Source organism: Meles meles, chromosome 8 (assembly GCF_922984935.1).
Source record: "Meles meles chromosome 8, mMelMel3.1 paternal haplotype, whole genome shotgun sequence".
NCBI classification, from domain to species: Eukaryota; Metazoa; Chordata; class Mammalia; order Carnivora; family Mustelidae; genus Meles; species Meles meles.
Window position 1 is genome coordinate 35297310 of NC_060073.1, and position 72089 is coordinate 35369398.

The window sequence follows — 72089 nt, forward strand, 5'->3', positions numbered from 1 at the left end:
TCATTGGAACAGAATAGAGAGTACAGAAATTAACCCACACATGCACACATGTATGGTCAGTTAATTTATGACAAAAGGATATAAGAAAATACAAAGCAGAAAGGACAGTGTTTTCAGTAACTAGTGTTGGGAAAACTAGACAGCCACATGTAAGAGAATACAACTGAACCCCTACCTTACACCATACAGAAACATCAACTCAAAATGTATTAAAGCCTTAAAATGTAAGACCTGGAATTGTAAAACTCCTGGAAGAAAATATAGGGGGTTAGCTCCTTGACATTGTGTGGGCAGTGAGTTTTTAGATTTAATGCCAAAAGCAAAGGCAACAAAAGCTAAAATCAATATGTAGGATTACATCATACAAACTTTTTTGAAGTTTTAGAACTCATTTTTTGAACTCATTTTCATCTATCCCTCATTTGACTCTTAATACTCAGTCCGACACAAGAAAAAAGAATTCCTTACAGCTCTAAGGGGAATGTGGTTTGAGTCTGGGATTACAGGAGCCTATAGAAAGCCCTTAACCCTCAGCTCTTTGCATAGTTACATCAAGGACGATACAACTATAGCTAGTAAATTAGACTGGATGGACAAAGAAACAACATATAGAACCTTTCTTTTTCTACACTGTGTAAACATTGTCTGAAAATACAGTTTGTTACAGTGCAACTTCTCACAGGCACGGTAAAGGCAACATGGTTAAGTACTTTACATACCTCAACTATTACCACATTGTAACAGGGGGAAAAAAGTGAATACTGCAAACCTTTCAAGGCATGGTGGCAAATTTAACAATAAGTAAGGGAACGTTTTTCTTCAGTATATAGTAGATATCTTCAAGGTGACATCTACATTAAGATGTAGATTAAGTGAGCCAGACACAACACTATGGAATGGCATATAATTTGTAAGGAATAAAAGATAAGAATATTACATTATGTCAAGCTGGGAAAGATTAGTTGTTTACTGGAGCAAGAAAGAACCTTGAATTATGAATATATAGGAGAGTGAGGTCAAGGCAGTAAATAGTTCTACTCAACTCACCACAAGTGTTGAGGAACAACCGAAACACTGTAGATCCAGTTTAATACCTTTAAATATGCCACCAAAATCTCTACTAGAGATTGCTCTACTAGATCAATCAGGAGTCAGAAACTACAGCCTATGATCTGTTTTATAAGGCCCATAAGTTGAGAAGGCTTTTTTTATATTTTTAAAGGGTTTTTAAGAAGGGGAAAAAATGGAGTAGAAAGAAAAGGGGAGGAAAGAAAAGTGACACAGACTTTTCCCACGAATATGATTCATAAATTATAAAATATTTGGTACTTAATCCTTTACTGAAAAAGTTTGAAGACCTCTGTTCAAGATCAATGAAAGAATGGGAATGTTTCCATGTTGGCAAGAAATAGCATGAAAACCCTAGAAGACTAACACAATTGCACAATATTATTTACCCAAAAAGCAAGGTTCAACAACCTATACCAAGCTAATGTACTTGTTTACTAAGTAAATTTGGTGATTTTTGAGCTACAACAACAGAGTTCAGTCATTGTCACAGAGACAGTATGGCTTAGGACAGCTCACATAGTCATTATTTTGACTATTTAACATTAAATTTGCTGACTTTGAAATAAAGGACAGTAGTAAGACTCTTGCTATTCACTCTGCAATGTCTTTTTTCATACTGGTAGATTCTTATTCCTGAGAAGCAAAGGACACATCAGCTTTTTCTAAAAATACTTTAATCATGGTGGCTATATTTCCTTTAATGGTTTGTCCTTCTAGCCACTGCTGTTTTGTGCTCCGTCATGTTGCTCTAGACTTTGCTACTGGAAACACAGACAGTTGTGAAGACACAATACTTGCTGACACAGACATAAGTCATGCTGATCCCATGATTGGTAAAATTCAACCAGACAGTTATTTCTACCTCAGACAATAACTGATTTAAGATACTTTAGTTGAAATATTATATAAGAATTGAGTTGAATAATTCCTCTGCAAATAAATGGGTGTAAGAGAAATATATACTATAACAATATGATCACCTTTTCTACATGAATTTTATTGAGGACATTGCCATTCATATAGTAGTATTATATATTGAGTGTCTCCTTTCAGGGTTTTTTCTTTTTATGAGGACACTTGAGAAAATGTCCCCTTTTCAAGCTGTGCCTGGTGAAACATGGACCCATGTACAGTTTTCCTGAGCACTCCAGAGGACAGATTTCTGGCAACTTCTAAGGCACATATTGCCAAGACCAGCATATTCTCTACGATCCAGAAAGCGGCAACTCTGCCCTCCCCACAAGGCCTGTCTCTCATTCCTGAGGGGAAAGAAGGTGGTATCTTCCTTAGGTACTCTCTCTTGGCCATACGAGTAGTGGCTGCTCCTTATATAACTTATTCCTTTGTTTTTTGGAAGTTATTTTTATTTCTTACTACCCAATGTCTTGTTACTTTAACCTCTAGATAGAGCTAATAATATTTTATCTTGAACTTTCCTTGTTAAAATTGCTGGGTGGTTTCTGCCTCTCTTCACTAGAACTAGACTAACTCACCTCTTCTCTCTTTGCCTATTTGTTTATTTAGAAAACTAAGAGTTAAATTGTGTACGTATCCACTTACATACATCCACATACACACTTGTATAATGTATGCTTTAATCATTGAAATATGCTCTTTTATACATCATATATATTCTATAATCTTTAGATAAATGAATGATTTTTAAAATGTTATTTATTAAGTTCACTATAACACATTTAAACAAACGCATCTAAGAAGTTATGCTAAGTAATAAATAATAATAATTATAAATAAGTATAAGCAATTAATTATAGACATATCACATTAATATGTGTTTAGTGTTCACCACCAATCCCTGAAAAGTGGATAATCCAGGAATGACTATTTCAGGATTTTATTACTACCTCCAGGGCTACCACATTGCACAGCTGGCTCTTGTGCCTTGAAGTCTGGTTTTATTAAAGTCTTCTGACTCATTGCCGAGGCTCTTTCTAGCATTGAGCTCACATATGCTCGTACCACCCGCGTTGTGCTAGTGGCACCTGCTATGGCTGCCTTGACTACATCCTTCTCATCTCCATGAACAGTTCTGTTTCTTGCAGGAAACCCTGCCACTTAGGCAGGGAAGGGAATGGATTTCTCCAAGAATGCTGGAGGAGAAGCCATCTTTAAGGAATAAAACAAACCCTCTTCTGTGGTGTTTCTTGTTTCTCCTTGAAATATATTCCCTGGCTACAACAAAGACGCCAGCTCTCAAAACAACACTTTTTCCTTTCTTTTTTGTCCCCCCCCGCCCGCTATTGACTCTAGGAAAGGGAGTGCCAGACAACTGTTAATATCACCAAATTCAGCAGTAGCATAGTTGGAAGATCTAAATCTTGTGTCTGAGAGAAGGCATCAGAGAATTTGGGTAGTCCTTAATACATGTACATCTAAGTCATAAATTTAAAACCAAGTCCTAGCTCATGATCAAGAACAAGGATATACATCTCAGCATTTTCAAATAGAAAAAAATAGAAAGACTTTAAATGTCCTAGTCAATTATTCAAATAAATCAGGTTTCCCTCCACAATACACTGGCGTACCATCATTAAGAATGAGGTCACAGAATAATATCGGATGACACAAAGAAATTATCCTCATGTATTATTAAATTAAAACAAAAGCAGTAAACACAAATTTTATTTTTTAAACATATATATATATACCAACAGACAAAAACATGTACTCTGACCACCCATACAGGTGAATTAAAAAAAAAATGGACAGTTCTTTTCTGTGAGTAATAGAACTATGACTGTACTACCTTGTACTACTGTACTACCTTGCTTGTGCTTTTCTAAAGTATTCAAACTCTCTTTAATAAATTTGTGTTCTTTTCATAGTCAGAAAAAAATACCTTTAAAAAGGACACAGAATCATATAATCTCCCTGATATGAGGACATGGAGAAGCAACATGGGGGGGTAGGGGGATAGGAGAAGAGTAAATGATACAAGATGGGATTGGGAGGGAGACAAACCATAAATGACTCTTAATCTCACAAAACAAACTGGGGGTTGCTGGGGGGAGGTGGGATTGGGAGAGGGGGAGCGGGCTATGGACATTGGGGAGGGGAGGCGAACCATAAGAGACTATGGACTCTGAAAAACAACCTGAGGGTTTTGAAGGGTCAGGGGTGGGAGGTTGGGGGAACAGGTGGTGGGTAATGGGGAGGGCACGTTTTGCATGGAGCACTGGGTGTTGTGCAAAAAGAATGAATACTGTTACACTGAAAAAATAAATAAAATGAGAGAATTAGACTAAAAAAAAAAAAAAAAGGACACAGAAATGGTTGAATTAAGTCAAAATTTCCAAATTCCAGAAAAATCATAATCCTTGATATAGTTATGGAATAGAAATACATTCTTGCTTGTTTTCTTGGTATTCATTTTAATAATACCACTTCCTGATCAAGATTCGTTGCTGACCTAATGGAAGCAAAAAGCAAGTCCACAGAATCAAGGGTTTTAATAAGTTAGTTTTAGTTGATTAGTTATTCAACAATATAAGTCTCTAAGAGTATGGCCAGCATGGGGATGGTTTTAGCCACCAGATGTATGGATTAGGTTGGATAAACAATGACAATGATGAAGATATAAGATAGATGATAGATGATAGATAGATAGATGATAGATAGATGATAGATAGATAGATAACATATTTATCATGAGTTTGACAAACAGTGAATTAATTTTTTTTTAAAACATCATCTCTTCCATGGAAGCAGTGTTGCATTTACCTAACTTAAGACTTTCCTTATCGGTAAAGGGGAGATTGAAATAGCTAAGGAAATGAATGAATGAATACTAATATATGTAAACAGAATACAAAAGCATTTAAATTATTCCTGATAGAAATTTGTGTTTGGGTTTAAGAAGACATACATCATTCTCTGTCTTTTACTATTTGCTATTTGATTGTCTGCTTGCCTAGAAACTAATCTTAATTGAGCACCTATTATAAAAAATGTCAGATATTCGGTGAAGCATTTGAGAAATAACAAGTTACAATTATACACATATGTAAAAAGTATTATATATTATTCTTATTCCTATCGTTATTACTGTTGTAATTGTTACTTCTACCAATTATATATATAATATATAGTCATATACATATATACACATATAATAATAATATGGTGGTTATTATTACTGCTACTACATTTACCATATGTAAATGTTTACAATATGCCAGGTATTTGGGGGTCACCTGGTTAGCTCAGTAGGTTAAGGATCTGACTCTTGATTTTGGCTCCAGTCATGATCTCAGGGTCGTGAGATCGGGCTCTGTGTTGGGCATGGAGACTGATTAATATTCCCTTTCTTCCTCTCCCTTTTCCTCTCTCCCTGCCTCTAAAAATTATTCCAGGTATTTTGATAAGCCCATAATCAACATCATTTTATTTAGTTTTCTCAACTTTCCTATGAGGTAGGCATTATTATTAGAAAAGGAAACAGAGTAGGGAGAGGGTGGCTGGGTTATGGACATTGGGGAAGGTATTTGCTATGGTGAGTGCCGTGAAGTGTGTAAACCTGGTGATTCACAGACCTGTACCTCTAGGGCTAATAATACATTATATGTTAATAAAAAATAAAAAATTTTTAAAAAAATTTTAAAAAGGAAACAGGATCAGAAAGATTGACTTGCTGAATGTCACACTGTAAGTATCTGAAGCAGTATTCTTGATTCCCAGATCTGTTCTCTTTCCACTATCCTAAGATACTGATTTTCACATAGCACAGTGTTTTGGGGGTGGTCTTGGAGATACTCAAACTAGCCGCTTAAGTCTCTTAAGCCCAAGGATATGAGGATTGTTTACAGAAATGAATTACCAAAAACTCTATCAACATTGAACCAACAAAAGAATTAAACAAAGGGAAAGATGTGGTGAGAAATATAATCAGACTCTGCTCTTACTTACCAGATCCATGGGAGCTAGAGGGGGATAGTGCTTTTATAATCATTTTGGAGTCCAGCACTGGTAGCACAGAACTACTTAGGCATAAATTGTTTTCTGAAGTCAGAAGTCTCTTAAAGAGATAGCTGTAGACAATCCTTTCTGTCCAAAGCAGCAAACAGAGTAAATATCATTATTAAGTGAAAACTGTGAATGCAGTTTGAATTCAATTCCAGTTGTAAATTTTTTTTAATATCTGTATAAAACAGGGAAATCACTGAATTAACAGGTAGAAAACTAGAATTCTAGGACCAGTTCTATATATTGCTGCAATCTCCTTAGTGTTCATATTCCTCCCTTCTCAATGGTAGTATATAGATCTATTATATTTATTTTACTGAATATTTTTTACAAGATTCCAGTGACACAGTGAGCTTGGAAATGTTTTGAAGAGTATTAAACATTGTGGGATATGTGTCAATTTGGAAGACATTTTTTAATTACAAATAATTTCTTCAATAGGGGTCAACTTTTCAAATAACTTTTATTTGAGTGTTCCTTTTCCTATTACAAAAATAATACATCTTCAGGGTCCAAAGTGTCAAAGTTATAGGAAGAAATAATTAAAAGTCCCTTATGTAGTGGCAGGCTGGAGTTGCCTTGTTCTAATTTGTGAGAGTCAAATGTGTGCATCTCTTCCCAATCACATGTCCATTGATATTGTGCTGTTAGCTTGAAATCAACCATGGTGAGATTATTTACACCATGGAAATGGGCAAATGCTACAAAACAGGGCTTTCTTTCCTGAAGAACCAATTGTTAAACATTTATCAGCATACTACTGCCCATAATCCTAGGGCTTTGTCAATTTGGTGAATCTTAAATCAGATTGCTATCTTTATAGCAAGTAAAAGAATCAAAAGAGATTTAAAAAAAAAAAAAAGAACCAGATAGTCTGTCTTCAGCCTTTAATGTGTCATCATCTGACAGAGAAGGTAAAAGTATCTGAATAAACAATAAGAAAATATGCTTTATGAGCCCTTCAAGGCCTGCATTGGCTTAGGTCCTTTGCATTAGTTGGGTATGTGAAAGGGTTACACAACCTGTGGGTTTTCCTCCTTCCATCCATCCTTCCTCCCAGACTCCCACCCTCCCTCCCTCTCTCTTCTTTCCTTTCTACCCCATTCTCCCCCTTTCCCTCTCTCTTTTCCTTCCTTTCTCTCCATCCCTCCCTTCCTTCCCTGCCTCCTTTTTTTCTTTCAATATCTTCCCTTCTTTCTTAAAGAATTTTAACCATAAATGCCAACAGTTTGCCTATGCCCAAGTTGTTTCATTAGTGTCTCATTCTTAATGAGAGCATTTCTGATCTTGGCATTGATGTTCAAGAAATAAGGTTATAAGCCTTCCCTTAAACATTTGAGTTCCCTGTTCAAGCTCCAAATTATGTTTTGTTCCAAGACACTATTTTCGGGGCAAATAGGACCAGAAGTGGCACCCCAGCTTGCCTTTTATCCCCTTATTTTATGAAACTATGTTCATAGTTGTCACCACCCCCAGAACATCAGGAATTAATTTTCCAGGGATTTCAGAAGTTCAATGAGGACATTTGAAACATAAGACTTATTTTCTCCATACTTACCCATGTTCAGTCCATATACACAAACTTTAAAATGACATTTTGTCCACCAGAGGGCACTCATATTGTTCCAAGTATAGAGCTAAGAATTATGACGATTTAAAGAGAAATCTTAGAGTCAGAAATGAAATAACCCCCCAGGACTACTTAAGTCTTCACTAAATCCTAAACAGAAGAATAAAAGTAAATTTTAAAATTCCATTTTATTTCCTCTTCTCCTACCCCTTCACCCTCCCGCCAACACACACAACACAAAACACAAAATATTTTCAAGTATATTTGTTAATTCAAGAAGAGGGGGGGAAAAAGAAGAAGAAGAAGGGCTCAGGGTGATAGTCTGTATTCCACATTTTCGAAGTGCTAGCTTTAGAAGGGGGTATATATTTTTTTAAATGTGGGAGTGTTGCAAGTGCGGAGAAATATCAAGAAGTTGGCTTTCATAATAGTACATCCCTGGTGCTTTAAGATGGTACATCTCAAGTTGTTTTCCATTGTGGAGCTGATGAGCTACACGCTTCAAATGAAAGGACTCCTGCTCTTGTCTTGGAACTTTACACTTCTCCGGCACTAGAAAACCAGAGGCTGCCACAAGACTGTGGTCTATTGTGTTGACAGCCTCAGCCACAAGTTATTCCAACTTCTCACGAAAAAAAAAATAAATAAACTTGTGATTTCTGAGACATGTTATGTAACTCATTAGTGGTTTCAACTAAGTGCTGTTTATTGATCTTAAACTTTCTCTCTCTCTCCTCAATGCAAGTAGACTTTCACCTATGTCTCCATCTTTTCCAAACATTCCAGCATTATGAATCCACCAGTTAGACCTTAGTAATAGCTCAATTTAAGGCACTAGATCTGAAGTAAGTAGTCCATCTCATTCCAGTTTTGTTAGCATGTCAAACATTGGCTTCATCCATTTTTATTTCTCTACAGGGACATGTTTAAGCAGACCTTTCAAAATTAGACCAATAAAAAGATCCATTAAATTATATCTGCTTCAGAATTGCACACCAAAGAAAAGTCTCAATTTCTTCTCAATTTTAAAAAGTTCTGTTAAGCCAGCTTAGAATGATCTAAAAATCTAGCTATTTAGTGTCTAGGTAGTACAAACACATACCAAAAATACTTCACAAAAGGAAGAAAAAAACAAAATAATTTAAGGTTTTTTGGTCCATTTGGATTACTGATGGCAAACTAATCATCAGAGAATTGCTAAATAAACATTCATAAGCTTGACCTTTATAGCATTGGCCCAATGTTGCCAGGTACTGTAAAGCTTTGAAAAAACTGACCCTTTGGTACTGCCAAGACTGAAAGCAAAATTGGCCCACCTTGCCCAATTCACATCTGCGTTCAGTTTGTTCTCAGAAGAGTTTAACCCATCCTGCTGAGTTGGTCTCAATTCAGATGAGAAAGCAACAATGTTATACAAAGGAGCAGAAATAGGTGAATATCCACTTAAGTCTTCCCTTGAGGGGAAAATGTAGTTTATTATGTTTGGATAGTCCTTATATAATTGCCCAGTATAGGGAATCAGACAGTTTGTTGTTAAATGGTGACCACTGAGCTTATATGGTCCATTTTTGAAGTATGCAGTTGACTGGTCAGAAGTCTTCAAAAATAACGTACATTATTACAAAGACTTCCAACTGAGTAGGATTAAGCTGAAGGGAATTAACTCTTTTTCCAATACATGAGATAAGATACAGAAAGAATTCCATAATTCAGACTTAATATGAGAAATACAGTAGATATAAAAGTTATTATTTCATATGGGTATAGAGAATGGAAATAGCAACAAGATTAAGAAAAATGTAAAAGGGCCATGATTTACACTGAATTGTTGTGTTGTGGTTTTTTTTTTCTTTGCTAGTTCTTCTCAAGAATGTGGTAGGTGGCAATTACTCTGAGAGTATGAATTTCTGTGGGTACATTACCTTTAAGTTTGGAAAGATTTACTGAAGACAAGGTGTTATAAGACACACTGTAACTTCACTGACTAGGTAAAAAAAAAAATAGCGAGTAGGCATCTATTTATTAAATAATAGTAATGATAGTAAGAAAATAATACCACATGCATATCCACTGCCTTTTTTTATCTTCCCAGTGATCTAGTTAGCATCTACTCCTGTCAGATGTCAGTCCAATTATGAATCCGTGGGGAGAACTTCAAACATTCTGATTAAATCAAATACCCTCTTCTCCTGCCCCACCTCCAGTCCCATGATAAGCTTTCAAAGTATCATGCCTTTCTCCTTACAAGAGCTAGCAAAATTGCAACTTTATATTTATTCGTGTAGTTCTTTGACAAATGTTTATTTCTTTTTCTCCTCATAATGTAACTCCTCAAAAATAGACTGTAGCTAGTTTTGCCCTCCACTGAGTCACTAACATCTCAAACAGTGCCTGTCTTGCAGGAGGTCCTCAATGCTTACCTGATTATTTCTTGAATTATGAATGGCTGAACAGGTAAGGTAACCATGAGATTGATGCCATATTACAAAGCAGTTAGTAGACTCAGAATATCCAGTTAGTAAACAAAATAGAACATGGCCATTTAGTAACAGAGCTAGGTGGGACTTAATTTCTCATCCTACTTTCTTTTCCCAAAGTGTCTTATGAGAAAAAACTATAAACCAAAGCATAAATGACTCAAATAAATTCAACAAAATGTGTACACTAACTAACAAAATTTGTTTTCCACAAGGGTAGTAAAATAAATCAAGTGTTCTCTGTTACTTGCACAGCCATCAGTGATATTCTGGGTGAGTGATATTTGCAAAAGAGGGTTAAACATTCTTCAACCAAATAAAAATGCCTCATCAGAAAATAGATACTTTTTAAAGGAAACAAGAAAAGAATTATATCTTATAAGGTCTGCACCTGCTTAAACTAGGTTTAAAAGCAGACACTTCCTAAAAATAGGCAGATCAGATAAACAAGCACAAAGGTTTTTATTTTCTTTGCTGTTCCTTGACAATAACATACACATTTAGTTTTCATCACTGATAGAGCACCTAATGGAGGAGAAAATCATGACCTAAAAGGGAGAATTAAATTGCATGAAGTCTATATGAAGCTTATACTAGTTTCTAGTTTTCTTGGGCGGTCATAACAAATAATACAGACTGGAAGGCTTAAATGTAAATTTATTTTCTCACAGGAAAAAGTCCAAGATTAAGGTATCAGCAGGATTTGTTCGTCTTAACCTTTCCAATTGGCTTGCAGATGGCCATCTTCTCCCTGTGTCTTCACATGTTTTTTAGCTCTAAGTACATCAGTGACTCATTATGGGTCAGGGAGTATCAATGAGATTATCAGATGACTCCTCATCAAAGCTATGAAGGCCAGTAGGCAGTGGGATGATATATTTAAAGTGCTAAAAAATATATTAAAAGAAATATGTGGAAATGCTATGACAAACTGTATGCCAAGAAAATTAGACAACCTAGATGAAACAGACAAATCCCTAGAAAGACACAAGCTACGAAAAATCCTCCAATAACCTTTAAGTCCTTTATGTTGTTATCCTACATAACAGCCTCATCTATCATCATGCTCCCTTTAATTTACTGTATCTCAATTACTCTGGCTCTCATTCAGTTCCTGGGCTCAGGGAGTATACAATTGTTCTATAATTATTCTACAATTTTGACTTGTTGATTGTTCCCTTTTATCTTTGAGGACTCATTTAAATCCTATTTCCAGAAAGACTCTTGAGCCCCTTATAATTAATAAGCAACTATTCATTAAAATAATACTAACTGCTTTACCAAAGAATATTTCTTTCACAATATCTTTTCTTCAAATACTTGGTTGGCTTCTAATCTAGTTCCAACAAGTTTCATGTTCCAGTAAACATGTCCATAGTTTTTACCTAGGTGAAATTCTCAAGACTGATTTAGGTTTTTGCTTCCAAGTTCTCAGGGCAATCTGTCTGAAATTAATAGCAGACATCTTCAGGCCACCTGAAATCAAAGACTTGGTGGGAAGGTCACATACCTTTAATCTGATCTTTTCTCCAAGGCTCTGTGTAAATTAGCCACTGTCATTCAAAACCCCTTCAGATCTCATCTGTTATGGTTTGGAGTCTCTCTCTAAAGGCAAGATTTTTTGAGAGGATCCAAAATTTGAGATTTTCAGGATTTCCTTACTTTCTGAAAACTGTCCAGTTTTTTATCTGGATTTATCTTTATTTTTTTAGTAACATCTTGGCAAAAGATGGAAGTGAAAGCCAATTTACATGATCATTCTGAATCTTTCCAACTACATACCCTAGAACAGAGTTTCTCAGCTTTAGCATCATTGACATTTTACAACACATAATCATGTTATTGCAGTGATCTATCCTACACACTATCAGTTAGCAGCATCCCTTGGCCTCTACCCATTGCAAGCCAGTAACACCACCCTCATCTCCAGTTGTAACAAAAATGTCTCTAGACAATACCAAATGTCCCATGGTGTGCAAAATCACCAGTGATCAAGAACTGAAACTACAGGCTCATTAGGTCCATCTTCTGCCTTCAAATTATCAGAAGCAATATCTTTACCAAATTTTTGCTCAAATTTATAGCATAGGACTCCATTTTTCCAGCCTCTTAGAGTTTTCTGACTTTCTAACACATTACTGAGAGGTCAACATCACCTATTTTAAATATTTGTCATAGATAGCACTGTGTTTCAAGATTCAGAATTAGTTTCCATATTAGTCACCATAATTCTAGCTTCAGAATAAACAAATACCAACATTACTGTGGCTAAGCCCAGTATAAATTCATTTATTACATGTAGCAGTGCGATTCTGGCATTTAATGGGTGGCTTTCTGTGTCGTGTTTCAGAAACTCAAGCTGTTTTCAGTGTGTGGTTCTGCCATTTTCAACATATAGCTTCAAGAGTCACCATACTCATGTGTTTCAAGCCATAAGGAAAAAGATTATGGAGCATTATATAAATAGGATTTTATGGACTAGTTTGGGGGAAAAATGGGTTTTATTATCCGCTTTTAGTGTCTGCTACTTTTACTTGTCCTGTCATTGTACCCTGTATTTTTTCCTTCATGCTATTTATTAAATCTACTATAAAGTAATTATTTGAGCAACCATTGGTTTATTATCTATCTGACCTCAAGGGCAATATGCTCCACAAAGATGAGAATTAAAACTATCTTGTTTGAAGCTTGCTCAGTTCCCAACATCTAGAAGAATTTTTGGCATTTAGTGCGTTCTTAATACTTACTAAATAGATGAATAAATGAATTAATAAATGGATGAATTAATGACACATATGATCTTGATTTGGATATGGTCTACTAAATCTTTATAATAGTATATTATCCTGCCAGCCACAGATCCAGGCATTGGTCAGCAAGAGATAATGACTGGCTGACCTAGCAGAACAGAGGAATATCCTAATGATGGAGGGTGAGGATGGGGATGCCAGCAAGCAAAAATTAGAATTCAGTGCAGTAGCTTAGAGCTTTCTCTCCTGAATTCATTATCTCACGCTTACCCTGCTTATTAGAGTACTTAAGCTTGTTCCACTTTCCTCACTATGGTGAGGAGAAAAGGGGTTATGTAGTCTTCAGAGCCTAGCTCTTACTAATTGTATTGATTCCTGAGGCACCTTCTGCCTAATTGTGATAGTTAATTTTATGTATCAACTTGGCTGGGTCACAGTGTCTAGATAGGTGATCACACATGATTCTGGATAGTTCCATGATGGTGTTTGTTTGTTCCTTTTTTATGTTCAGTTAGCCAGCACATAGTACATCATTAGTTTTTTATGTAGTGCTCAGTGATTCATTAGTTGCATATAACACCCAGTGCTCATTACAGCACTTGTTCTCCTTAATACACATCACCTGATTACTCCATCCCCCCACCTACTTCCTTCTGTAACCCTCAGTTTGGTTCCTAGAGTCCAGAGTCTCTCATGGTTTGTCTCCCTCTCTGATTTCTTCCTCTTCAGTTTTCTCTTCCACTATTCTCATCGACATGGTTGGAACTGGAGGGAATTATGCTAAGTGAAATAAGTCAAGCAGAGAAAGTCAATTATAATATCGTTTCACTCATGTGTGGAACATGATGGTGTTTTTGAATGAAATTAGCATTTAAACTGATGGACTTTATGGTGGGCAGAATGCTCTCCATAATGTGGGTAGGCTTCATCTAATCAGGCGGAGACCTGGAGGGAGAGATGAACTATGAGAGACTGTGGACTCTGAGAAACAAACTGAGGGTTTGGGAGGGGAGGGGGGAGGAGGTTGGGTGAGCCTGGTGGTGGGTATTATGGAGGGCACGTATTGGATGGAGCACTGGGTGTGGTGCATAAACAATGAATTCTGGAACACTGAAAAGAAATTAAAAATAAATAACTAAATAAAAATCAACAAACAAACAAACAAACAAAACTGAAGACTGATTACTTCTGAGCAAGAGGGAATTCTGCAACAGACAGCCTTAGGACTTGAACTCCTTGGCTCTTTGGGTCTTCAGCCTATCAGCACAGTCTACATATTTTGGACTGACCAGTGTCCATAATCATGTGAGCTGATTACTTAAGATAAATCTTCCTCTAGATACAGATTTAGATATAGATATATAGAATAAATATACATATATAGAGTAGATATAGATGTACATTGTATTTTTCTGGAGAGCCCAATACACTGTTCATGTACATATATTGATTCCAGACTTCATTCTAGGTAATGGGATCACCCCTATATATTACATGAATACCTACTTTCAAAGAGTTTGCATGGAGTTGTATTCATGTCTGAAGTAAAAAGAGGTCTTTAAATCTGTAGGAATTAGATTTCACTTATATATTCCCACATTTATTTATTTCACTTGGTTTTAAGCCCCTTAAGGGCAAATGCTGTATCATTTCCATCTTTTTATCCCTTGTATTCAGCCCATAATAAAAGATTTTTTAAGTATGTTAATTAAAGAAATGAATGAATACACGAATGGCTCAATACTTATCTGCTAAAATATAGGGTTTCATCACAAACCATTTCTCTCATATGGCTAAAGCAAAGGAAATCCTGATGTGATCCCCCCCCTCGAAAGTCACCTTTATCTACATTCCCACATTTCTGATTACTTTCTGTATGTTGTGGTTGTGTAGAAGTCTTTGAGGGTGTCTCCTTAGAGAAAAATTTAGCCAGTTAAAAATATAGGGCTTGCACTTCTTTTTTCCTCCTGTTGTAACACTGTGGAAAGTCAAGTGGTAAATACCACATAGAGTTTACCAGCATGGTCTGACCTGAGTTTAACCTCTAGCTCTGCTGCTTATGAGTCCTATGACCGTTCAAGTCTTAGCTTCCTCATCTGTAAAATGGGGATAATAGTAATACCTACATTATAATGTTGTGGTGTGAATTAAATGAGATCAAGCATATAAAGCATTTATCAAAATATCTGGCCATAGCAAGAGTTCAAAAAACATGAACGATTAATAGCTGTTATTGTGTCCTATAAAGGTGCCAAGGTCAAAGTCAGGACATCAGTGCAAATAGTCTGTAATCAAAAGATAAACTAGTAATAAGAACTGCACATTAGCCGATGTCAAAGAGGTTACTGCCTATGTCATCCAGGATTTTGATGTTCATCATCATTAGCCATCAGGGAAATTCAAATTAAAACCATATTGAGATACCACCTTACACTAGTCAGAATGGCAAAGATTAACAAGACAGGAAACAACAAATGTTGAAGAGTGTGGAGAAAGGGGAACCCTCTTACACTGTTGGTAGGAATGCATGTTGGTACAGGCACTTTGGAAAACAGTGCAGAGATTCCTCAAAAAATTAAAAATAGAGTTACCCTATGACCTGCCACTGTACTTCTGAGTATTTACCCCAAAGATACAGATGTAGTATAAATGTACTACCCCAATGCTCAAAGCAGCAATGTCCACAATTGCTAAACTGTGGAAAGAGCCGAGATGCCCTTCGACAGATGAATGGATAAAGAAGATGTGGCCCATATATACAATGGAATATGAATCAGCTATCAAAAAGGATGAATACCCAACTTTTGTATCAGCATGGACGGGACTGGAGGAGATTATGCTGAGTGAAATAAGTCAAGCAGAGAAGGTCAATTAGCATAGGGTTTCACTTACTTGTGGAGCATAAGGAATAACATGGAGGACATTAGGAGAAGGAAAGGAAAAGTGAATTGGGGGAAATCAGAGGGGGAGATGAACCATGAGAGACTGTGGACTCTGAGACACAAATTGAGGGTTTTAGAGGGGAGGGGGTGAGGGGATGGGTGAGCGTGGTAGTGGGTATTAAGGAGGGCATGTATTGCATGGAGCACTGGGTGTGGTACATAAACACTGAATCTTGGAACACTGAAAAAATTAAATTAAATTTTTAAAAAACTGCACTGTAATGGTAAATCAGAAGAAATTGAGGAAGCTAAGGAATCTAAAAAATTGGGATCTGAGTGAAGTAGGCAAGTGGAAGATGGTATAAGTGAGTTCTGAAAACTCCTTTTGTCTGAAGAATCTGAAATCTATCTCTAGGGTGACTTTATTTGAACAAACTGGTTTATCTAAAAAGACCAAAACTAGATAGTGACAGTAACCTGGGATGGCTAGATTCAGAGAAATTATGTTTTATGTGTTAATATTAATTCCAAACCCTACACATCTCCAGATATCCTTGTGTATATTAAGACCCAGAGCTTCCTTGCCTTGCATGTTCTCAGTATCTTATCAAAATATTAATGATACAAGTTCATTTTACTGACTCATTATTACATACCTGTCAGTCAGGGTCCCATCAGGAAACAGAGGAAACACCCAAACTGGGAAAAAAATATTAAAGATTGTATTTATTTATTTATTTGACAGACAGAGAGACACACACGGGGGAGGGGGGGGAATACAAGCATGGGGAGTAGGAGAGGGAGAAGAAGGCTTCTGGCTGAGTAGGGAGCCCAATGCAGGCTAGATCCCAGGACCAGGGATTATGATCCAAGCTGAAGGCAGACACTTAATGACTAAGCCACCAGGCACCCCTCAAACTGGGAAAAATAAGCAAGTTTAATAAAAAGATTCTTGATTGCTCGGTGCTCAGTGTAAAGCCTGCTTGAGATTCTTTCCCTCTCCCTCTGCCCCTCCCACTCATGCTCTTTCTCCCTTTTTAAAATAAATAAATAAATCTTTAAAAAAAGAAAGAATTCTTGCCCAAGTTGTGGAAAATATAGAACATACAGAAAACCACATGGGGTAGTGCACTATCCCAAAGTAAATGACAGAGGATCACCATCGCCAAGCCTAGGCTTGAAGAGACAAGATGGGACTGCCACTTATGAACCTGGGAAGATGGAGATGTGGGTGGAGGACAACCAACAGAGCTGTGACTTTTGCTTGAGAGAAACACCAAGTCTGAGGATGTTAAGGAAACTGGAGTGACAATATCAGAGTAATGACCTCATTTTACTCTTTGTCTCCTGCTAATGGTCCAACCAAACCCAACCAGAAACCAGAGGTCAAGAGAGCCCAAGATCCTCTCTGGCATTCAGAGAAGGATGGGAAAGTATAGAGTCAATCTGGAGGGTCCACAAACATCAGATGCCCAGCACATTGCCCTATCTTCATAAACCTCTGGCACTGCTCCAGAAGGGACTACTTCATATGGCTGCTTCAAGATAAAGCCAACAGTCTTCTTTTATATACTTATCCACCTCACAAACCTGTACCCCCAACACTCTGCCATTAGGGTGGAAATTCTTTTGCATCTGGTAAAGTGTTATTTGGGCCTTCTTTTTTCCCAACTAGAGCACCAGTGGGTCCATGCCCCCAGGCTTGGAGACAGGCATTGACATGTCAGAATTAGCTGGACATGTCTATGCTAAGACCTCCATGTTGAGACCTCCATGATACAATAAAATACGGTAAGACGTACTTGGCACTGAACAGTGACTGATTTCAGTGGAATCTTCCTTTGATGAGTTAGGTACATCAAGAATCTGCAGGGCCTCAGGTCAGGATTCTGAATGTCAATAGTTATTGCACAAAAGTGTATAAAATGTAATTTGGTTTTTATTTTACGAGGTTGATTATTTGCATCCTGGATAAATAGCACTTCACTGCATGTTCCATGTTAATAACATCTGACATTGTTTTTTTAAGTTTTTTGATAGTTTTGTAAACCAGCTTTGAAATTCCTAATTCTCAATACTGGCCAGAACCCAAAATGGAAACTGAGAACAATGAAAAGAAACTGTTTTTATAAGTCAGAGGCGGCAGCTTCAGAAACCATGAGAGAGGTTGGAAAACATTTTCAGACTGGTTTTACAACTCCTGTTAGCCTGGTTAATTGATATTACCACCCAAATTTACCTTGACGAAGCTTTGAAAACTTTTGAAGTTCACCTTCCTAAATGAATACAATTCTAAACTCCATGAAGAATGCTAAGTGTTACTCCTCCCCAACAATAAACTGAATTGAAATTTTATACCATGTTGGAAATTCTAAAGTCAAGTTTGAAGAATCACCTTGAAGCCATTAATTACCAGAGAAAAGGCTCATCTATACAGATGAATAAAAGAACTCACAGGGTGGCCTAACACTAAATTATTTTCTTGGGACCATTGTGAAGGCAATGTCTCTTGGATGGCAGGTCTGGCAGTAGACCAAATGAAGCTATTTTCATTCATGTGGGCTCCAAGTGCCTTTATAACTACTATCACTCTCCTGCTCTCCCGGGCCTTCACTCAGGCCTCCTGATCACTCAATTCTCTCCTACTTTAAACATTCCAAGGCCAGAAGGCTTCCTTATCTGGTTGGATGAGAAAGCTTAAATGCTTCCTATTTCCCTTTCCAGATAATATGCTAAAAACCGTTTGGTGTTTAACTCCAATTTGTGACTTTTAAGAGAATCGGCCATGATGGAAAGGCCTAGACAGGGAATCGGGGAGTTTAGGTTCTGGTTTTAATCCTGCCACTAACAGCTATTGTGACTTTGGCATTACCACTTTATCTCTCTGAGTCTGTTTCCTCTTCTGCAATATGAGGGTGTTGCATTTTGTCGGTGACTTCCATGCTGTTTTTTAGTCTTCGTTCAAATGAAATCTTACAGGGAAGTTCAATATGCCAAGCAGAAAAAGAGCTGCTTTGGCTTGAAGGAAATGTGACTTCTACCAATCCTGTGCACCTGATCATTACGCTTCCCTATATCTTTTAAATTCACCTGGCATTCAGAGTATGATCTTTGGCCCATGCATTCAGCTCATGATCCCTGAAGTTATTGAAAAGCAGAACTCTACAGGAAGGAGGTGGGTGGGGCGATGGATGAAATAGGTGAAGAGGATGAAGCCTACAATTAACTCCATGAGCACTGAGTAATATATGGAAGTGCAGAATCACTGTATTGTACACCTAAATCTAATATAACACTGTATGTTCACTATGCTAGAATTAATATTTTTAAAAAACAGAACTCCACAAGAGTATTGTAATAGTGTTGTATAATGACAGATGCTAGCTACACTTGTGGTGAACATAGCATAATGTACAAACTTGTGGAATCACTATGTTGTACACCTGAAACTACTGAAACATTGTGTGTCAATTATACTGCAATTAACAAATAAATTAAAAATAAACAAAAAAAAACCCTTCAATAAATTTTTTTAGACAAAAAAAAGAAGAAGAAGCAGAACTCTGGGCCCCACCTCTACAATCTACTAAATTAGCCTGTCTGGTTAGAAGTAGGGATCAGCAATATTTAAATAAGCATCTCAGGTAAATCTCATGAACATGAAAATTTGAGCACAGCAAAGCACATTGAAATGCTCAGGGCCAGGTATTTCTGAAGTCTTTTTCTACTTCAACACTCTAACTTTCATTGTTAATACTTAAGTCTGACAAATCCCTTTCAAATCTGATGAAAGCAATAAATCTTCTGAGAAAAGTACAAACACACATACACACACATGAACACAAAGTACTCACACATGAACACAGACACATACATGAAATTTGCCTAGAATTTTGCAAGTTTAAATACCCAGTTATGGGGTGACTGGGTGGCTCAGTCAGTTAAGTGACCAGCTCTTGATTTCGGCTCAGACTGTGATCCCAAGGTTGTGAGATTGAGCCCTGCTACAGGCTCTGCACTGGGCTTGGAGTAGATCCTGCTTAAAATTCGCTTTCCATCTCCCTCTGCCTCTCCCCTCTATCCCCCCACTCCACTTGCTCACTCTTCCTCTCTTTCTCTAAAGACAAAATACCCAGTTATGTACCTTCCTGATGTCCATCCATGGACACTATGGGCCCATAGTTAAAACCCCTCTGACATCTATGACATAACAGTGATATTTCAGGGTGAATGTGGTGATTTATTAGAGAAGGAGCCCTTCTGGGATTAAATCAAACTCTCTTGACTGCTGGATATTGCTCTAAATCAAAGCGTCCTCCAATTTATGACCTCTAAACCAATTTCCAACTTGTTCAAAATATTTGATTTTTTGTTTGTTTGTTTCTCTTATTTACCAGGATAGTGTCATCCTGAATTTTCCTCAAATACTTCACTACAGGTATGAGGATGAAATTGCTAAACCAGCTAATACTTCCCAATATTCTTGATGTAAGGACTGTTCAGTTCCAAATTGGTTTGCTTCCCAAATTGCATGCATAGACATTCTCACGATGGAAAAAGAGGGTCATGTCTTCCAACAGGAATGATGTGACCACCTCATTTTTCGAAGCCCAGACATTCTTTTCAGAGGACCAAGGGTGAGCATGGAACTAGTTTTCAATCTGCCAAACAATAAAACTGTGTGGTGGCGCCAACCACCCCTATAAAGGGCTCTTCCATAAATATTCATGGACCATGACAAGGAACACGATGGTCCCTCCTCAAAAGTCTGTCTCCATTTTTCACAGTGCCACTCAAATATACCATATGGAGTGGGAATTCCAACATAAAACATAGGCAAGGCTCTGTACTACCTGCATGATTTATTGGTGCTTTTTTTCCCCCTAAACTTTCTCTTGCAATTTGAGTGATTTTGGCTTTCATTCTGCTGTTGGCCTGACAGCAAAACCCCCCCTCCAAATCCACTCCCCCACCTACGTATTCCCAGTCAATAGGGAACCACTTAACTACATGAACATTAACTAATTTGAAATTTGCTTTTCATCCCAGCACTAATAGGAGAAGAGGAATGTGTTTGTGTTTGCAAGTTTTCCATATGGATTAAGTAAAGATTGTTTGCTCAAGTTTGAAGCTTGGAAGAGACAGAAAAAACAAGCCCCATGTCTCATCTTGTCCTTTGGAGGTAGGCAGAAGAGTCATTGTTCCCAGTGCAGCTGAAACCTGTGGGCTGAGACACCACTAGAGTCTCTTCTTGGAGGTTTCTAAAAAAGTTTCCCACAGACTTATCATTGTCAGCAACCGTGGCGGGCTATTTTGTTTTGCCTTTCATTCCTTATTTATTGTGGAAAAAATGGTCATGATAGCTGAAAATGGAAAGAGTGGAAGGAAAGGAGTGAAATATAGGAATGTGGTATTGATATAAACAAGAGAAGTTGCTAAAAAGGGAAAGGAGTCCCTTCTCCTCTAAAAGCTCAAAGTGTCTTTCCTCATCTGGCAAGACTGGACCAAAAGCAAAATTATTTTTAAAGGTAAACAGAAAAGAAAAATTACTAATCCAGAATTCTAGGTATACCCCTACCTCTTCCCACAAACAAAATGTTGCCTTTTAATTCTTTGGAGTTAAAACAAGGCCCAGAACAATAAAGAAAATTATGTTTGAGGGCAAAAATTAGGATATATAATATCGAAGCAGGAGCTAGGATTCTGAAAATACAACCCCACCTTTCATAATCTCAAGAAAAAAAAAAAAAACACCTGTGGAACTAAGGGTTCTCTCCACTCCTTAGCTGAGTCATGGTCCCAAACTAAGGATGCTGCTATTGATCAAGGGCTTAGTAGGGACTCTAGGTTTTTGATCTTGGCTTATGTCTTTAGTGAGATATGCAGACTCTTCCATGCTTCTCCTTACACTATAGTTTGGGGTTTTTTTTTAGATTTTTTTTATTTTTATTTGAAAGACAGAGATCACAAGCAGGCAGAGAAGCAGGCAGAGAGAGAGAGGAAGGGAAGCAGGCTCCCTGCTGAGCAGAGAGCCCGATGCAGGGCTTGATCCCAGGACCCTGGGATCATGACCTGAGCTGAAGGCAGAAGCTAATTTAACCCACTGAGCCACCCAGGTGCCCCTACACTATAGTTTTTATAACAAGTCAGCAGCCTCTATTCTGAATGCAGTTGTAGCACATTAGTGAAAAGAAATGGCAATGTAGAATGAAAAGGTCCAATGTCTCCCCATCACCGAAACAGCAGAATCCTAGGTCTTCAACATGGTCTACATGGACCACTACAATCTGCCCCTTGCCACTGTTCCAGATTCAAGTCCTAATATTTTGCCTCTTAAACTTTATGTTAAATAGTTTCAGAAACTTTAATTTTCTGTAAATGACTGTGCTACTTTAGGCCTCTATGGGTTTTCCTATGCTATTTTAACTCTCCCCTTACTCATTCTTTTTTTTTTTCCCTTTTTATTAATTTTTTCAGCATAACAGTATTCATTCTTTTTGCACAACACCCAGTGCTCCATGCAAAACGTGCCCTCCCCATCACCCACCACCTGTTCCCCCAACCTCCCACCCCTGACCCTTCAAAACCCTCAGGTTGTTTTTCAGAGTCCATAGTCTCTTATGGTTCGCCTCCCCTCCCCAATGTCCATAGCCCGCTCCCCCTCTCCCAATCCCACCTCCCCCCAGCAACCCCCAGTTTGTTTTGTGAGATTAAGAGTCATTTATGGTTTGTCTCCCTCCCAATCCCATCTTGTTTCATTTATTCTTCTCCTATCCCCCTACCCCCCCATGTTGCTTCTCCATGTCCTCATATCAGGGAGATCATATGATAGTTGTCTTTCTCCGATTGACTTATTTCACTAAGCATGATACGCTCTAGTTCCATCCACGTCGTCGCAAATGGCAAGATTTCATTTCTTTTGATGGCTGCAAGATGAATGGATCAAGAAGATGTGGTATATATACACAATGGAATACTATGCAGCCCCTTACTCATTCTTTTGTTTGTACCTATCCCCACCTTCAATATAGAACTCAGGTGCCATCACATCTAGGAAGTCATTCTTAGCATCCCAAACCGCTCCCTCATGGGGAATTAGGCACCTGGGAATGGTATCCTCAAGAGAATTACCATTTTATTGAAACTACTTATTTTTGAGTGTATCTCCTCTATTAAAGCACATGTTCCTCAAGGAGAAAGATGATGTCTTATTTAGTCTCCTCATTGCCAAGCAAAAAGTAAACATCTAATTGATTTTAATCAAAGAAAGGGAGCCTTCATAAGGACATGATAGGCAAGCTTTCTTGGTCCTGTACTCATCAGCTGAAGCTGACATTATTGTTGACATCTTCTATCTTCCCCAGTTGCCAGCAAGGTTCCTTGGTAAGCTTTAGGCATGTTCTGCATAGCCTAGTTCTACATGCCCAGTGCCCTCTGAGCCCCAACTCTGAGTCTCTGCTCAAATCTTTCAATGTAAACAAATTCATGTTCAATTTCCTCATCCACCCAGGAACAGCCAGCAGCTGACATCTCCAGAAACACTAACCCAGGACCAGATAGAACCCATACTCCCCTCTCCTATCAGTCCATTATTCCCAACATGATTATTCAAATGACTGTCTTAAATTTGAATTTATTGTAACAAGAGTGAAAGAGATCTATGTGTGGTGGTTTCACTTATTTGACTGAATCTTATTCATTTCTTTAAAAAAATTTTTTTTGCCTAAAACATAGGATACAGGGGATGAAGAGAAATTAATCCATTAAACATAATTCCTATGATCCCCCCCCTTTTTTTTAAAGGTTTTTATTTATTTATTTGAGAAAGAGAGAGAGCACAAGTGGGGTGAGGGGCAGAGGGAAAAGCAGACTCTCCCTGAGCAGAGAGCCTGATGCGGAGTTCAATCCTGGGCTCGGAATCATGACCTGTGTGGAAGGCAGACACTTAACCAACTGAGCCACCCAGGTGCTCCCCTATGGTCTCTTTCAAGGCTATGATTTGGTGGTTTGTAGCAGAGACTGATAATTGTTTACCAAAATCTGGGCGCTACCCTTCATAATGTCAAGTCATTGCTGGGAGGAGGCTTCTTAGCCAGAGACTACATTTCCTAGAACTGTTTACATCTATTGTGGCCATGTGACCAAGTTTTACCAATAAAATGGAAATAGAAGAAATGAATGTCTTCTCTCATCCAACGCTTTAAAGAAGCATTTATAAATTCTCCATGCTCTTTTATTCCTGCTTGTTCAATGCAGAGGACAAATGGACCAAGGAGCAAAGGCCGGCAAACTTCTCTGTAAAGGAATAGATAGTAAATATTTTATACTTTGTTGCCATCTGATCTCTGTTAGAACTACTCCACTCTGCCTTCATAGCACAAAAGAAGCCATGAGCAACACTTAAATATTTGAAGCCATGTTCTAATAAAACTTTATTTACAAAATAAGTGGAAAGTCCACAGGACATTATTTTCCAACCCCTGCCTTAGATGACAGCCTTAGAACATGAGATAGAAAAAGTTGACTCCTCAAATTCAGCATGAAGAAAAATCAGCAACACATGCCAGGATCACAAGAATTCACTCATTACATGAATATAATAGCTAACTTCTATTTTGTTGGGCCACTGATATTTTAGAGCTTATTTATTAAGTTAGGATGGTCTTCACTAACACGATTCTAGTACAAAATAAAAAAAATTGAGAATTAAATATGTAAAGTTGAAGAGCCACTAAGATGAGCATAAGGCAGAGCCACAGATCCTATTCTGCTGCTCGCCAGTCTCCTGATCCATACTGGTTCCTAGAATCAGTTATTTGTTCTTATCCTTTTCTTCCAACTCTCCTGTCCTCTGTCTCATACTTTAGCAGTTGGTCATATAAAAAATAAGTAAAACATGATATACGTTACTCCATAAACCTGCTTCAATACTGTACTGGCTACACTTAACTCTGTACATACATATTTCTTGAAACTTTGTAGCAAGTTGTCATAGACAACCTGGTTAAGGAAAAGAGCAACCACGTGCCACACACAAAGGTATTGCTGTCTTCTATGGCCAAAGTTGTAAAAAGTAAAAGGCCTGGTGCCTTCTTTTGTGTTAATGTCCATTAGAGGGCCCTAAAGCAATACAGCTTGAAACTAATGTGTGCCAGAGTGTGGTAAAATTCTTGTTTAACTTCTAATTACAAAACTATCTCAGCCTATGCATCGAACATGTGTCCAAAGTTTGGGGGCAGGTGGATAGGAAGCATGGAGAGATGGTGGGGGAAAGGGATGGAGTCGTTGACACTTTTACCAGGAACAAGGTCAAAACACAGGCTCACTCTAAACTCATAATCATTTCTTTCCTCCAGCAATTAAAACTGTAAGTTTGTGTATTTTAGCATGATTTCAGTTGTAAGTAATAACAAATTCAAATCCAAATCAACCATATTTAAATGGCAGAAGGAATTTCTTGTCTCATTTAAGTGAAAAAAAAAGGAGGATGGGGTTTAGGAATGGCTTGATCAGGGATCTGGCTCTCTTTCCTTAAAATTCACCTGTCTCTTCCTTCCTGCATTTGATAGCTATATCCAAACATCTTCTCTTGTGGCTATAGTGGCCTCAAACCTTAAACCTGTACACTATATCTTTCAAAATAAGACAGGGACCCTATCCTTTCTCTAATTATAGATAAAATAATTCCATATTCTGACTTGACTAACCTGGTCAGGTAAATGGCATATGTTTATTGGTTTAGACCTATGGTTATTGCTAATACCTGAGCATAAATGCTTTGCCAAATGGGATAAAAGAATGCTGACTGGCTTTTGCTAATCAGGGCCCAATCAATCTACATTGTAACCATGTAATAGGAGAGGAGTGGAGCAGACCTTCAAGGGCAATCACAATGTCCAGTACACTAAGTCAAGGTCAGCATGTCTGGCCCTTCCCCTACAGTCTCTCCAAAGACATGCTTCATGTCTTCATATAGGTAGATCCCATGCTACCACACCCTACCAACAACTCACTAGACCTTGCTTTGCTGTCTTGTGAGTAAGAAATCATCCCTATTTCACTGTTGAGGGAATTGAGAATGTTTAAATCAAATCACCCCTTAAGATATTACAGATAATAAGCAGTACACTCAGGATACAGACACAGCTCCACCTGATTCAATTCCATGTTCTCGTGCCCCACTATGATGTCTCCCACCTTGATACAAAAATAAGCCAAAGTTAGATATTATCACCCCACCCTGGCTTACCATGTTAAGAAATTTCCCATCTGAACAGTGGAATCTGTTTTGTTTTTTTTATATATATGTATGTATAATATTTTCTATAAGTACAGAATCCACAGTTTAAGTCTGGAAAGAATATATTCTGGGTCCTTATAAGTGTCTACATATAATCATGCATTGAATAGAAAGTGTTTATATGTGGATGCGAGGGTGCACATGGATATATGTTCTATTTCCTGGTTATCTTAAAATCTTAACAATAGATGGCCTGCATGGCTGTCTTTAATCGTGAAAAAGCTCCACAGGTCTATGGCATATGGCTAGGCTCCCTCCAGAAACTCTCCAATATGTCCCATGAAATCATCCTGGTGTTGTTACACAGCGATGACATCTGCTTGTCTAACTTGTCATTTCCACATTAGTACCTAGACAAACACACACTTAACACAGTCCTTGGAGAAAGTATCTTAAAACCTTCTTCATTTTTTTAAAGATTTATTTATTTGACAGATAGAGATCACAAGTAGGCAGAGAGGCAGGCAGAGAGAGAGAGAGGAGGAAGCAGGCTCCCAGCCAAGCAGAGAGCCCGATGCGGGGCTCGATCCCAGGACCCTGGGATCATGACCTGAGCGGAAGGCAGAGGCTTTAACCCGCTGAGCCACCCAGGCACCCCCCTTCTTTGCTTTTTAACTCCATCATCCTCAAAGGTCTGGGAAGTTAAAAGTTACATTCATATTATGCAAGTATTGAATATGGCTAAATGCAGGAGGTGAGAGTGAGATCACCTTAAATTTCCTACTCAGCTTGCCTACTTAACAGCCATAACTTTGGGCAGGTTTTAACCTCTCTAAATCTTCATTTCTCTTATCTGTAAAACAGAGATAACAATAATAATTAATAATAATAATAATTCCATATGGTTGTCATGAACACATTGGCACATTGAAAACATTAAAAAATGTTCACTGCTACTATTATTATTATAAATACTCATTTTTATCTGTATCACCCTTATGATTATTAATTAGAATTAGTATTTTACTCAAATGACCAAATTCATTTTATTTCCTTACTGTTGGATATCAGTTGCATAAAATTTCCATTTACTTAATATACTGCCTTTGGGAATCTAAACTTTAATTTAGATAAAGGTCTGTTTTCCTCTCTCATATAAAAGGAAAATAAACAAACAGACACAAAACATATTTTTTAATATCTTGGATATTTACTTTCTGATTTATGCTATCCAGCACTGTGCTTAAAGTTTTTCTTCCATTTCTTTTTTTGTTAGCTAAAGTAGCAGATCTTCTTACAATTTCCTTTAGTAATTACTTTTGGTACTTACCAGATCTAAGCAACTAAGACACAGACCCTATAAAGAAAATGTCATCTCTACACAGTCAATAGACCCAGGTTTCAATGGGCTTAACCTGAAGCTCTGGTCTGCCCAGCACTCTGGTGTTACATCCCAAGGGCCCTGGAGCTAATGAAACATGTTGCACTCCTAATATCTACTTAAGCAAATTGAATGTGGCCATCCAAGAAAATTACTCCGTTGTCATAGTAACTCTTTTACTACTTTAGGTCAAGAAGAACAGGAAAAAAAAAAAAAAACCTGGCAGCAAACTTTACAACCTAAAATAAAGTTGTGGGAGGTATGAGGCAGTGGCAAAGACAAGTGAGGGATTTAATTCAATATGGAGGAAAACACCTGAGATAAAATGAGCTCCCCATAATATGCTCCCATTCACCATGTTTAGACATAAGGTTGGGGGTGTCTCAGCAATAGGTTCACAGAATGTGAAATATGGAAGAGCTCTTAGGGTATCTAATCTGAGCCCCTCATTTTACAAATAAAGAAACAAGCCCAGAGGGGTAGGACAACTCACACAAGTTAGCATACTAAATTACTTGGCCCACACCAAAGCAGAAACAAGGTCTCCTGCTTTCTTTCCCAGCTTTCTTTTATCACTATATCCCCAGGATTTAGGGACATAAAAGAACCACCCAAAAGACCTTTAGGAATCTTTGTTATTATCCTAATATATATTTTAAATATTTCTGCATTTATTTGAGAGAGAGAGAGTCAGAGAGAGAGAGCGAGCGAGCGAGACAGAGAGAGAGCATGAGATGAGGAACAGTCAGAGGGAGAATCAGACTCCCTGCTGAGCAGGAGCCCCATGTGGGGCTCGATCTCTGGGACTCCAGGATCATGACCTGAGCTGAAGGCATTCACTTAACTAACTGAACCGCCCAGGTGCCCCTTTAAAAATTATAAAGGATTGATTCAGTGCAGTCTTAAACTGATTCCAGGACTGGCCAGTTATTGAAAAGTTGGAAAGATTTCACTCATCATACATTAATTACACATTGGCACTGTATTAGGTGGATCCCAGAGATCCATGATGGATCCCAGAGATCGCAGATGATATAGTCAAATAAGTTAGTCCACTCATGGTTCTTGTAAAAGCAGAACACTTTTTATGTTTATGCTGAGAGTGAAGAGTCTGAAAATCTCCACTTTCAAGAAATTTATTCTTCATTTCACAAATGTTAGAACATATGGTAAAGTTATGGTACTAACAAGCAACAGACATGCCCTGATTTTAATTCTATGATGCTATCAATATGAAGAAAGAGTAGAAATTGTAAAATAAGTAAAAGAGAGGAATTTTAATGTTTTTATCAATGAAAAGGTAATACTAGTTGGTTAAAAAAAAAAAAAGAGGACCTAGGAAATTAAGCTAGTACATAGCTGGAAACCAATAACATGGAAAAGGACACATCTAGGTACAACATTGTAAAGATGTGTATGTAGGTTAACATCACTGTATCATGTCCATCTTGATCTAATACCAGTCCATTTGTTGGCCAGACCAAAAACAGTTAGTTCAGGGGCGCCTGGGTGGCTCAGTGGGTTAAGCCGCTGCCTTCGGCTCAGGTCATGATCTCAGGGTCCTGGGATCGAGTCCCGCGTCGGGCTCTCTGCTCAGCAGGGAGCCTGCTTCCCTCTCTCTCTCTCTGCCTGCCTCTCTATCTACTTGTGATCTCTCTCTGTCAAATAAATAAATAAAATCTTTAAAAAAAAAAAAAAAAAAAAAAAAAAACAGTTAGTTCAGTCTTATTCCTTAATGGTGCTCCTTGCTTTTCTGATTGAACTTCTCCCCAACTAGGAGGAATCCCTGGATTCCAACTGCTGGCAGAGGAAATAAGTCTTGGTACCCCATTCTCAGGCCAGCAAGTGGATGATTATTTAGACTTAAACCCAGAAGGACTTGCAAGAGTTGAGAGGGAGTCTATTATAAAAGGATTGATTATAAAAGGAAGTGATTAAACAATAACACTACCCTATAGAGATGTGGAAACATCACACCAAAAGAAAATGTGACCCTGCCATGGTACTCTATAGTGGATTCAATTTCTGTAATCAGACTATCACCTTGGCAAAAACAAATGTTCCTTAGGTGGGTGGAGAGGTAGGTAGCTAGAAAAGAACAAAGCCATGGGTACAAGTGATAGTGTTAATAAATTCTAAAACAAGGATAACTTATGGGCACATTCATGTAATCAGTCACTCACAGAACCAGTATTTGTTGTGGAGTTACTATGTACCAGATTCTATTCTAGGTGTTAGAGTCACAGTTGACTGTAACTCTCTTCTTTACAGTGACTCTTCAAAGAAGCCCTAAGAGCTCACAAATATCTAATCTACTGTCATTACTCAGTACTTTTTTGTAAGCCAAGAATCTACAATAGTTCATCGACCACACCAACCAACTTATGGAGCCAACCAGACAGCAAAATTCAATTCAAGTTGACAAATACTGAGCTGCAACATGTACTAGCAACCACCTGTGATACCTCATGGTACCCTCATGGACTTTACTATTCTGTAAAGAAATGATATAACATGAGCACACACATGCACACACACATACACACACAAGTATAAGAGACAGAACAGTAATGTCATCAGAGAGCTACAAAGAAAATGTTCTCAGAACTCAGAGGAGTTAAAAACATCCTGTGAAGGAACTGGAAAATGCTTTATAAATTAGTTTGTTTTGTTTTTGTTTTTGCTATTAAAGAAAGGAATTGGCAGGACAGGAAATGGCTCAAAAGAGCATTCCAGGTAAAGAAAAGCAGCAGGAAACCCTGGCTTATGTTTAAAGGTTAGCAAACCTTTCTGCCTTCCATGCTTTTTTAGGAAAAATGGCTGGGGATGATGCATTTCTACACTCTTCTTAATGATTTTCCAAGTCAAAAGTTTTGATGATATGTTAGAGGTGGCAAGACCTATTTGAGAATTTGACAAAAGTAATAGTTCTGCGCGCCGCCCCCAAAAAAACATACTAGAATCCCAGGTAAGAAGTCCCAAGTTAGACTCTTTCCCAATTCCTTCAAAAACTTCAGCTGTCACCTTCCCAGGAAAAGCCATGTCAGCTAACTTTCCATCTGACCCCACTCCTGACTATTTCAACTAGACACAGATGTGACTAGCTTTAAATGAAACTGGAAATGGACCTTCCATTTGTTCTGCTGTAATTAATACAAGTCAGACTGCTTAGATTGGTAAGCACAAACTGAACTGGAGGGCACTGAACCACCCCCCCCACCCCCCTTAGGAAGGTTCTCCAGTGAATGACGACATTGCCACACTGGCCAGAGAAAGAAAGAATTAGTACATGCTACATGGCAGCAGCTTGCAAGTATGAAATTGCTATATGGCTCCTTAAACATTTCAATTGGCTGAAAATCAAATGTGTATTCACAAACATGTCCCCATTGTATACAAACATTTATACATCTTGATGACAATCATTTGAATTCAGTATTCAGACTTTACCAACATCGTACTTTTCTGTTTCTTACCAGAGATCACACACAGACTTGGACCTTACCTAACTAATAACATGAGCAGGTTATTCTCAATTTAGTGTTTTGCCGGCAAACTGCTCAGACTCCACCAGAAGACCTCCTTAAGAGATTGTAAACTATTGTTCTATGGGGCACGTTGGGCCCAGAGATTTATTTTATTTAGTGCATAACATTTTTTAATCTTAGATTGTTCTTAACATTTTGAAATCAGGTAATTCCACATTAAAATTTAAATTGCTGAGAACTTTTTAAAGATTCTGGAGATCTGATAATGAGCATAATTTTACATAGCAACAATCAGTTTAAGATGAATTATCACGAGGGAAAGTGTAAGGTTTTACAGGCGAGGTAAACACAACACCAGGCAAGGTAGGTTCAAAGCAAGATTTATTAAAGGCACTCTCGGGCAAAGTTTCGGGGCTCAGGAGAAGGGGAGCCAGGAAAGTCAGCCGGGAGGAGGTCAGCAATCTTGGTCAAGGGGAGAGCTGGGCAAGTTCGTGCTGGGAGGGAGTCGGTGGGGTCTTTCATCAGGATAAGGCAGGGCATGGATTCTCGTCCATACATGGTAAGGTATTTGGTGATCGGAGGGTATGGGGGAGTCCTGATGCTCCTGTTTCCTGCATAGGTATCGGGTTACTTATGGAGACCTGCTCATGTTATTAGTTAGGTAAGGTCCAAGTCTGTGTGTGATCTCTGGTAAGAAATAGAGAAGTACGATGTTGGTAAAGTCTGAATACTGAATTCAAATGATTGTCATCAAGATGTATAAATGTTTGTATACAATGGGGACATGTTTGTGAATACACATTTGATTTTCAGCCAATTCAAATGTTTAAGGAGCCATATAGCAATTTCATACTTGCAAGCTGCTGCCATGTGACTTGGGTATACATCCTTTTGGCGGAAGAGTCAAGGGTTAAGGGGGGGGGGGGGCTGGAAGATGGCGGCCCAGTGGTCATTTCTATTGTTCCTCCTGCTTTCCCAGAGCTGCCGACCCAACAGAAGAGTCAAGATGGTGGAGGAATAGCAGCTTGAAATGATGTCAGGTCATAGGAGTTCAGCTAGATAGTTATCAAACCATTCTGAACACCCACAAACCCAACAGATCGATGAAAAGAAGAGCAGCAATTCTAAAAACAGAAAATCGACCACTTTCTGAAATGTAACATGTGGAGAAGTGAATCCGAAGTGCCAGGAAGATAAACCGCAGGGATAGGGGCCGGCTCCCGGCAAGCGGCAGAGCAGTGGAGCACAAAATTAGAACTTTTAGAAGTCTGCTCCACTGAGGGACATCACTCCAGAGGCTAAGTGGGGGTGGAGCCCTCACGGGGACAGCATGGTCTCAGGTCCCGCAGGGTCACAGAAGGATTGAGGGTGTCTGAGTATGGCAGAGCTGCCAGGTATTGGAGCAGGAAAGCTGACTACAGAGACAGAGGCGAGGAACGCTCTCTCAGTTCAGGGTTACCTTAAACTGTGATCTGCAGCACAGTCGGGCCATTGCTCTTTGAGCAAGGGATCCCACAAGTGGCAGATCTGGGGAGACTCACCTTTCTCCTCTGGAGGCAGGAATCTGCTGAGCTTGGAGACTCCAAATGGGGCTGTGCATCAGAGACAGAAATGCTCAGTCACAGGCCAGGTGCGCACAGAGCGTGGCCAGAGGCCAGGGAGAAGGGAGGGATTGACCCCTTTTCTCTGAGGGTGCACTGAGGATTGGGCCCCGAACTCTCGGCAACTCCAGGCTGGAGATTGGGAGGCCATCATTTTCACTTCCATCTTCCAGAGCTCTACGGAAAGCATTCAGGGAACAAAAACTCCCTAGAAGGAACTCAAGCAGATTTCTTAGCATGGCTTCTGGCAAGGGCGGTGCAATTCTACCTGGGGCAAAGACATTTGAGAATCACTGCAACAGGCTGCTCCCCCAGAAGATCATCAAGAACATACAGTCAAGAGTCAAGATGGCGGAGAAGTAGCAGCCTGAGACTACATCAGGTAACAGGAGATCAGCTCGATAGCTTATCTAAACATAGCAAACACCTACAAATCCAACGGGAGAGCGAAGAGAAGAAGAACAGCAACTCTAGAAACAGAAAATCAACCACTTTCTGAAAGGTAGGACTGGCGGAGAAGTGAATCTAAAACGACGGGAAGATAGACCGCGGGGGGAGGGGCCGGCTCCCGGCAAGCGGCGGAGGAACGGAGCACAAAATCAGGACTTTTAAAAGTCTGTTCCACTGAGGGACATTGCTCCAGGGGCTAAACCGGGGTGAAGCCCACGCGGGGCCAGCGTGGCCCCAGGCCCCGCAAGGTCACAGAAGGATCGGGGGTGTCAGAGTGTCGGAGAGCTCGCAGGTATTAGAACGGAGAAACCGGCTGCAAAGACAGAGCCGAGGACTGAACTCTCAGCTCGGGGTTACCTTGAACTGGTCGCGGGCTGGGTGAGCTCGGAGCGCGGCTAGAGGCTGGGGATACGGGAGTGATTGGGTGCTGTCCTCTGGGGGCGCACTGAGGAGTGGGGCCCCAGGCTCTCGGCTCCTCCGGGCCGGAGACTGGGAGGCCGCCATTTTCATTCCCATCCTCCGGAACTCTACGGAAAGCGTTCAGGGAACAGAAGCTCCCAAAAGCGAACCCGAGCCGATTACTTAGTCCGGCCGCTGGTAAGGGCGGTGCAATCCCGCCTCGGGCAAAGACACTTGAGAGTCACTACAACAGGCCCCTCCCCCAGAAGATCAACAAAATATCCAGCCAGGACGAAGTTCATCTATCAAGGAGAAAGCAGATTCAATTCCTAAGACAGCAGAGCAATTCCAGAGGAGGAGAAAGCAAAGCACGGAACTCATGGCTTTCTCCCCATGATTCTTTAGTCTTGCGGCTACTTCAATTTTTTTTTCTTTTTTCAATTTTTTATTTTTTTTTTCTTTTTTCAATTTTTTTTCTTTTTTCTTTTTTCTTCTTCTGCTAAATTTTTTTAAAAACTTTTACCCTTTTCTTTTTTAACGATTTTTGACTAGTTCATCTAAATATATATATTTTTTCTTTCTTTTTTATATTTTTTTATTTGTTTTATTTTTTAAATTTTTTTCTTTTTTTTTTTTTTCTTTCTTTTTTTTCAGAACCTGTTTTTTATCCCCTCCCCCCCCCCCCCCACAATTTGGGGTCTCTTCTGATTTGGTTACAGCGCATTTTTCCGGGGTCTTTGCCACCCTATTAGTAGTTTATTTGCTCCTTCATATCCTCTTATCTGGACAAAATGACAAGGTGGAAAAAATCACCACAAACAAAAGAACAAGAGACAGTACCGAAGGCTAGGGACCTAATCAACACAGACATTGGTACTATGTCAGATCAAGAGTTCAGAATGACGATTCTGAACATTCTAGCCGGGCTCGAAAAAGGCATGGAAGATATTAGAGAAACCCTCTCTGGAGATATTAAAGCCCTTTCTGGAGAAATTAAAGAACTAAAGTCTAACCAAGTTGAAATCAAAAAAGCTATTAATGAGGTGCAATCAAAAATGGAGGCTCTCACTGCTAGGATCAATGAGGCAGAAGAAAGAATTAGTGATATAGAAGACCAAATGACAGAGAATAAGGAAGCCGAGCAAAAGAGGGACAAACAGCTACTGGACCATGAGGGGAGAATTCGAGAGATAAGTGACACCATAAGATGAAACAACATTAGAATAATTGGGATTCCAGAAGAAGAAGAAACAGAGAGGGGAGCAGAGGGTCTATTGGAGAGAATCATTGGAGAGAATTTCCCTAATATGGCAAAGGGAACAAGCATTAAAATCCAGGAGATGCAGAGAACCCCCCTCAAAGTCAACAAGAATAGGTCCACACCCCGTCACCTAATAGTAAAATTTACAAGTCTTAGTGACAAAGAGAAAATCCTGAAAGCAGCCCGAGAAAAGAAATCAGTAACATACAATGGTAAAAATATTAGATTGGCGGCAGACTTATCCACAGAGACCTGGCAGGCCAGAAAGAGCTGGCATGATATATTCAGAGCACTCAACGAGAAAAACATGCAGCCAAGAATACTCTATCCAGCTAGGCTATCATTGAAAATAGAAGGAGAGATCAAAAGCTTCCAGGACAAACAAAAACTGAAAGAATTTGCAAACACCAAACCAGCTCTCCAGGAAATATTGAAAGGGGTCCTCTAAGCAAAGAGAGAGCCTAAAAGTAGTAGATCAGAAAGGTACAGAGACAATATACAGTAACAGTCACCTTACAGACTAATAATGGCACTAAATTCATATCTCTCAATAGTTACCCTGAATGTTAATGGGCTAAATGCCCCAATCAAAAGACACAGGGTATCAGAATGGATAAAAAAACAAAACCCATCAGTATGTTGCCTACAAGAAACTCATTTTAGACGCGAAGACACCTCCAGATTTAAAGTAAGGGGGTGGAAAACAATTTACCATGCTAATGGGCATCAGAAGAAAGCTGGGGTGGCAATCCTTATATCAGATCAATTAGATTTTAAGCCAAAGACTATAATAAGAGATGAGGAAGGACACTATATCCTACTCAAAGGGTCTGGCCAACAAGAAGATCTAACAATTTTAAATATCTATGCCCCTAACGTGGGAGCAGCCAACTATATCAACCAATTAATAACAAAATCAAAGAAACACATCAATAATAATACAATAATAGTAGGGGACTTTAACACTCCCCTCACTGAAATGGACAGATCATCCAAGCAAAAGATCAACAAGGAAATAAAGGCCTTAAATGACACACTGGACCAGATGGACATCACAGATATATTCAGAACATTTCATCCCAAAGCAACAGAATACACATTCTTCTCTAGTGCACATGGAACCTTCTCCAGAATAGATCACATCCTGGGTCACAAATCAGGTCTCAACCGGTATCAAAAGATTAGGATTATTCCCTGCATATTTTCAGACCACAATGCTCTGAAGCTAGAACTCAATCACAAGACGAAAGCTGGAAAGAACCCAAATACATGGAGACTAAACAGCATCCTTCTAAAGAATGAATGGGTCAACCAGGAAATTAAAGAAGAATTGAAAAAATTCATGGAAACAAATGATAATGAAAACACAACAGTTCAAAATCTGTGGGACACAGCAAAGGCAGTCCTGAGAGGAAAATATATAGCGGTACAAGCCTTTCTCAAGAAACAAGAACGGTCTCAAGTACACAACCTAACCCTACGCGTAAAGGAGCTGGAGAAAGAACAAGTAAGAAACCCTAAACCCAGCAGGAGAAGAGAAATCATAAAGATCAGAGCAGAAATCAATGAAATAGAAACCAAAAAAACAATAGAAAAAATCAATGAAACTAGGAGCTGGTTCTTTGAAAGAATCAATAGGATTGATAAACCCCTGGCCAGACTCATCAAAAAGAAAAGAGAAAGGACCCAAATCAATAAAATCATGAATGAAAGAGGAGAGATCACAACTAACACCAAAGAAATACAGACAATTATAAGAACATACTATGAGCAACTCTATGCCAACAAATTGGCCAATCTGGAAGAAATGGATGCATTCCTAGAGACATATAAACTACCACAACTGAACCAGGAAGAAATAGAAAACCTGAACAGGCCCATAACCAGTAAGGAGATTGAAACAGTCATCAAAAATCTCCAAACAAACAAAAGCCCAGGGCCAGACGGCTTCCCAGGGGAATTCTACCAAACATTTAAAGAAGAACTCATTCCTATTCTCCTGAAACTGTTCCAAAAAATAGAAATGGAAGGAAAACTTCCAAACTCATTCTATGAGGCCAGCATCACCTTGATCCCAAAACCAGACAAGGATCCCACCAAAAAAGAGAACTACAGACCAATATCCTTGATGAACACAGACGCAAAAATTCTCGCCAAAATACTAGCCAATAGGATTCAACAGTACATTAAAAGGATTATTCACCACGATCAAGTGGGATTCATTCCAGGGCTGCAGGGTTGGTTCAACATCCGCAAATCAACCAATGTGATAGAACACATTAATAAAACAAAGAACAAGAACCATATGATACTCTCAATAGATGCTGAAAAAGCATTTGACAAAGTACAGCATCCCTTCCTGATCAAAACTCTTCAAAGTGTAGGGATAGAGGGCACATACCTCAATATTATCAAAGCCATCTATTAAAAACCCACCGCAAATATCATTCTCAATGGAGAAAAACTGAAAGCTTTTCCATTAAGGTCAGGAACACGGCAGGGATGTCCATTATCACCACTGCTATTCAACATAGTATTAGAAGTCCTAGCCTCAGCAATCAGACAACAAAAAGAAATTAAAGGCATCCAAATTGGTAAAGAAGAAGTCAAACTATCACTCTTCGCAGATGATATGATACTATATGTGGAAAACCCAAAAGACTCCACTCCAAAACTGCTAGAACTTGTACAGGAATTCAGTAAAGTGTCAGGATATAAAATCAATGCACAGAAATCAGTTGCATTTCTGTACACCAACAACAAGACTGAAGAAAGAGAAATTAAGGAGTCAATCCCATTCACAATTGCACCCAAAACTATAAGATACCTAGGAATAAACCTAACCAAAGAGGCTAAGAATCTATATGCAGAAAAATATAAAGTACTCATGAAAGAAATTGAGGAAGACACAAAGAAATGGAAAAATGTTCCATGCTCTTGGATTGGAAGAATAAATATTGTGAAAATGTCCATGCTACCTAAAGCAATCTACACATTTAATGCAATCCCTATCAAAATACCATCCATTTTTTTCAAAGAAATGGAACAAATAATCCTCAAATTTATATGGAACCAGAAAAGACCTCGAATAGCCAAAGGAATATTGAAGAACAAAGTCAAAGTTGGTGGCATCACAATTCCGGACTTCAAGCTCTATTACAAAGCTGTCATCATCAAGACAGCATGGTACTGGCACAAAAACAGACACATAGACCAGTGGAACAGAATAGAGAGCCCAGAAATCGACCCTCAACTCTATGGTCAACTAATCTTCGACAAAGCAGGAAAGAATGTCCAATGGAAAAAAGACAGCCTCTTCAATAAATGGTGCTGGGAAAATTGGACAGCCACATGCAGAAAAATGAAATTGGACCACTTCCTTACACCACACACGAAAATAGACTCCAAATGGATGAAGGACCTCAATGTGAGAAAGGAATCCATCAAAATCCTTGAGGAGAACGCAGGCAGCAACCTCTTCGACCTCAGCCGCAGCAACATCTTCCTAGGAACAACGGCAAAGGCAAGGGAAGCAAGGGCGAAAATGAACTATTGGGATTTCATCAAGATCAAAAGCTTTTGCACAGCAAAGGAAACAGTTAACAAAACCAAAAGACAGCTGACAGAATGGGAGAAGATATTTGCAAACGACATATCAGATAAAGGGCTAGTATCCAAAATCTATAAGGAACTTAGCAAACTCAACACCCAAAGAACAAACAATCCAATCAAGAAATGGGCAGAGGACATGAACAGACATTTCTGCAAAGAAGACATCCAGATGGCCAACAGACACATGAAAAAGTGCTCCATGTCACTCAGCATCAGGGAAATACAAATCAAAACCACAATGAGATATCACCTCACACCAGTCAGAATGGCTAAAATTAACAAGTCAGGAAATGACAGATGCTGGAGAGGATGTGGAGAAAGGGGAACCCTCCTCCACTGTTGGTGGGAATGCAAGCTGGTCCAACCACTCTGGAAAACAGCATGGAGGTTCCTCAAAATGTTGAAAATAGAACTACCCTATGACCCAGCAATTGCACTACTGGGTATTTACCCTAAAGATACAAACATAGTGATCCGAAGGGGCACGTGTACCCGAATGTTTATAGCAGCAATGTCTACAATAGCCAGACTATGGAAAGAACCTAGATGTCCATCAACAGATGAATGGATCAAGAAGATGTGGTATATATACACAATGGAATACTATGCAGCCATCAAAAGAAATGAAATCTTGCCATTTGCGACAACGTGGATGGAACTAGAGCGTATCATGCTTAGTGAAATAAGTCAATCGGAGAAAGACAACTATCATATGATCTCCCTGATATGAGGACATGGAGAAGCAACATGGGGGGGTAGGGGGATAGGAGAAGAATAAATGAAACAAGATGGGATTGGGAGGGAGACAAACCATAAATGACTCTTAATCTCACAAAACAAACTGGGGGTTGCTGGGGGGAAGTGGGATTGGGAGAGGGGGAGCGGGCTATGGACATTGGGGAGGGGAGGCGAACCATGGGAGACTGTGGACTCTGAAAAGCAACCTGAGGGTTTTGAAGGGTCAGGGGTGGGAGGTTGGGGGAACAGGTGGTGGGTGATGGGGAGGGCACGTTTTGCATGGAGCACTGGGTGTTGTGTAAAAAGAATGAATACTGTTACGCTGAAAAAAAAAAAATAAATAAAAAGGGTAAAATAAAAAAAAAAAAAAAAAAAAGAACATCCAGTCAAGATCAAGTTCACTGATCAAGGAGAAGAGAGGAACTCCAGAGAGAGGGGAAAGAAATGCATGGAATTCATGGCTTTCTCCCTATGAGAAAAGTTGCAAAGTTAAATTAAATTTTTAATTTTTTTCTTATTCTAATTTTTTTAACTTCTCCCCTTTCCTCCTTTAACATCTTTAACTAGTTTATCTTAATGCCTTTCTAAAAATTATTTTTAAACCTTCATTATTACAGTCATATTTTATCCTTCATTGTATTTAACCTAATTTTTTGTATACATATAGGATATTTGTTAGTTTGTTTTTTTTTTAAATTTGGGGATACAATTTCTTCTAATAGATCAAAATATGCCCTAAATCTAGCAAAGGGCTTTCTTATAGCCTCCAGCCAAAGCACATTATCTCCACCTCTTTTTCCTTCTTCTTTCTTTTCTTAAGCAACTTATCTTATCAATTCCTTTTCTGGATTTTTTAAAATTTTTATCTATACAGTCATATTTCATCCCTTCATCGTGTTTACCTTATTTTTCTGTATATATAAGGTTTTCTTTCTTTCTTTAAAATCTTGGGAGGTAGTTTATATTAATAGACCAAAATACACCCAAAATCAAGGGGGTGGCTCAGTTCTATTCACCAGGCTAATATATATATATATATATATATATATATATATATATATATATTTTCCTTTTAGCCCACTTTCTTCTCCTCTGATTTGGTTAGTGTACATTTTTCTGGGGCCTTTTCCACCCTTTTAGTATTTTATTACCTCATTCATATATTCTTATCTGAATAAAATAATAAGGTAGAAAAACACATCACACACACAAAAAAAATCAAAAACCAACAAGAGGCAGTACCGACATCTAGGGACCTAATCAATACAGACATTAGTAATATGTCAGATCTAGAGTCCAAAATGACTATTCTCAAGGTACTAGCTGGGCTCGAAAAAAGCATGGAAGATATTAGAGAAACCCATGTCTGGAGAAATAAAAAACCTTTCTGGAGAAATAAAAGAACTAAAATCTAACCAAGTTGAAATAAAAAAAGGAATTAATGAGGTGCAATCAAGAATGGAGGCTCTTACTGCTAAGATAAATGAGGCAGAAGAGAGAATTATTGATATAGAAGACCAAATGATGGGGAATAAAGAAGCTAAAAAAAAAAAGAGAGACAAACAACTATGGGACCACAGAGGAAGAATTCGAGAGATAAATGATACCATAAGACAAAACAATATCAGAATAATTGAGATTCCAGAAGAAGAAGAAAGAGAGAGGGAAGTATAAGGTATATTGGAGCAAATTATAATAGAGAATTTCCCTAATATGGCAAAGGGAACAAACATCAAAATCCAGGAGGTACAGAGAACCCCCTTCAAAATCAATAAAAATAGGTCCACACCCCATCATCTAATAGTAAAACTTAATAGTCTTAGTGACAGAGAGAAAATTCTGAAAGCAGCTCAGGGCAAGAAGTTTGTAACATACAATGGTAGAAACATTAGATTGGCAGCACACTTATCCACAGAGAGGTGGCAGGCCAGGAAGGACTGGCATTATATGTTCAGAGCACTAAATGAGAAAAATATACAGCCAAGAATACTATATCCAGCTAGGCAGTCACTGAAAATAGGAGAGATAAAGAGCTCCTAGGACAAACAAAAATTAAAAGAATTTGCAAACACCAAACCAGCCCTGTAGGAAATATTGAAAGGGGTCCTCTAAGCAAAGAGAGAGCCTAAAAGTAACAGACCAGAAAGGAACATAGACAATATACAGTAACAGTGACCTTACAGGCAATACAATGGGCACTAAATTCATATCTTTCAATAGTTACCCTGAATATAAATGGGCTAAATGCCCCAATCTCACAAAAAAAACTGGGGGTTGCTGGGGGAAGGTGGGGTTGGGAGAGGGGGAGGGGGTTATGGACATTGGGGAGGGTATGTGCTATCATGAGTGCTGTGAAGTGTGTAAACCTGGCGATTCACAGACCTGTACCCCTGGGGGTAAAAATACATTATATGTTTATAAAAAAAAAAAATTGGAGGCGGAGGCAAACCATAAGAGACTGTGGACTCTGAAAAACAACCTGAGGGTTTTGAAGGGTCATGGGTGGGAGGTTGGGGGAACAGGTGGTGGGTAATAGGGAGGGCACGTTTTGCATGGAGCACTGGGTGTTGTGCAAAAACAATGAATACTGTTACGCTGAAAAAATAAATAAATTTAAAAAATTAAAAAGAAAAAACGAATTTAAAAACAAATAATGGGGGGTGCCTGGGTGACTAAGTGGGTTTAAGCCTCTTTGCCTTTGGCTCAGGTCATGATTCCAGGGTCCTGGGATCCAGCCCTGCATCAGGCTCTCTGCTCAGCAGGGAGCCTGCTTCCCTTCCTCTCACTCTGCCTACCTGTGATCTCTGTCTGTCAAATAAATAAATAAAATCTTTAAAAAAAAAAAAACAAACAGGGTATCAGAATAGATTTAAAAAAATCAATATGCTGTGTGCAAGAAACTCATTTTAGACCCGAAGACACCTCCAGATTTAAAATGAAGGGGGTGGAAAACAATTTACCATGCTAATGGGCATCAAAAGAAAGCTAGGGTGGCAATCCTTATTTTTTTTTTAAGATTTTATTTATTTATTTGAGAGAGAGAGCATGAGAGGGGAGAAAGGCAGAGTGAGAAGCAGACTCTCCAAGGAGCAGGGAGCCTGATGTGGGACTCGATCCCAGGACTCTGGGATCATGACCTGAGCTGAAGGCAGTCACTTAACTAACTGAGCCACCCAGGCGCCCCCAGGTGGCAATCCTTATATCAGACAAATTAGATTTTAAGCCAAAAACCATAATAAGAGAGGAAAGACACTATATGTACTCGAAAGGTCTGTCCAACAAGAAGACCTAACAATTTTGAATATCTATGTCCCTAACATTGGGAGCAGCCAATTATATAAACAAATTAATTAAAAAATCAAAGAAACACATTGACAATAATACAATAATAGTAGGGGACTTTAAAATCCCCCCTCACTGAAATGGACAGATCATCTAAGCAAAAGATCAACAAGGAAATAAAGACTTTAAATGACACACTGGAGCAGATGGACATCACAGATATATTCAGAACATTCCATTCCAAAGCAACAGAATACACATTCTTCTCTACTGTACATGGAACAGTCTCCAGAATAGATCACATCCTGGTTCACAAATCAGGTTTCAACCAGTACCAAAAAGATTGGGATCACTCCCTGCATATTTTCAGACCACAATGCTCTGAAGCTAGAACTCAATCACAAGAGGAAAGTTGGAAAGAACTCAAATACATGAAGCTAAAGAGCATTGTACTAAAGAATAAATGGGTCAACCATGAACTTAAAGAACTGAAAAAATTCATGGAAAAAAATGAAAATGAAAACACAACTGTTAAAAATCTGTGGGACACAGCAAAGGAGGTCCTGAGAGGAAAGTGTATAGCCTTTCCTTATATACGAGCCTTTCTCGAGAAATAGAAAAGGTCTCAAGTACACAACCTAACCCTACATCAAAAGGAGCTGGAGAAAGAACAGCAAAGAAAGCCTAAATCCAGCAGGAGAAGAGAAATAATAAAGATCAGAGCAGAAATCAATGAAATAGAAACAAAAATCAATAGAACAAATCAACAAAACTAGGAGCTGGTTCTTTGAAGGAACTAATCAGATTGATAAACTCCTGGCCAGACTTATCAAAAAGAGAAGAGAAAGGACCCAAATAAATAAAATCATGACTGATAGAGGAGAGATCACAACCAGCACCAAAGAAATACAAACATTATAAGAACATACTATGAGCAACTATACACCAGCAAATTTGACAATCTGGAAGAAATGGATGCATTCCTAGAGACATAAAAACTACCAAAACTGAACTAGGAAGAAATAGAAAACAGACCCATAACCAGTAAGGAGATTGAAGAAGTCATCAAAAATCTCCCAAAACAAACAAGAGTCCAGGGCCAGATGTCTTCCCAGGGGAATTCTACCAAACATTCAAAGAAGAATGAATACCTATTCTCCTGAAACTGTTCCAAAAAATAGAAATGGGAGGAAAACTTCCAAACTCATTTTATGAGGACAGCATTATCCTGATCCCAAACAGACAAAGACCCCATCAAGAAGGAGGATTAGAGACCAATATCCTTGATGAACAAAGATGCAAAAATTCTCACCAAAATATTAGCCAATAGCATCCAATAGTACATTAAAAGAGTTATTCACCACAACCAAGTGGGATTTATTCCTGGGCTACAAGGTTGGTTCAACATCCACAAATCAATCAATGTGAAACAATACATTAATAAAAGAAAGGACAAGAATCATACGATCCTCTCAGTAGATGCTGAAAAAGCATTTGACAAAGTACCGCATCCTTTCTTGATCAAAACTCTTCAAAGTGTAGGGATAGAGGGTACCTACCTCAATACCATCCAAGCGATCTATGAAAAACCCACAGTGAATATCATTCTTAATGGAGAAAAACTGAGAGCTTTCCCCTAAGGTCAGAACATGGTGGGACTGCCCACAATCACCACTGCTATTCAACATAGTACTAGAAATCTTAGCCTCGGCAATCAGACAACAAAAAGAAATAAAAGGCATCCAAATCAGCAAAGAAGAAGTCAAATTCTCACTCTTCGCAGATGAAATAATACTTTATGTGGAAAACCCAAAAGACTCCACTCCAAAACTCGTAGAAATCATACAGGAATTCAGTAAAGTGTCAGGATATAAAATCAATGCACAGAAATAAGTTACATTTTTTTTCAAGATTTTGTTTATTTATTTGACAGACAGAGATCACAGGTAGGCAGAGAGGCAGGCAGAGAGAGAGGGGGAAGCAGGCTCCCCGCTGAGCAGAGAGCCCAGTGTGGGGCTCGGTCCCAGTACCGTGAGATCATGACCTGAGCCAAAGGCAGAGGCTTTAACCACTGAGCCACCCAGGCACCCCAATCAGTGACATTTCTATACAGCAACAGCAGCACAGAAGAAAGAGAAATTAAGGAATTGATCCCATTTACAATTGCACCCAAAACCATAAGATACCTAAGAATAAACCTAACCAAAGAGGCAAAGAATCTGTACTCAGAAAACTATGAAGTACTCATGAAAGAAATTGAGGAAGACACAAAGAAATGGAAAAACTTTTCATACTCATGGATTGGAAGAACAAATATTGTGAAATGTCTATGCTACCTAAAGCAATCTACACATTTAATGTAATCTCTATCAAAATACCATCAACTTTTTTCAAAGATATAGAACAAATAATCCTAAAATTTATATGGAACCAGAAAAGACCCCAAATAGCCAGAAGAATGTTGAGAAAGAAAACCAAAGTTGGTGGCATCACAGTTCCAGACTTCAAGCACCATTACAAAGCTGTAATCGTCAAGACAGTATGGTACCGGCACAAAAAAAGATACACAGATCAGTGGAACAGAATAGAGAGCCCAGAAATGGACCCTCACCTCTATGGTCAACTAATTTTCAACAAAGCAAGAAAGAATGTCCAATGGAAAAAGACAGCCTCTTCAACAAATGGTGTTGGGAAACTGGACAGCCACATGCAGAAAAATGAAACTGAACCCTTTCCTTATACCACACACAAAAATAGACTCAAAATGGATGAAAGACTTCAATGTGAGACAGGAATCCATCAAAATCCTTGAGCAGAACAGACAGGAACCTCTTCTACCTGAGCCACAGCAACTTCTTCCTAGTAACACCATCAAAGGCAAGAGAAGCAAGGGCAAAAATGAACTATTAGGAATTCAAGATCTAGAGCTTTGCACAGCAAAGGAAACAGTAAACAAAACCAGAAGACAACTGACAGAATGGGAGAAGATATTCACAAATGACATATCAGATAAAGGGCTAGTATCCAAAATCTATAAAGAATTTATCAAACTCAACACCCAAAGAACAAATAACCCAATCTAGAAATGGGCATAAGACATGAACAAACATCTCGGCAAAGCAGATATCCAAATGCCCAATAGAAACATGTTGAGGAACCAGGTGGTGGGTAATAGGGAGGGCACGTACTGCATGGAGCACTGGGTGTGATGCCAAAACAATGAATACTGTTATGCTGTAAATAAGCAAATAAAAATAAATAAATTAAAAAAAAAGTGTTCAAGATCACTTGGCAAGAGGGAAATACAAATCAAAACCACAGTGAGATATCACCTCAAACCAGCCAGAATGGCTAAAATTAACATTAGGAAACAACAGATGTTGGTGAGGATGCAGAGAAAGGGGAACCCTCCTACACTGTTGATGGGAATGCAAGCTGATGCAACCACTATGGAAAACATTATGGAGGTTCCTCAAAAAGTTGAAAATAGAGCTACCCTATGACCCAGGAATTGCACTACTGGGTATTTACCCTAAAGATACAAATGTAGTGATCCAAAGAGGCATGCATACCAAAATGTTTATACCAGTAATGTCTACAATAGCCAAACTATGGAAAGAACCTAGATGTCCATCTACAGATAAATGTACAAGGAAGATGTATATACACACGTATACACACACACATACACACACACACACACACACAGTTGAATACTACACAGCCATCAAAAGAAATGAAATCTTGCCATTTTCAATGATATGGATGGAACTAGAGGGTATTATGCTAAGTGAAATAAGTCAATCAGAGAAAGACAATTATCACATGATCTCTCTGATATGAGGAATTTGAGAGGCAAGATAGGGGTCACAGGGATACGGAGGGGAAAAAATGAAACATAATGGAATTGGGAGGGAGATAAACCATAAGAGACTCTTAATCTCATGAAACAAACTTAGGGTTGCTGGGGTTGGGGGGTAGTTATAGGGTGGCTGGGTAATGGACGCTAGGGAGAGTATGTGCTATGGTGAGTGCTGTGGAATTGTAAGCCTGATGATTCACAGACCTGTACCCCTGGGTCAAATAATACATTATATGTTAATAAAAAAAAATTGTATAAGAGCCTGGCCCCTGAACACATTTGAGTCTATGATCCCCAATCTAGATACTACAAATGATTAGGACAGTGTAATATAGTACTTAGGAGTATAAACTATGGAATTAGGCCCAGCTGAGTTTAAATCTTTACCATCTTCTGACTGAATGAAATGAGTTATCAATTCCCAAGATGCTCAATTTTCTCATCAGTAAAATGTTGATGATGTCTATCTTACAGGGTCTCTGAGTAAGGATAAAATTAGACTATGCTTTGCACAATGCTCAGTATGTCATCTCCTGGCAATAGTAGTTGAGGTATATTGAATTGCTTTTCATTAATAATAATTTTTCCTCTCTGGAAAAAGATCATATATTTTTTTGCCCTTTAACTTGGGCTTAGTCATATGACTGGTTTTGGCCAATGAAATGTGAGCATAAGTAAGGTGTGTCACTTGTAGTGGAGTCCAGTTTGTACTTTATCACACAGAGCACACTGCAACTGATGATGGTGCAGATAGTGGCTCATCTAATGCCTGAGTCCAGGAATGAGCTCAAGGACAATGTGGAAGAGAGTCTCTAGCTGACTCTTGACAAAGAAGGAGAGTGAATGAAAAATAAATCATTTTTGCTTTAAGCTACTAAGATTTCATGTGTTTGTTACTGTAGCATAACCTCGCACATCTTGATACTGTAGTGATAATAATAATAATAACTATTATTATTATTATTACTTTGATCATCACCATCATTATCATAATTATGGCTGTTATTGAAAGTGATTGCCCTTCCCAGGTACTCCTTTCCTATATTTTGAGGTCAAGACCAGGAGACACAGAATGTGTGCTCTTTTCTTTGTGGTCAGCTGCTTTTCCCCCCTCCCTATTCCATCAACCACTCTGAATCCCCTTACTGGCTTCTCATAGCCCCCAACACTCCCAAGGACTGGAAGACTTTGAGGAAGGAGAAAAAAAATCATTCCTCTTTATACTAAGATTGCCTCTCCCCTTTCACTATGAAAGCAACCAATTTTATTCGTATTGCACAAAGATGTGCAAACAAAATGCCAATTGTTCCTACATTTAATTTCATCTTTCTTCTATACCTCTAGGAGGAATTTATCTTTAGTCAAATCCAAGAAACTCAGTCTGATACAATGATATAAACCAAGAATTGGCAAACTAGGGCCTATAAGCCCACAACCTATTTAAATAAGTAAAGTTTTATTAGAACACTATATATTATATATTGTTTATGGCTGTATTCGTGCTACAAGGACAGAGTTGAGTAGCTGTAAAAGAGTCTATATAGCTCACAAAGTATAAAATATTTTCTATTTAACTCTTTGTAGAAACAGTTTGCTGGTTCCTGAGAAGAAGTTTCTTTTAAGTAAATTATCAGTCTCTTTGAGATAAAATTCTCAGTATTTCAGATTTCTGTCTCTTCACTCCTCTTCAAGATGGCATCTGGTTTTTAGAGTGTTTGTGGTGCCTGTGACTTCATGATAAAAGGAGGAGGTAGTGCATGTGGCACCTTCAGGATTTTGCTTATATCTATTGAACAGTAATTTGTATTGATTTCTCTCTGGATTAATGACAACTGACACAAGACTAGTCTTACTCCTCAGTGTTCTGTTGACATTCAATGCCAAAGTTTGCAACTGATAAAACTCACAGTCTGCTCCCTTTCCCGGTCAGGGTGTGATATCTTCCATGCTGACTTAACTACCGGTGATGTCACAGACTCCATAAGAGCCAGCTGTTACTCCCATGAAGTCCTCAACCAAAGGACCACTTTTTCTTTATGCCAGGAATCCCTTCTGGCAACCCCCCCAGACAAAATTTCCAGTAACCTCCACATCCTATCTCAGAGACATGTGGGTAATTCTGGCTCTTACCGAAGTTTCATGGGAAGTAAGAATAGTTTGAGAGGGCTACACCCCAGTTTTTCCCTCCACTTAACCAAACTGTGATGCTTAGTTGCAAGAGGGATAGATGGTCTATAAGGAAATCACCTTCTAGCATCCTAAGTGAAAAGGGAGCAGAAATCTTTTACCCTTCAGCATTCCCTCCTACCCATCTAACATTCTTCTCTCCTCTGATATTTCATTCTAAAGAAGGAGAATGCAACACATGGCCAACCACCTGCTGCTTCTACTTCTCTCTTTCCTCATCCTCTTCAAATCCCTCTAACTGACATGAGTATTTCCATCTGGATCTTCCTATATATTAAGGATGTCTATAAAACTCCATAATCATACCTACCAGGTTAGACTCTTAACATATTAATAATTAATACGCAAGATGGGGAGAAAGTGAAGATACAAGACATTCAGTATATGTTTCCCTCAACAAATTCGGGCATGAAGACCATTGTATTGTTAGAGCTCTGAAAAACCCTAATTGGGATGCCAGATGCTGAATTTTATCTTTCTTTTCATTCTTGCTGAAATACATAATAGACATAGCTCTTGAACTTACTGGAGAGAAAGTCATATACACTGAAAAGTGGAAGAAAAGAGCACATTAAAAGCATTAAAAATATATGTTTATTAAAAAAAATTTGGAAGGGGAGGCGAACCATAAGAGACTATGGACTCTGAAAAACAACCTGAGGGTTTTGAAGGGTCAGGGGTGGGAGGTTGGGGGAACAGGTGGTGGGTAATGGGGAGGGCACGTTTTGCATGGAGCACTGGGTGTTGTGCAAAAAGAATGAATACTGTTACGCTGAAAAAATAAATAAAATGGAAAAAAAAAAGAAAAAATATATTGTTCACATTACACATGCACAGGATCAAATCCATTTGAAGAGACCAGGCATCCATGAAAAACTTAAAAAATTAAAAATTAAATATGGAAGCCCTATCACCAATGCAGAGGGATCATATTCAAGCCTCCCTTTTAATCAGGGTTTTTGGATCCCTCCCTACCCCAAGATGTGGACTAAGTATTTTACAAGGTGAGATTTTCGTTCAAGTAAATGGGCATTTCTTAGCCCTTATCTCTCTATCTTTAAAATGAAATAGTTGGATCAGAAGCTGATTGAGGTTATTCTTGGCTCTAGAATCAATTCCAGAATGAGGCAATGTAGAATAGAACAGTGTTGGGGTCTTACAGCCCTGGATCTGAATGCTCTCTCTGACACTTAGTAGCTATGTGTAACCATTCACAGCCAGTACCTGAGCTTCTATATCAAGGGTCTCTGTTCCTAAGGGATTAGGAACTCACCATGGTATTTGATTATTTCCTCCCATCCAGACCACATTGGTTTACATTATGGGCTTGACACAGGCAAAAAATAACAATCCCAACCAACCTCCTTTAAACAAAAATATATTTATTACTTCTAACTAAAAGAATAATTGCTCTACCCAGAATATCACATGCATCAGCAAAGTTAATTCCAATTTGGCAGACTGTCAGAATCTCATCAAACACCCCTCTCTTCTTATCTTTCCTATATGATGTTGAAGCCCCAGTTCCCAGACTTGAGGCATGTAAGGAACTTGGAGGCTGAAGCTTTCAAGGGTCCTCCATATTTACAGTTCCTGATGGATGAAAATCCCCAAAATGTCTTTCTTTGTGATCATGTTATGATTTCTCCAGACTGTGAAGTCACAACTCAAAATGATATCTGATCACTCATTCAATGACCACTCTAAAATTATTTTGTCAGGTGCTAGAAAGTTGGGAAGAGACAATGATTTTAACTGTTTTAAAGACTTTAGGCCATGGGAAAAATCTGGGATTGGCCACAATTTTGATCAACGTCAAATCTCGGCATGGAAATTAGAAGATCAGTATCATCTAAAGACTAAAAAGAACTAAAGGAAAAATAGTTTTGGTTTTTACTTTTGCTAAAGTATTCCTAATATTTCTTTAGGCTAGAAATCACCATTTCTACAGTTAGTTACAACGAACTTTTTATTATTAGGGAAAAAGAAGTATGAAAGTTATGATGACAATTATCATGTACACGTGTATGCATGTTCACTAGAGGTCTGAAACACTCCTCAAGAACTATTATCCTTTGTGACCTTCCACACAGACTTTCCCACTTTACCCAGCAGAAGAGGACAAGAAAAGGCTCAGGGTCAGGAGGAGTGGGGAGAACATCAGTTATACTAAAGAAGGAGTCTGAGGGCAGGGCAGATTTAACAGATCTCCTTGAGACCATGGGATGGGTGTATATCTGAAGCAAGAGAGAATGCCAGAGGTCATATGAGGGGCAAAATAACATATACCAGGTCTCATTTACTATTCATACCAAGCCTATGAGTTAGGAACAGATAAGTTATATAAGTTGCCCATGGTCATATAGCAGAGTCAAGATGCAAAACCACACAGACAGAATCTAGACAGAGCTTCTCCACCACTCTCTCTACTCCCTCCACCTCCTAGAATACAGAATGCATAAATCATAAGAGAAGAAATAAGAAGTAGCTAACATCAGAAAAGTTGAGAAATTGAATAAAAAAATTTAAGGCAAGACAGTGCAGAACATAGGCCATGCACAATATCTAGGTATCTATGAATGTTCTTTGTCGGGACCATCCTGTATCACAAAGACTCTGAAGTGGATCAATAATTCAGATGTTGGGTTTTTCATAGATCATTAATCCAAGAACTATTGCCTTTAATAAAAGGGCACTGGGAAGTAAGCAGCTCTTACATATAAATAAATCTCTAATTAATGAAGATAACTGGACAAAAGGGGGAAATTTTAGTGAGGTCAATACAAAAAGAAAGGACAAATAGAATCAGGATGGGATTTTAGAGACTTAAGAAATTGTCATTTCTTTGATAATCACCAACATAGTTGCTCAATTTTTTAGGATATAGACGTAATTCAATAAATACTATTGAGTGCATCTGTTGGATATTTAAGTATCAGGCTTTGTATGAAAAATAAAAAGAAGTGATTTTCCCTGGACTCAGAGGGCTTATAATCCAGTGAGATGCATATATCCATAAAGAAAACAACCAAATTTATATTTTTCTTTAAAAAGAGGACATATGAGGGGGTGCCTGGGTGACTCAGTTGGTTGAGCAACTGTCTTTAGCTCAGGTCACAATCTGAGGTTCCTGAAATCAATTGGCTCCCTGCATAGCAGGGTATCTGCTTGACTCTCTCCTTCTGCCCCTCAACCTGCTCATGCTTTCTCTCTCTCTCTCTCTCTCTCTCACTTGCTCACTCTGCGCTCGCTCTCTCTCTCTCTTTCTCTCAAATAAATACAATATTTAAAATAAATAAATAAATAAAGAGGCACCTGGGTGGCTTAGTCATTGGGCACTGCCTTCGGCTTAGGTCACAATCCCAGGGTCCTGGGACTGAGCCCCACATCGGGCTCCTTGATGGATGGGAGGCCTGCTTCTCCCTTTCCTGCTCCCCCTGCTTGTGTTCCCTCTCTTGCTGTCTCTGTCCCTCTGTCAAATAAATAAATCAATAATCTTTAAAAAATAAATTAGCAAGACAGGAAACAACGTGTGTTGGAGAGGATGTGGAGAAAGGGGAACCCTCTTACACTGTTGGTGGGAATGCAAGTTAGTGCAGCCACTTTGGAGAACAGTGTGGAGATTCCTGAAGAAATTAAGAATAGAGCTTCCCTATGACCCTGCAATTGCACTGCTGGGTATTTACCCCAAAGATACAGATGTAGTGAAAAGAAGGACCATCTGTACCCCAATGTTTATTGCAGCAATGGCTACAGTCGCCAAACTGTGGAAAGAACCAAGATGCCTTTCAACGGATGAATGGATAAGGAAGATGTGGTACATATACACAATGGAGTATTATGCCTCCATCAGAAAGGATGAATACCCAACTTTTGTAGCAACATGGACGGGACTGGAAGAGATTATGCTGAGTGAAATAAGTCAAGCAGAGAGTCAAGTATCATATGGTCTCACTTATTTGTGGAGCATAAGAAATAACATGGAGGACATGGGGAGATGGAGAGGAGAGGGAGTTGAGGGAAACTGGAAGGGGAGATGAACCATGAGAGACTATGGACTCTGAAAAACAACCAGAGGGTTTTGAAGGGGCGGGGGGTTGGGAGGTTGAGGAACCAGGTGGTGGGTAATAGGGAGGGCACGTACTGCATGGAGCACTGGGTGTGATGCCAAAACAATGAACACTGTTATGCTGTAAATAAACAAATAAATGAATTAAAAAATAATAATAAAAAATAAAAAATAAAAAAAATAAAAAATAAATAAAATAAAAGGTGGACATGTGAAAGCATGTTCAAAGTGTGTAGACTGTCATTCTCTCTCTTTTTGGGGGCACTGATTAAAATTAAGTTCCTCTCACCCCAACACATACCCTTATACTACAGTTTCCATGGGGACTGAGAATTTATATTGTGTGGCAAAATACCATTAGATTTAAGAACCTTAGTGCATGAAGCAAACACTAATATTTGCATCCATTGGAGCCATCAGGAGAGGTGGCTGGGGTAAAAAACTAAAGATAACTGAGTAACATTCACACCACTTTGTAAAGATTTGTCCTTTCTCTGAACTCTAAAACACAATTTAGCTCTTTATCATAGTGTCTTTCTAACTGTTCCCCAGTTGTTAACTTTATGTCCTCATCCCCAAACTAGGTTACAAAAGTCTGAAGAGCAGAGACTGAGTCTTCAGCTTCCCCTGTATTACCCTCAATACCCAGTTCAATGTCAAATACAGAGGCAGTGTCACCAGACACCAGACACTGTCAGTACCAACTGACTCCCTTGAACTGAGTGGGAAAGATCTCAGTCGAGAGAGAAGAAGGTTCAGAGGTATTTGGTAAGTAAAGATTAGGATAGGTTTTGCACTTTACAGCCTCACATTTTGGAAATACCTGAATTTTCAGGGAAATGTATGCAGATAGTGCAAATCAGAGATAAAGTTAAAGGCAGCCTAGAGAGTCAGGAGACTGGATGAGCCTCAATTCCATGCTTACATCATTATTTACTTACATTTATTTACAATGAGTATATGTGTTTCCCCTTAGTGATGTTTCATAGAAACTATTAACCCAGGAGCACACAAACCAAGAAATCAAAGTGTTCACTAAATACTCACTGATCCCTGTAGTGTGTCCAGTAGGGAACTGATTATGTACACATAAAACTCTCTGGTGGCCACAAAGGGCAGCAAAAGCCACAACCCCTGTCCTTTCGATACCTGTAGATTTAGTGTGACTCAAATAGCCCCCAGGATAGTCACCTGTGTTTCCCTCTGTCTTTTGTTCGCTCATTGATCATTTATTCTCACAGTATATTATTGAAACTCTGAGATATGGCACGACCAGTAATTATGCCATGTGTCTAAATAACACTAACGAAAAGTGTGGCACCCCTCATGCATTCAGAAGCCAATGTCTGAGGAATTTGGTGAGCCATAAAGAAGGGCAGAGTCCAAAGGAGAGAAAGTAGTGCTATATTTGGGCTCATTTATCAGCAAGGATCTTTTCATGCTTAAATGTATTTTTCTTTTTCACTGAACTTTCCCACATAATCTCTTCTTTAGGCCTGGATTGTGCCTGAGTTTTTCTTTAACTAAAGACAGCAGAGATTCTGGTGTGAGGGCCTCACTTAGCTTTCAGAGAGATGGCATGTTATTAGACAAGACTATGGGATTTTTAGCTTTTCTCCTACCCTCTCTTTTGCAAGGGATTTGTTTAGAAGTTATCTGAAATCCTTGACTTTTCAATGAATAACTTAAACATGTAAGCTAGTATAAACTTTCAGACACTGACTTGGCAAGGGGCTGTACACTACAATTCCTCACAATTGGATGGGACACTAGGAACATTGTGGAGGAGAGGTGAGGTGATAGTGAATATACCCATTACTGATATGCTCATCACCTCAGCATCTACATCAGGGGAAAGCTAACAAACCAGCCAGACTTTAGTTACTAAAGATGCAAACCCAGTCTGTCCTTTTCCTTCTCTATCCCTTGCTGTCTTCCCACAGCCCATGCTCCACCCCTTCTAAGCTAAGGAGAGTGTCTCAAACACCTTTCATGAGATATTATCTCTTTCGTATCAGTTCTTCCTTCTGTCTGTACAAACACCTCCCTCAGAGCCTTAGCACATGTCATCACACTGCTTTAAAGAGTCTTTTCTTGGCTGTCCCTATGGTTTCTCTTTACCACTAGCCTAGGATGCTCACAAGGGTGTGACCATGGGGTAATTCACTCTGAATCTCTAGAATTTAGCATAATGACATGTAATAGATGCACAATGGATATTTAAAATAAATGAACTTATGGGATTCCAGGGTGGCACAGTCAGTTAGGCATCCCACTCTTGGTTTTTTGGCTCAGGTCATGATCTCAGGGTCCTGAGAAAGAGTCCCATGTCGGGCTCCATGCTCAGCATATAGTCTGCTTCAGACTCTCTTTCCCACTCCTTCTGCCCTGCCCTGCTACTCACTCTCTCTGTCTCTCTCTCAAATAAATAAATTTTTAAAAAATAAATAAAATTTTAAAATTTTAAAAAATAAAATAAATGAATTTATAGTAATAACTGATATTTATTCCACATATTCTATGTGTCAGTTACTGTGATAAGTATTTTATACACATTAATTCATTTAATCATTACAAATCCCTAAGAGGTAGAAACTGTTATCTTCCTCATTTCAAAACCCTCTTTGTCCCTCAGTTTTCTCTTCATAGAAGGTGATGACAATAGGACCTATAGAGATAACTAAGGCACAGAGGGGCACAAAATGAATTGTTCAAGGTAATTGCAAGAGCCTGGGGCTGAATTTGAACTCAGGCCATTGGAACACAGAGCCTAAGCTCCTATTCACCCCACAGCACTGAATAAATGAGAGTGCTCAGGCCCCTCTGAGATCCAAGTGTCTTTTCACAAAATAAACTCAGAATGATGTAGTTAAAAACCATCAGTGTTTTAATTATGTATTTTCAATACTAATTTGACATCTAGAATAATGGAATTTATAACCAAAATTGCTATGGACATTGGGGAGGGGAGGCGAACCATAAGAGACTATGGACTCTGAAAAACAACCTGAGGGTTTTGAAGGGTCAGGGGTGGGAGGTTGGGGGAACAGGTGGTGGGTGATAGGGAGGGCACGTTTTGCATGGAGCACTGGGTGTTGTGCAAAAAGAATGAATACTGTTACGCTGAAAAAATTAAAAAAAAGGGGAAAAAGAAAGAAAAAAAAAAAAAGAAAGAAAAAAAAAAAAAAAAAAAAAAAAACAGGAACTCATATTGTCCAGTGGTTTTCAAATTTTCTTGGCAGTGGGACTTCTCCCAGGCAAAATCTTTAGCAGAAGCTCAAGAGGTAAAACAAATGGCAGTGACTAGTTGAAGTGGGCTAGGGATGGAGAGTTTGATATCCCTATTTTAAGACCTCCTCCCCTTCTTCATGGGTGACTTTAAGCATCTCAATACAGAAGTAGATGTAGATGTAGAACATTTAGATCTTACTTCTCTAGCCCAGATCCCTTCAATTAAAAGATGAGAAATAAAAGATTCTGAGACACTATGCCATTTTCCTAAGGACACACAGCCAGTAAATAGCAGAAATCGGGTCTTCTGGCTCCGAGATCAGTGTTCTTTCCACTACATCATGCCAGTAGAATTGATTCCCAACCCTAGTTTCATGCTACCAGAGGCTGTCCTAGTTATCTCATACTGCAAAGGATGTAGCAAAATTCTCAAAGCAAAAGTGGTAATTTACTTTAAAATTTTGTAAATGCCATATTTTTGGTGTTGACCAGGGAATGGGACAAACTTCATATAATCAAATGATAATAACATAGTATCAATGCTAAGGTATTGCACATCTAAAAAGGTTGAAGTCCACAGTAATATTCAACCATGCAAATTACACCCACATATTCAGACTCTGACCTTGAACAACTAATCCTCAGCAAATCCACAATCCATTAGTTTTACACAGTTGTATTTGGTGGGAGCAGTGAGTGAGTCGATGTTTTTCAAAACAAGGTGATGAAAACCCAGTGTTTACTGTACTAACGTGGGTTCCTCTCTGCTCAGAATTTTCAGAATTTTAATAATAACCAACGTCAATGTTTAATTTAAAGCTAGAGCACACTGGTTAAGAAACTGCTAAAAATAATCTGCTTCATATTGATGGCTTTGGCTTTGTTGACTCATAAAATGTCAGGGTTGAAGAAAAATAACTAACGGAAGCTTCAGCTATGATTGTACCTTTAATTATTGATGCTCCATTCTTAGTCTTCAGGCCCAAAAGCTAAGATCCGAAGTTCTGGAAGAGAGGTCACATGATGAACTAAGCATGGGGTGGCTCACTCTGGATTCTGTCCACAAGACTCCCAAACTTAGCAGCTTACAGTAAAAACAGTGTAGTCCAAATTTCAACTGGTTTCGTAGGATCCTTCACACTGGATGGTAAAAAGGGGGGGCAGGCACGAGCTGCCAGATCTGAGAAGTAGAGAGAAACTAAGAGATGCCTATGTCCTTAACACAACCAAATGTGAAGATCTGTGCTTGTAAATCTGTGAGATTGGTTTCCACATTCTTCCCATTAAGAGCAAAGTCTTCAGAATCACCCAGGAGATTCAAAATCCATCACTGTTCAGATGGAACTATTTATTGGGGTTGAGGACCAGCCAAACTGAGTTCTAGTGCTGGTTTTGCCTTATGTAATATATATATATATATTACTAAATCTCATAGGGTGCCTCCCTCACTGTATACCTAACATAACTAAAAATCCTTACTGACCTTCAACTACCATTTACTGAGGGCCAGACATTGTGTTGGGTGTTTTACATACATTAAATTATTTCATTCTATACTTACATAAGGGACTAATGTTTTTATCCTTGTCCCCAGATAATGCTAGTCAATTCTGTGAACCCTGTACTCATAAAGTGAAAAGCCAGAATTGATTTCTAAAAATCACAAATGGAAACATGACATAGGCTTTCCAGGAGGTATCAACATGCAGGTGAATCACGAATTGCTCATGACAATGGGAATAAGTCATCATTCAAAGTATTTTTTTTTGTCTCCAGTTCCTTTTTCTAAAATTTATCAATTTCTGACATTTTCACGCAGCAAGAATATAAAGTCAAAGGAAACCTATGCACTCACCACCCCCCACGGGATCTGATTCAATGGTTTGCAGCTTTGAGGTACAGCAGGCAGAAAGAGCCTTTGGACATTTCGAGAGCAGTTAGAGAAGCGCCTGCCACAAGATGTGCCTCTCAACTCTGCTGGCCTAACAGCCCAAACCCAGACCCACCATGGGGTGGGAAGGCATCACCAGCTGCTTCATTGTGCTTCTAGAAAGCCCGAATAGAGAGGGTGGTTCTGAGTAACAAAACTCAGACCAGCCTCAGAAACATTTCCATGCGACGCCAGTATCAGCTGCACATGGAATTGCTTCTCCCAAAGCAAAAAGGAGTTTGCTCTGAACCTGCCACACGCTTAGGCTCAGACACGTTGGTTCCATTCATCATCCATGTAATCAACCTTTTCTGAGAGCCAACTTGTACCACCTGACCGGAGGCCTATACCTTATATACAGCAAAATGGGAAAACGGGGGAAGTGTTAATAACTAACATGGAACCGGGTGCTAAATCCTATAAGAACCAAGAAGAACGGAAATAGATTATGGGGGGAAAAAAGGTCCAGAGGAGTTTCCCAAATCAGATTGCCAGATTTGGACAATCAAAAATAGAAGGTTCCAGTTAAATTTGAATTTCAGAGATACAACAAATATTTCTTAAAATAGAAGTATTTGGGGACAATATAAGAAACACTGATACTTTAAAACAATATTTGTTATATATCTTAAATTCAAATTTAGCTAGTGTCCTGTATTATATTTGGCAATATTCTTCCCAGAGGAAGTTGCCTGGATTTGTCTTGCTTTGGGAAAAGGTTGGGAGATGTTATATCCATAGACTTGATTTATTAAGGATGAAATAGAAGTGTACATAGGAGTGACCTGACAGACTCTGTCCCTCCATCCTTGCATCCTGCTGATGCCATTTAACCTTGACCTTCAGGTTCAGACCCACCCAAGTTCTGATCCTATTCCTCTTAATCAGAAGAGTCAGCAGGACAGGTGATTTAACATCACTGATCTTGCTCCTGATCCTGCTCAGTACCTAGCATGACCGATACAAGTTTTTGAGCTATATGAATAAGTGAGGGTCTGAGTTAGTACCTGGGTTTTTTCCTTAATTTTTGTGCCCAAGCTCAGGAAAAGGACTCCTGCTAGAATCAGGCATATGACAGATACTTGATAAACACTGACGTCTAATTCAGCATCATGAAGAAATGGACCAAAAGGTAAAAGGTTTGGCCCCAAGTTTGCATCCTTACACAACTTCTCCCATTCCCTAACCTTTGGTTCACTCATCTGTAAAATTACTGAGTCAAATATATAGGTGATCTGTCTCCCTAAGCCCTTTTAAGTCATCTGAACAGTTTTGCCTATGTGTATATCCATGGCCAGCCCTAGGTATTAAAAAAATTCATAAAGCTCTTCAATTTCCCTTTTAGGGAGGCCAAGATTTAATGTGTTAAGATAATATTGAGCAATAACTCATTGGGAAGTTATTTTTGCTAAACTTAGCCATGTTTTAATTTCATAATTCAACACAAATCCTTCCAAATTTCTAATCCTGGGACCAGTTTCAAATCCTTGGAATTTCTCTATCTTTATAATGCCCCAAATAATAAGCAAGCCTTTTGACAAAAAAATATCTATTTATTCATAGTCTTGGTATAAATGCTGCCTCTTTAGCCTAGCTATTTTAAAAGACAAACATTTCTCTCTCAACAAACAATTTTTTTCTCTGTTAATTTTCTTTAGTTTCTTCTTCTGTATATTAGAATTAACAGGCAAATTATGGCTGAAGTTTTCCCCTCAAAATGTATTCAATTAAATTAGTGGTACTTGACCTTAACTGCACTTTAAGAAACACCTGGAGAGCTTTTAAAATGACTAAGGACAGGTCTCACCTTAGATAAATTAAATTAAAATCCTGTGGGGGGAAGGAACCCCTGACTGGCCAGTGATTCTAAAGTACAGCCAGGATTGAGATCTACTGAATTAAGACACCAAAGTTGTTTCCATGGCATTAGGACTATAATATTATTATCCTTGCAAGATATGTGAGGTGAATAGTAGGTCATTCAGTCTGGGAGTATTATGGAGAGATGGATTGGGGGGGGTTGCTGGTTAACATAGAGGTAACTTTAAGGGTCTAATGCCACAGAGGACATTTAGCCATCATTATCACTGGGTAGAGATGAATATTCAGAGAGGACTCTGGGGTTTAGGAAGAGAACAATTCTAAAACTACTACACTTGCAATGCCACATGAGCACGTAAAAGAAGAACGTGACATCTCCTCCCATGGACCAGATTACAGACACCCTTTCAAAAACTTCTTTCTAGGGTGCCTGGGTGGCTCAGTCAGTTAAGCGCCTGCCTTCAGCTCAGGTCAGGAGCTAGGGGCTCTGGGATCGACCCCCACATTAGGCTCCCTGCTCAGTGGGGAGTCTGCTTTACCCACTACCTCTGCCCCTACCTGCCCCGCTCATGCTCTGTCTCTGCCTCTCTCAAATAAATAAATGAAGACTTATAAAACAAAAAAACAAAACACAAAACAAAAAACCATCTTTCTTAGCCATCACATCTCAACCCCAGAAAAGGTAAGTTCAGTCCTTCAAAAAACCCGATCCTTGTCCATCACAAGCTTCCTTTGACTTCCTCTTCTTCTTCATTCTCTTTCTCTTCCTCTCCCTAGCACCACAGCTTTTTTTTCTTATCCTGGTCTCATTCTGGGGGCACTCAGAGAGTTAACAGTTATTGAGCACTTACAGTGTTCCAGCTTGAGTTTCTCTTCATTTTCTTATCTTTGTCTAATTCTTGCTGCCATCCTCTGCAGAGTGACCAATATTATCTTCACTTGGCATTTGAGGAGCTGGAGGCTTCGAGAGGTAAGAGCATGTATAATGTCACACACCTTATAATCATCAGAATCTATGTACATCTTGACTGCTACTTCCTCTACAATCAACACCCCAACCTTTGGTGGAAAGTAACACCTGTTTCTGGGCTTCCACAGCACTCAGTTTCCCTTTTAAGCACATGCCTTGTTTGGCTTCCTGTGGTAATTTGTGAACCTCTATACATCTTTATTCTGTGAAGGTACTATGTCCTATGTATGTCTTCAACGTCAGCACAGTATTTGGTATGGGACATGGGCAGTAAACACTAGGTGAGAGCTGAATGCCTCTAAGAGTGAAGGAGTATATGCTTAAACAGCTGACTATTTCATTTAGCAATTTATGGTCTCAAGTGCCAAGGAAGCTTCTGAGTAAAGGATTTGATATCTGGAAACTCTTGTTTTCAACTTACAAGTTCAGGGGTGCCTGGTTCAGTGGGTTAAAGCCTCTGCCTTTGGCTCAGGTCATGATCCCAGGGTCCTGGGATCGAGCCCCGCATTGGGCTCTCTGCTCAGTGGGGAGCCTGCTTCCTCCTCTCTCTCTGCCTGCTTCTCTGCCTACTTGTGATCTCTGTCTGTCAAATAAATAAATAAAATCTAAAATAAAATAAACTTACAAGTTCAATTAATTAAAGATATCCACTGTAGAGGACGGGGCTGGGGCACCAACCAAGCAGCCTGTGCTGGAACTGGGTTTTAAAGGCTCTAAATTTGGGGAAGATATTATACTAGCAGCTGTCCAAAGTACAAAGAGCTAGCAGAAATCAGTCCAGAAATGGCGAGTTGATTTTGTCTCACGTATCTTACTCACTGCAAATGGTAATGATTGCTGGAGGAGCTCGACTGGGAATGATCTAAGATGGCATCCAGCCAGCAGGAACAGAGTACCATGTTTGATTAGCAATGCCTAGCCTCGGTAAGGGAAGGGGAGGGAGGGTTGTAGCATAAAGAGGTAATAGGGAGAACAGGTCTAGGAATATCCACAAATACCATCTCATGGGGTCAGAGCTATTGAGAATCAGATGAGGTATCCAGGTGTGTATGACTGACTTAATGTATCAGGAATCAGGGTGGGCAGAAATCATGTGCTAAGAAGGACTACAGAGCCGGGCAGAATACAACTACAGCCTCTGCACCTCAGACTTGCATATCCCAGGGCCCACCTCAGAACTGTGAATTCAACACCTCACATGGAGAAGCATGGCAGCATCAATGAGGACATAATGAAATTAGTTCAGGTAGCTTTAGTGGGTGTAAATAGATTAGATCCTGTGGAGAGCTAGGCTGATATTCATTTAAATTAATTCCAGATGAGAAAATAGAAGTGACAGAAAACAACACAATGCTCTTATTGCAAAACTCAGTCTTGTGTTATCCTTTAGAGACATAAATGTTTTAAAATAAATGTAAGAATAGAAAGTCCGTGTCAGAATTCAAATAGTTTGCTATCACTTGGTTTGAGATCACAGTGATTAATATTTTGAATACATACAAGTTAGCTCATGAAATATGCTTCATTTGAAACCTCTATTCTCAAAACTAATATTTTTTCTTTTTTTTTTAAATTTATTTTCAGCGTAACAGTGTTCATTGTTTTTGCACCACACCCAGTGTTCCATGCAATACGTGCCCTCCCTATTACCCACCACCTGGTTCCTCAACCTCCCAACCCCCCGCCCCTTCAAAACCCTCTGGTTGTTTTTCAGAGTCCATAGTCTCTCATGGTTCATCTCCCCTTCCAGTTTCCCTCAACTCCCTCTCCTCTCCATCTCCCCATGTCCACCGTGTTCTTTGTTATGCTCCACAAATAAGTGAGACCATATGATACTTGACTCTCTCTGCTTGACTTATTTCGCTCAGCATAATCTCTTCCAGTCCCATCCATGTTGCTACAAAAGTTGGGTATTCATCCTTTCTGATGGAGGCATAATACTCCATTGTGTATATGTACCACATCAAAACTAATATTTTTAAGGAGAGTAATTTTGCTTTAATTGGAGTTGTTAACCTCAAAACATTTTAAGACTTGTTCTTGAAGAGGAAATACAATTCATTGCAAAGATATTGGTGAAATGAGCATATTTTCATTGCTAGGTTGGAAACCCTTATATAAATAAGCATATAAGTGTAGGACTACCAGTCAAGGTAGAAATTGCTTGTTGTACTGTCCTCAGTTGGACACTAACCAGAGTTTAGATGTTATGATTCTCCATTGTAACCAAAGGAGTTAAAAATTCTGGCTTTCTTGTGTTACAAATAAAGATAAGTTTTTCCTTTCTCATGGTTCCAATCATCCTAGTAAATGTGTCTTCCTTTTAAAACTGTAGACAATTTATCAAAGTTTCCACAATTTCACCAATTGGACTGTGCAGAGTCACAGAAAACCATGGAAAGGAGCTGTATCATGAGGAAAAGTAGAGGAGAAGATAAGACAGAGGGAAGAAAAGTGGGTGGGTGGTGATGGGCATTCAGTAGGGCTGGATTCTATACCTGTGCCTTTGGTGCTGTATACATTCTAAGATATTGTTTCTTTCTGTAACTTTATTTTTTTAAAAGATTTTATTTATTTGTTTGTCAGAGAGACAGAGAGAGCACAAGCAGGGGGAGCATCAGATAGGGAGAAGCAGGCTCCCTGCTGAGCAAGGAGCCCGATGCAGGACTCAATCCCAGGACCCTGGGACCATGACCTGAGCCAAAGGCAGATGCTTATCTGACCGAGACACCCAGGCATCCCAACTTCCTGTAACTATAAAATAAACTTTTTTTCTGTTAGAAAAATGAGACCTGATTATTGTATTAAACTTTTTAATAAAAATACAGGAATGCAAAGAAAACTACAATCATGTAACCATTTGTGGCTACTGAATAACTTAGGCATATAACTTTCCAGTCTTTAAAAGTATATAATACATATAGTATGTATAATAAATCATACTGTATATACTGATTTTTAACCTATTTTTAATTTGAAATGTATCATAAGTATCTTTGTATGTCAACAAATATTTCATATACTAGGATTTCAATCTCTGGATATTACTCCGTTGAGTTAATGTACCACAAATTACTCAACTATGCACTTGCTAGCAGTTAGTTATACCAGTTTTCACTATTATAATTGTTATAATAAATGTCTCATAGCAAAATCTTTGTGCAGGTGCATGATTAGTTTATTAGAATACATATTTTAAAGTGGATTCACCTGTTCCAAAGGGTAGGTGCTTTCTTCTTTTCTACCATTTTATTTACTTATTTTTCCTTTTAAGATTTTATTTAAATTCAAATTAATTAATATATAGTCTATTATTAGTTTCAGGGGTAGACTTTAGTGATTCATCACTTGTATATAACACTCAGTGCCCATACCAACAAGTGTCTTCCTTAATGCCCATCACCCATTTACTCCACACCCCACCCACCTCCCTTCTAGTAACCCTCAGTTTACTCCCTAAAGGTCTCTCATGATTTGCCTCCCTCTCTGTTTTTATCTTATTTAATTTTTCCTTCTCTTCCCCTAGGTTCATCTGTTTTATTTCTTAAATTCCACATATGAGTGAAATCCTATGGTATTTGTCTTTCTATGACTTATTTCACTTAGCATAATACCTCTGGTTCTATCCACATCATTCCAAATAGTCAGATTTCATTCCTTTGATGGCTAAGTAATATTCCATTGTATATATATACTACATCTTTTTTATCCATTCATCAGTCGATGGTCAGTTGGGCTCTTTCCATATTTTTGGCTATTGTGAACATTCCTACTATATACACTGGGGTGTAGATGTCCCTTCAAATCACTATTTTTGTATCCTTTGGCTAAATGCCTGGTAGTGAAATTGCTGGGTCACAGGGTAGTTCTATCTTTAACATTTTGAAGAAACTCCATACTGTTTTCCGGAGTGGCTGTACCAGTTTGCACTCCTACAAATAGTGTAAGAGGGTTCCCCTTTCTCCACATCCTCACCAACATCTATCATTTCCTGAGTTGTTAATTTTAGCCATTCTGACTGGTGTGAGGTGGTATCCCACTGTGGTTTTGATTTGTTTTTCCCAAATGGTGAGCACTTTTTGAAGACTTTTGAAAATATGACAACGTATTTCCCACCAAAAAAAAGCTGTGAAATTTAATACACTGAGCATTTCGCTGCAATCTCACCAAAACTGAATTTTTTGCTTAAAAAATTTTTGTCTTAAAAAATTCTTTTACCAGTCTGATAAAAGGAAATGGCACTACATTTCACTCTTAATTTTCATTTTCTGTGTGCCTTTTTAAAGGTCTATTTGTACATCTATTCTTAGTTTCCCATGCCTGCCTGTCTAGAACTCACACTGAAGAATGTGGCCACAACTGACCTAGCTTGGAGCTTTCTCACCTCCTCTCCTCATGGAAAAGCTGATTCTTCCAGATGAGGTGAACAATGCCCATGTGCAAACTTCAAAGCTGAATGGATAAAGAGAGATAAGTTATCACCTACAAAATCCTGGCATGGCTAAAAGACATTCTGAAGATTCGTCTGGGAGAAGATAGATGAGGCTGTAAAAGTTCTTTCTCTCAGAGAGGCTCCCAGCTTTGATTTGTTGCCACAGACAATGAGAGGTTACTTACCGTCAACCAGATAGATGACCTAGAGGGCAGATGGCCACCACTGCCACCAGAGAGGTTCAGGCTTCATTAACAATCCCGGTAGCATTGGGTGAAAAAGAAACAGCAAAAACTCATTCTCATTGGCACAGACAGAAGAAAATCACAGAAGTCCACTCAGTATCTCCAGGGCCCACTAATATCTCTGCAAAGTGGCTGAACATCTGCTTGAACCAATAATCTAAAAAAGGCAGAGAAAAAAAAAAGAGAGAGAGAAAGAAAAAACACATTCCCTATCTCTTCACCTGAGAAGCCATACTTTGCTGGGAAAAATTAACACAGGAGCAGGACCTAGCTCAGTCCCCAGTACCACAGAAGGGTCCCATAGACTTGCCCACACTATTCCCCCCAAGTGGCTGGGGATGAAGGAAAACTCAGAAGTCAGATTCCCTGGGTTTGAACCTTCCTTTACCATATCCTATATGTGAGGTCATGGACAAGTTATCCCCTCCTCTAAGCATTAGTTTTCTCAACTATAAATTTAATGATACTTTTCTCATAGTGTTTGCTGTGGACTGAGTTGTGTCCCTCCCAAATTCATTATCTTGAAGCTATAACCCCAATGTAACTGTTTTTGGACACAAGGACTTTTTAGAGGTAGTTAAGGTTAAATGAGTAATAAGGGTGAGATCCTAAGCTCACAGGATTGGTAACCTTATCAAAAAAGGAAGAGTTCTCTCTCTCTCTTTAACCAAGCACATGCACCAAGAAAAGGCCATGTGAAGACACAGTGAGAAGATGGCCAGCTACAAGTCAGGAAGAGTGTACTTACCAGATCCCAACCATGCTGGCACGCTGGTCTTGGACTTCCACCCTCCAGAGCTATGATATACAAATGTCTGTTGTTGGAGCCACCCAGCCTATGGTATTTTCTTGTGTCAGCCCAAGTTGACCAAGACTGTGTTGGTAAGGGAGAGCTAAATTGCATTTTGTATAGGAAATACATATCACTTATTAAGTATTCAACAAAGCTTACATTTCTTATTTTCTACCCCCATCCTCCTCATAACCCTGTCACCAAGATATCTCCCAGCATGTATCAGAGTTTCCAACATTATAATTTATTCTGTTCCTAGCACTTCTTACTCCTCCTCTGACCTTAATGTTTCTATCCTCATATTAATAAATAGTCTGAATTTCTGAATGTTCCCTCTTCTTGGCCATTTAGTTTTTATGTTCTTAATGCTGAATAGCACTTGATCTTGACTAATGAATTTGTCATTTGTAAGAAAAGACATCTAGTACCTTAGAACAGTGCCTGGCACATAGAGAACCCTGTAAATGTAGTTATTGTCATTATTATTATCCAATATCGTGACATTATAATTAAACTATTTTTCTTTGCTTTGCTACCTTTCAATAAGTGTAGGCATGGTTAGTCATACTTTCCTCCAAATTAACAGCTGAAACAAGAATGTGCATGCTAGCTGTGGCCCTTTGGTGTGTGTATGGGGTGGGGGCGGGGTGGGAGAAAAAACTCCTTGTGGATTATAAGATATCACAGACCAGGAGAAACTTGATACCAGGACCCAGCACCAGAGCAAGGGAGAATCTGAATAGAATCCAATAATCCCTCTCCAGTCCTCAGTTTTGCCCTCCATTTGCCTGGAAGAGAAAAATAAGCCATCAGAGATATCTAAGACTCATTAACAGATGGAGTACAGACATGGGACACAGGACAAATAGCTGTAGATGTAGTCAGTAAATACTGAGGCAGGACACCAGACTTTTTAGAAACTCCTTACCACATATTTTGGCAAAATCCTAGTTGATGTCTTGAGGATGAATCTCATCTGCTGTGTCTCTGCGTCTCCACTCAGAACTACTGAGTACCCAGTAAAAGAGCAGGGGTTCTGGTGAAAAAGAAGTGTGTTGATGGGAGCCAGCAGAGACATTGGCAGTGTCATTATGAGAGTGTCTATGATGTTTTGAAGCAAGGGAGATAAAGCCAGGGTGCAGAGTCAAGAGTAAATCCCCAAAAGGAACATCAGACTGGTTGGCCTAAGTAGAGACTAAAGAGAGAATAGAGAGGGGTAGACAACAGTGGAGTTTGAAACCCCACACAAGAGCATACCTCAAATTGTTCAGGGTTAAAATCCATGTGGGCTAGGTATCCACTGGGACATTTCTTCTCTTTAGTACTCAGTGCATATCATCAGGGCAGTGTGCCTTCAAGTCGTATGAGGGAAGCCATGTTGCCTAATGGGTGAGAGTGTTAGCTCTGAGACAAGACTAAGTTCCTATCTCACCAAAGATACTAAGCAAATTACTCAACTTGTGCCTTGATTTCTTTGTATATAAAAGAGGGCAAAAGATAGTATACAACTAATAGGATTGTTTGCGAGAATTAAATAAAGTACAGGTAAAGTACTGAATAATTCCAGATAAGAGCACGTACTTAATATGTGTTCTTTCTGTTCTCCTCCTTCTCCTCCTTCTTATAATCATCATTATCATCATCTTCATCAGCTCAAATATCTCTAGGTCCTAACAGGGAGGATAGCTAATTAAGAACAAGGTTTATAATCTTGCCCTTATTCAGAACATCAGTTCTGTCATCTAGCTCTCACTTTTCAAATATGTATATATATATATAGGATATATATATATCCTATATAAAGTAGGTATACAACAATTGGTACTTATATTTGTAGGCTATATCAAAATGCCACATATATATATATATGTATATGTATATATATATACATATATATATATATACACATATATATACACACATATACATGTACATATAAAATCGCATTTAGTCTTCAAAAAAATGTAAAAATAAATGCCATTATTTCCTCTAGAGTAGGGGCCAGGAAACAACAAATTGCTGTCCATATCCAGCCTGCTGTCTATTACAAAAATAAAGTTTCATTACACAGCCACACCAGTCATTTACGTATTAGCCATAGTTATGTTCATGCTACAGTGGCAGGGTTGCTTAGTTGAGATAGAAGTTTTCAGAAAAAGTTTGCTAATTCCTCCTCCAAAGAGATAAAGACATTGAGTCCAAAAATAAATGTAGGGTCCAGGATCATGCAGCAAGATTCAGAGAAAAGATTCAAACCCAAGTCTGCCTGTCTTCAAGCTCAGGCTCTCAATCACTATTATACAGTCTCCAAAGTTACTGGTTTTAATGGAAAGGCCAAGAGGAAGTCTCTACGGCTTGATGAAATAAGCAGATGGAGCTTTGAACATCAATCAGTCATCTAAATATCCGACATCAGGTCCATGAGTCAACAGCATTTCCCGCCATTGCCACCCACTACATAGCCTGGCTGTCTTCAATCGTCTTGCCAAATGCCAGGCAACATGGAGTGAGCTCAAAGCACATATTTCCCCTTATGCCCACTGTATTGCTCCAGCAGCACGGTTCTTTCTTTTTGGTGTCACTTCAAAGAGATTCCTACTAGTGGTCCTTCTGCTATAGCTGATACATTTTCTGATTTGGGGCTGGTCAGCAGCATTTTTACTTTCATATGAGTATGCCCATATGTGGACAGGAAGAAGAGGGAAAAAGAGAGAGGATGATTCCAGTTGGGTCTCAACATGGTCAGTTATATCAGTTTAGCTTTAGATTTAATTGTCCAGGATGACAGCAACATCTTGGAGCTGAAGCTAGAAAGTCAGCAAGCTATATTGGAATGAGATCTGGGCCATGAGTTCAAACAGTGCCTCTTGAACTTAAGAATTACCAGGAGAGATTAAGAGTCATTTATGGTTTGTCTCCCTCCCAATCCCATCTTGTTTCATTTATTCTTCTCCTATCCCCCTAACCCCCCATGTTGCTTCTCCATGTCCTCATATCAGGGAGATCATATGATAGTTGTCTTTCTCCGATTGACTTATTTCACTAAGCTGGGGGGAGGTGGGACTGGGAGAGGGGGAGGGGGCTATGGACATTGGGGAGGGTATGTGCTATCATGAGTGCTGTGAAGTGTGTAAACCTGGCGATTCACAGACCTGTACCCCTGGGGATAAAAATACATTATATGTTTATTAAAAAAAAAAAATTTGGAAGGGGAGGCGAACCATAAGAGACTATGGACACTGAAAAACAACCTGAGGGTTTTGAAGGGTCAGGGGTGGGAGGTTGGGGGAACAGGTGGTGGGTAATGGGGAGGGCACGTTTTGCATGGAGCACTGGGTGTTGTGCAAAAACAATGAATACTGTTACGCTGAAAAAATAAATAAAATGGGAAAAAAAAAGAATTACCAGGAGAACATTTTTTAAAGATCTATTTATTTATCTTACAGAGAGAGTGAATGCACATACACAGGCATGCACACAAGTGGTGGGCAGGGGCAGGAAAGAATCCTCAAGCAGATTCCCCAATGAACACACAGCCAATGTGGGGCTAGAGCTCATGACCCATGAGATCATAACCTGAGGAAAAGCCAAGAGTCAGATGCTCAACAAACTGAGCCACCTAGACACCCCAGGAGAGCATGTTAAAACATCAGTTCCTGGGTTCTGTCCCCAGAGATGCTGATTTTATAATAGGCCCTAAGATTTAGAATTTCTATCAAGCTCCCAAATGATGCTGAGCCACATTTTGCAAAGCACTGAGCAAAAATGAACTGGCTCTGGCCAGTGGCATGCTATCTAAAAATCTGAGCAAGTTGCTAAAACTTCCTGGGCTCTACCTTCCTCACCTGAAAAAATGAAGCTGATAAACTAATAATCAATGCAAGAGGAGACTAACTCAGAAGTTGTTTTAATATTTACTAATAATGAGAATTAGAATTTCCTGAGTAATTCTTCAGTTCAATGCCAAGCACTGTACTAGGCACTTTACACCACATATTATCTTTGAGATCTTCATAAGAACCTGCCAAAAGAGAGGTATTATCATCATTCAACAGGCAAGGACCCTGAAGAGATACCTTGTCTAATATCCACAGCTAGGAAGTACAAACCCTGCAATTCCAACCCAGATTTGAATGTGACCAAAGCATGCTTTTAAATCCCCCAAATAGGCATAATTATTCTCCTAGCTCTACCTGAAATTGTTTGTGTGGTAACTCCTACCCCGTGTGTAGGAGAAAGTTGGAGATCCTGACTAGAGATAGCAGCCACAGCCCTCAGCCATCAGGCAAGTAAAAACAGCTTCCCCACTTGCCCTCTGTTGATGATGCTATTTGATGGAGTGTTGAGACCAGTGATTACCCACTCTTGAAAGCAATCACTTCATCCTTCATCCTTCAATGACCAGCAGCAGGGGTGCCTAGGGCTGAGAGAGCTTGCAGTGAAGGATGGGGAAGGAAAAAAAAAAAACAACTTTCAAAATCCAGGGAGCTCAAATGAGCACCTCTTCAGAAAATATATTTCAGAATTAAACGTTTAATGCTGGGTTTTCATTTTGTAACAGCAATGGGCTGTGGAAACAAGTGCCAAAGAGCAGGAGGAGACTTGCAGCGACCCTCTCCAATAACAGAAAATTATTTGTTGCTTCCTAAAGTGGTATTTGAGCCCAGCGGGCTGCACTTAAGATGTGACTGGATAATGGCTGTGTGACACACCCCTCTAATGGAGCTGTCACACAGATACTGCTGAGCAGCCTGAGCTGTGGCTTTGTGCTGTTTAGGATGATGGTGATTCCCCTGGCTACTTTAGTAACTTTAGGGGGTATTATGGTGAGGTTCCAGGAAAAGGGACCCCTCTCATTTAATACATGGGATATCAGAGAGCAAAATCCAACTATATCACCAAAGCCACAGATAGAGACTTTGTGGAGATATTGAGTTTGTTTCCCAAAATTGGAGCAATTGAAAAGTAAACCCATCAGCAATTCTGTGCTGCCTTTTATGTTCATAGGAAAACCTTTACATCAAATCCCTGCAGATAGAAAAGAGGGTGTATTAGTTTCCTCTTGGGCTACAACAAATTACCACAAATTCAGTGGATTAAAACAATGTACATTTATTGTCTTATAGTTCTGTAGGTCAGAAGTCCAAAACGGGCTTCCAAAATCAAGATGTCAGCATGGCTGCATTTCTTCTAGAGACATTTTCCACATAGATATGGGTTATAGACCCTAAATCAATTCTTCTAAACTTTCAAGGGGTACATAAACTTAGCTGACATCTGGATTACCATTTTATCAATAATGTGACATTCTTTCCCCCCCAGAACTACCTATTCATTAGTTCATTCCTTGATCACTCATTCTCAAGAAGATTGGAATTTCAAAAACATTCTGATACTAGCAAAGAAGACCCATTCCTTCTCGCTCTTCTTCCTGTCTAAACATTGCTTCTTAACCGGGTAAGCCCTCACCCCATTTTTCACAACTCCTGATTGGAGCCTCTGCTCCCATTAAAGGAACAAAGCTTCAAGGACCTCTTCAGGGACTAAAATCTATGCAGCAGAGAGTTTGTGTGCAAATTGGACCCAGTGTCTCTTCTTTCTTCTGAAACCACTGCAAGGTGAAAAAGCACATCCAAAGTCCCTGCATCGGCTTCAAATTACAATTGCACACAGCTTGCAAATTGGAGTTCTAAAATCTTAAAAGTCTCAAAATAGGGATGAAGATGTGAAACAATAATATATAATTGCAAAGTCATACCGCTGGTTGTATTACTCTTTCTCAATCTGCTCTGGAATTAAGACTGAGGATAACTCTGCTAAAACCAAAGGGCTACTAGACTGAGTGGTGTGCTGACGTCAGTTTGGTGTTAAATTTCCAGGAAGTTGGCAAACTGATTGTTATACATAACCATTATTAAAATTTTTATTATGTAAATTTATAATTAAATAATATTAAAAACAAAGTCAATAAATCCTCAAAACCCACCACTCCTAATGATTTTATTATGTTTAATATAATATGTGGTTTTTTTTTTGTTTTTTTTTTCTGGTTTACTTTTTTTTTTTTTTTTTTTTTTTTTTTTCAGCGTAACAGTATTCATTCTTTTTGCACAACACCCAGTGCTCCATGCAAAACGTGCCCTCCTTATTTACACCTATGATAGCTGTAAAGTGGAAATACTTTAATGATATATTGCCAGACATCTTTTCCCAAGCCTACATTCAGTGCTATCATGTTAGTAGCTTAAAGTCAGCCATGTGGGCATAGCCACAGCATTAAAATATAAGTCAGGGCTTGATTTATTGTTTTGCTGACTATTGAGACTTAAGAATGTGCTGGAGAAAAAGTTAATAACACAGATTG